The following is a 52187-nucleotide window of genomic DNA, read 5'->3' on the forward strand; positions in this document are numbered from 1 at the left end:
TAAAAGCTTTCGCTATACCAAATAGTTACACAAAGAGCCACGTTTTGATAAAAGTGTTGACATTTTGTTTTGTTTTGTTTTTATTTTAATTTTGAGAGAATTGTCTATCTTTTTTAGTTTTCTTATTGATAATGTGTTTTAAAAACAAGACTATGCATTTTGGACACATACAATGCGCACAAATTTTCATGAAATACTTTGCTGCGCGTTGAAGAAATGGGGATTGAATATATAACGCTTGTTGCAAAATTCGAGGCAGCAACTGTTTAACTTTTTTCTACTAGACAGACATATTTTCATTTATAGCCGCTTACAAAATTTGAACGCTCTCCGACGCTTTGTCGACATTAAAGCATGAGAGAGAGAGAGAGAGAGAGAGAGAGAGAGAGAGAGAGAGAGAGAGAGAGAGATATTCAGTCTTTACAACACAATATGCATTAAGACACACCAAAAGAGCCCGGCTTTCAGTACTTCAGTACTTTGATTTAAAAGTCTTTATCAATAATGATTTTGTGCATTTCCTTGCCCCCTTTATTTTTAAATCTTGATGTGCATTGTACAACACAATGACCAATTGCTGCATCGAGTGATTTCGATGGCTAGAAACAACAGTGAAACTCACAGAAAACGAATCAAAGTATCTAACGTTATATAGAATGCAGGTTCTATGTTTAAATTATATATGTACAGTAAAACACGGTTATAGCGAACACGCTTATAATGAATTGACGCTTACAGCGAAGGGAATTTCATTCCCCAAGTCTCTATTTCATGTTGTAAACTTGATGGATATAACGAATTACGCTTATAACGAAGTTAAATTGGCCGTCCCTGGGACTTCGTTATAAGCGTGTTTTACTGTACCTGCTATTTAATCTTTGTTCTTTTAAAAGAAAAAATTATTCAAGAGTCAAGATTGTGCTTTGAATTGATTTATTCATTATAAATTACAGTAAAAATAAAATCAATATCATGCAATTGCCACTATATCGTTGTCGAAATTTTAATCTCTTTTCCAGATCTACAAATAAACAGAGAGAGAGAGAGAGATTACAAGAATAATCAAAGACTTGATAACTTATTTTTCATTTCATAATACAGCAATATGAAATTCACATACAGTGAAGTTGCTAATTCCGGGTCACGTCAGACTGTTTCTTTGATATTTTACAAACTATTCTATTTAAAGTTTATACTATAAACGTATATATATAAAAAGTTCATTTTGTGAGTTATTAAGCATTTATTTTGTTTCAAAATAAATTCCCAGAAACAATATTTACAGAGGCATTCGAATCATTTTCTCCATTTTCGGGGTGTCAGTAATGTTGGGTAATCGTCTCAGAACACAATATTTTATTAATTTGCAGCTTTGAAAAAATAATTCCGATTAAAAAATATCTTTACAAATACTGATACTCAAGTAACAGGGGCCAATTTCTAAACGTAAATGACAGTCGTGATTCAGAATGAAATGATCGTCATTAAGTCATCATTGTGACAAAAAGAAAAATCAAAGGCCTGAAGGGCCACAATGGCGTCGAGTTAAAGTTAATTTGAAGAGTAAAAACCTAAATAATTTTTTAAACAAGTGAAAAGCTGTCAATGAGACAGCTAACTGGGTTTTCTTTTTATATGTGAACTGTATCCATAATCCATGTCAACCCATATCCAGTGAAATAAAGTACCTCATATGCAATATTTTGCTAAAAAAAGACTAAGTTCAAAAGCTGGTATTTTTTTCATAAATAATCAGAAATAAAAATCCTAAAAATATTCACACCTCTGATACATGTACAATTAATCTGCAAAAGAACAACTTTTTATCTATAAAACTGTAGGAATAGTTATCCGTACAATGAGGTAACCATATATGCAATATTTTGCTAAAAATTGACTTAACTTCAAAAGCTGGTATTTTTTTCATAAATTATCAGTAACCAAAATACAAGCAATTTTTTTCATAAATTATCAGTAACCAAACTCCTAGCAATAAGCACACCTCTGATATATGTATAACTGATCTGCAAAAGAAAAATTTCCTATCTTGAGAACTGTAGGAGGAGTTATCCGTACAATGAGGGTACCCTATATGCAATATTTTGCCAAAAATGACTAAGTTCAAAAGCTGGTATTTTTTTCATAAATTATCGAAAATCAAAATCCTAACAATATGCATACCTCTGATATATGTGTAATTGATCTGCAAAAGAACAACTTCCTGTTTTGAAAACTGTAGGAGGACTTATCCGTACAATGAGGGTACCCTATATGCAATATTTTGCCAAAAAATGACAAAGTTCAAAAGCTGGTATTTTTTTCATAAATTATCGAAAATCAAAATCCTAGCAATATGCATACCTCTGATATATGTATAACTGATCTGCAAAAGAACAACTTCCTATTTTGAAAACTGTAGGAGGACTTATCCGTACAATGAGGGTACCCTATATGCAATATTTTGCCAAAAAATGACCAAGTTCAAAAGCTGGTATTTTGTTTTCCATAAATTATCAAAAAAAATTTTTCTCAAAAAAAATAGAAAATGTTATTTATCACATAACTAATAAAATTACAATTCATTACAAATTTGCTCACCTAATTCTTAAAAAGTTTTGAATTTCAATTGAAAATTTAAGTTTATAGTAATATCTTAGGAGTTAAAATTTTTTTAGATTTTTTTTCTCTATTTATATGGAAATAAATATTTAAATTATTATTGTGTTTAATTCTATATATTGTATACTGCTGATAACCACTCTGTCTCTTATTATCAATTTCATCTAAAATTCACAAGGATCCAAATGACACGGGCCGAAAAGATCGGGGGTAGATAAAAGAAAGCACCCATTCACGTTGTTTACAAAGTGAAAGTAGTTCACTAGTTGGTTTATGTAGATGTACTTATCGCTCGATTAGGAAGTTTTGTTTCTACAAGATCAAACATTTGTGCATTGTCAATTTTCGATATGGATACAAAATCATCTATTTTGCAGGCTAGTACATTTCATAACCAAATTGAGTATGTAAGCCCAGCTATCGCATGTGTCTCGGTGCTAGTGTATTCATCCGCTGAAACCGAGACATATTGTTTTCAATAAAATGTGAACATTTTTAAAGACGGCAACCATTTCTAATCTGCAAACTTGTTTTGTTGACGTACAGTTCTGCTCGAAATTGAAGTATGTCATCTATTTTTCTTGAAACACATACGAAAACTTTGCACTCATTTGAGTTGTTTGGCTCCTAAAAATGTAACTTCCGGACGTACGATCCCTAGATGGCTTTCGAGCTTCGCTCGACGCCATAATAAACTCGAAGAAAACTAACAGACAAGATTAATACTAGAACTGTCCTAATGGGACTAATACCCCCGCTAGGCTAATTTCAAATGGGACAAATAATTGAATTGAATAATAATTAAGTTTGGAACACATACAAAAAAAAAATTCTAGAAATGTTAAAAAAAAAAAAATAGTTAACAAAGAAAAATTAAAATCAAAATTGTCAGAATTTCACTGTAAATACATATCTATAACAGTAATACATTTACAAATATTTCTTTGATGAGCTTGTTAAATTTAATAAACTCCCAAACATTACCATAATTACCATACTATGTAAAAATATGTAAAAAAGAAAATTTAATATTACAAACAATTTTAAAATTGCCAAAACACTACAATCATATCAGTAATTTTGAATTTCATTTAAATTAATGCCCAATAGGGTCACTTCATCAAATTACTTGACAAATAAATTTAAACAACCTCTAAAAATAGTTTAACTTCTTTATTAATAATTATATTATTTATTTCCTTATAATGATAGACCTTTTGGTTTACATGAAACAGTTTTAAAATAGCCCCAAAACCATCACCCATTTTACAGATTATCAATTTCCCCTAAACACATGCTCCATCTGAACCATGGCTCAGATAATGGCTCCCTTGGGACAAATGAATTCAGCCACACTTGTCTTTGATGTTCTCATTAGCTCCTAAGAATTTATCATTGACAAACAAAAACTTTGCATTGTCAGTTGATAAAATACTTATAAATAATAATTTTTTTTTATTAATTAAGACATAAAGACAAAAAACTCCATCTGGATGTATTTATATAAATATATTTTAGAGTGTTTTCTATTAATTAATTAATAAAATCTGTAAGGATTACCTCCCTTACTTTTCAACATTAGTGTACAGTATATAGAATAAGGAAAATGAAAACTGTCATAAAATCATTAAATCTTGTCTGATCTTAAAAAAAATTGCAGGTGCACATCTTCAGATGGTGTTCAACATGTGTACAAATTTTCAAACTGTTCCATGCAGTAATAAAAAATTCTATAGGGGGGACAAAGTTGCATCTACAGACAGACGGACAGACGGACAGGGTGAAACCAATATACCCCCCTAAACTTCGTTTGCGGGGGTATAAAAATGACACCTGAGCTGGATGTATCATTTTATTCAATTGAATATCTTTTTTCTCTCTTTCACGTTATCGTAAACCCGCAGAAAAATGTGTAGTGACCCGCATTTGGGTAAATTCCTTCAGATTGATAAATTGATTGGTGTAAATTCATTTGAGCAGTTATCATTCTAAATAATATCTGCAATATTTTACATCCATTTACGCCCTCCTACATCGTTTACATCAACCATGCTGCAGTGTAAATAATGAAAGAAGCATGTCAAAGATTTGTGAAAATCTCCATCTCGAATGCGCTTGATTTCTAATTTCGTTTCGGAGGGTCTGTACATGTTAATTTCGAATATCGATATGATCAAAGGCAGAAAGGTCTATAGTTCGTGATCAATGCATTTAATATTTTTTCTGCTTCAATTTAAACAAGGTCTAATGAAACACACACGAGTGACTCGGAATTGGAGACGACCCGGAATTGGCCCCTTCACTGCAATACATTCATAATGATATGAAGTAGTCTGAGGCTAAAGAGCTACATGGAGCATAAATTCTGCATTAAGAAGTATCTGTCCCATAACCAATTTGCGTTGTTTTTCAAGAGACCTAGGGGCCACATTGTTTACCTGAGCAACAATAGCTCAGAAAAGCTTTAGACCATTTTTATAGTATCAAATACAAAATATGTAGACAACTTAGTAGCGTTTATCTCATATATATGTGTATTGTATACTACCCATGTGATAAACCTTTGCTTTATCAACAGGCAATGCTTTATCATTTGATATACTTCTGTTCAGACCTTTTTTGATACAGCCCCTTGTTCAACAGTTTAGCGACCTAGTTTTTGAAGATTTTCCTGCGTAATGAATTTTGTCAAAGATTTAAACTTTAAAAATTGACACGTGTAGTGAATAAAACTGCAAATCATATTAGCTATCAAGGATCCTGATGACACGATAAAAACAGAACGTTTTGGTTGCATTTCTATAAAAAAGAACTGATCAAAGTAATGCCCCCCCCCCCCCAAACTTTTTTCACCATCAGTAAGCATCCTTTACGAAACATTTACAATCATTATAAGTAAACATGTTAGCATGCATTATTTGTAAAATATTTTTCACTTTGAATCATTAGCATTTATTTATAAAACATTAAATGCTCCTAATTTAAATTAATTCAAACTAATGAGTATACGCAACTTTGTGCATGTCAACAACTAGACTATTCAAGTCTGCAGTATTTCCATTTCAGTAATTAAGCTCTAGAAAAAAAATTTAGTGATAACAAATTATTTTAATGTCTATTTGAGCGAAACTTTTCATTAAAACAGCTATATATATATTTCTTCAATATGGCGTACTAAACTGTATAACGCAAGATCACAATAACCGCATAACACATTAAATCAGTGATTAGGCAAAAAATAAAAATCAATTCCTGTCATTCAAGGGGCTGTCTCAAAATCTTTTTAGTTCAAATCAAATCGTACAAGATAAAAAGAACATCAATTGTGCAATTTTATATTTGCTGTATCCAACTCCATGAAATGGTTATATTCCCTCAGCAATCCTTGCAAATATATACACCATTTCCACTTGTGAATATAGCAAATATAAAATCATACAATACAGATACCCTCTATGTGTCTTGTTTATATAGATTTTCAATTTTTCTCCACATTGAGCTCATTTTTAACTTATTGAGAATAAGATTTTTAAAAAGTTTTTATTTATTCCATTGTAAAATTTCCCCAGACCCCCATTGTGGCCCCACTTTACCTCCCCCCCCCCCCCCCCCCCCCCCCCCCCCCCCCCCCCCGGATCATGATGAAAAACAAACTTGAATCTACAATGCCTGAGGACGTTTCCACAAGTTGGAGATTTTTTATTAAATGGATTTTTAAAGAAGAAATTTAAGAAGATTTTTAAATAAGCTTTTCTATTTGACTTGACTAAAGACTTTATCACTCCTCTATGGAGTATAGGCCATTTACAATTCATTTCCACTTTCACTTCTCTATATATTTCTATGTAAAAATTTGACACCCATTGTGGCCCTTCCCTAACCTACCCATGGAGATGATGATTTGAACAAACTTGAATCTACACTACCTGAGGATGCTTCCAGCAAAGTTACAGCTATTCTGACCAAATGGTTTTTTGAGCATATTTATAAAGTTTTCGCTATACATTCCTATGCAAAATTTTGACACCCCTACCCCCACGTGACCCTACCCTACCCCTGGGAATGATGAAGGGGTATAATTAAATGCAAAGAAACACAATTCCACTTAATAGTTTACTACGTACTACTTTTTAAATTATTTTTTAATTATTGGTCTAGTCAACCACATGCTTCTTTGAGCAAAGCTCTGTTGCATATGTAGATAAAGCATTGTATTAAGGTTGAACAAGACTTTCATAACAACTCCGCAGAAAAACACAGCTTCTTTTTACTTTCAATAAATTAACTACATGACCGCCTTCCAAGGGTCTGTAATGAGACAAATACAATGATATATAAACTTACATATGTCAAATTAGCGAAAAATTTGCAGTTTGGAGATAAAAAATGAATATTTCAGTAAGTAACAACAAAAGCCAATGTGGGATTCGATCTCGGAATGTACAGATCACAAGCCCGACACTTTATCCCCTCGCTATTACCGTACATGTGGCCAATGATAAAATCCTTTTAATAAAACAAAACATCATTTCGATCAGAGGTCAGTCATTTTGTGATGATGTGTTTTTCCACCTTAATGAATATTATCATTTAACATTTTTAACCTTATTTCTTAGCATTGTGTTTGTCAACCTTATTGATATTTCCTTAATAGCTAGGTACTGTTATGAGTAGAGTTGCTTCAGTTCATGACAACAGAATATTATCAATCAAAAAGAATGAAATAAAACAATGAAAACATCACGACTTGAAGGAAACAAAATAATCTGTCTACCAAAGCAGAGCATGAAAAAAGGAATGTTTAAAAGAAACTACAAGCTTACCTGAAATTTGTTAGGACCCGAATAAAGTTTTTGTAGCAATGGTTTGATCAGCTGATAAAGACGTATTGTGTACTCCAATAGGATTACTAAAGATGAAATCCTAAAAAATCATAATAAACAGATAAATAATCAATAAATATGCATAAGATATTGGAAATATTGCAAATATCAATTACTGCAAAATAATGAAACATTCATAGAAGGTTTTGCCAATTTTTTTGACGATTGCCAATCCAGACAATTGCGAGAAGGCTGCCGAGCATTAGCTTGACACCTTAAAAAATGTTTCCCCTGGATGTCCTTATGTTTATACATGTAATCAAGTCCCTTTTCTAAAAGGATGATTTTATAGTTATAACACATGTTGTGCATTACAGTTCTAAAAAAAGATCCTACACAACTGTTAATACGTATATATATGATATAAACCTAAATCAAACTCTGAACCCCTTCTAAGGCCCAAGATTTGTCCATGGGCCAGATCGAGTTTAAAACAATTTTATAGAATCAGCAATTTGTCAAAATGCTTTCATATAAGTAACCCATATGTGATAACATTTCAGTTTTTGTCAATAATTACCGTAATCCGGTGAATATAATACGCAGTTGTGTACAATACGCACCCCCCATTTTTGGCCTGAAAATGGTGAAAAAAAGCTTGTTGGGATGTATAATACGCATCAAAAAAAACAAACGGTAATCCTGAGTATCAACAAAGCAGTTATATACTTTTTATGCACGCTCAACTTTATCGCGGGAATACGCTACCGGAAATAAGAAAAACACAATATTTTCTTAGATACGGATTTATTGTAACTAATACATCGCGGTAATATCTTTAATTTATAATCAATGTTTTAAATAGACCTAGTATTAAATATTCTACCGTAAATAAAATCAACTACTTATACAATTGCATGTTTAGTCATTACAATCCCTGACTGTGAAGTGAAAAACGGACGATGTACAGGTATGGAGATAACGGACCTAATTAAATTCTTAAATGACTCCAATCAAAGTGATCAATTAGAGGCCTGGAACATAATAAAATATATGCACAAATAGTTGTGTTGTGTATAGTACACATAGCCTAAGGGGGGTGTCTGAGATACCCAAGGTGTCAAGCGTTAGCGGTGGGGGAGCACTTGTAACTGTTTTAATGGCTTCAATTAACGGAATATGTTATAGAATCATTTATATTCATAATTATTTGCAATAAATTAATTAGCATTATATGAAAATGGTTAAAAATGAGCCAAATGATGTGTAAGCTGTTTTCAAAGATCGGTTACAAATAGCACGTGGCCATCCAAGTCCGCATTCTATTAATAACAGCTGTTATGGCGGCGTACACGGAGATAAAGAATAGGCAGTTCAAATTAATTTTTAAAGGCCATTTTGAAACAGTTTATTTATTAACAGACTTAAAGTATACATTTTCTTTAATTACATGCTATAACAATGATTTTCAAACGGTTAAATAATAATATATAATATGTAATAATGAAGGAATGTTACGATGTATAGAGGGGTATCGGTCCTGTCTGTGAACAGCATAGGTAATACGGCAGTATGATACCCCGTGCTTCACCTAGGAAAAAAATATGTCCAAATCCTATAGGGATGTATAATACGCACCCCTTTCTCACGGTAAAAAATGCTGGGAAAAAAGTGCGTATTATATTCACCGGATTACGGTAAATATTTCTTTTGAACAATTGGATCCCCAATGTGGGCCCACCCTACCTCTCAAGATTTTAACAAATTTTAATCTACACTATCTGAAGTTGCTTCCACTAAAGTTACAGCTTTTCGAAGCAAATGTTTTTTTAGAAGAAGATTTTTAAAAATGGGGATCATGATTTTGACACATTTGAATTTACCCTACCCGAGGATGCTTCTACACAAATTTCACCTTTCCTGGCAGATTGATTTTTGAGAAGAAGATTTTTCAAGATATACTCTATATATTCCTGTAAAAATTTGACTCCCTATTCAGGGATCAAATTAGTCTTTTGGACAAAGTCGCCAAATGGCAACCAACTTTAAATCTAACTTGCCATTTTTAAATTCAGATCGCTAGTAGTAATGTAGCATTAAGATATCTGCATATTTTCTCTCTGACATTAAATATACTGTAGAAAATAATAAAAGAAGTGTATTGTTGAAAAGTTTTTATTTATTGCACGTTTCACGTCTGGCCCCCCCCCCAAAAAAAATAATTTCCATCCATCCAGTCATATTTGTCAAAATGACACATCACACTCATTATTATAATTTTTCTGGCACTAGAAGTTTTCTTTTACATTGATTCTTGGGAGAAAAGTCTACTAGATCTCCAAAATTGTACATTGTTTTGAGTGGATACGTATTCGTACAAAATTATTTCACATTGGCGTAACAAAATAAGTTTACCTTTGTGTTAAGTAAAATTCTCACAAACATTACTAAACACATTTGTCTTGTGCAGTTTGGCATATAAAACTTCGACTGGATAAAGTCTCTTCTTTGTATATATTAATATAGGACCGAAACGTCATGTTGTTTAAATAGTCCGCCATTTTGTTTATATTATGAGAGATTTTTGAGCCCGGTGTAAAATTTCTGAAAACGAACTGGGCGGATCTTTTTGGTCGCTAAATGGCGACTGGCTTCAATTTAAGTCGCAAAACCTGAATTTAAGTCGCATATGCGACCTATTTAGTCGCAACTTCGAGCCCTGCCATTGTGGCCCCACCCTAATCTCTGGGTCACGTTTTTCACAACTTTGAATCTACACTAAGGCCAGCATTTTTTTATTTTTAGGTTTACAAACCCGCCGCTCGGTTTTCTGAGTTTTTAGAAAAAAAGTAAAATTACAAAAAAGATATTTTTTTTCTCCCCGACAGCAAATTTTTCCTAGTAGGAAAAGTGTATCGTCATTGTTATCACAGAGCCATAAAATCTGCTCTTTTTGTGTCATGATAGCCTAAAAATGTCTTGCGCATCTTTTTCTCGTGCTACATTCTTCAGAGAAACTTCTACAAACACTCTGCTGTAAGTTTCATACTTTGAAGTTTTACCGACAGTGTTGACCAGTGGCTAGACGAGATAGTCACACCTCACTGAACATGGCTTCGATAGTTACCTGTGCAGCTGTTTTCAAGTACATCACTGTAAAATGATTCCCTTTCTTTTTGTTTTGAATTGGCATATGTATTCATCGGCTTTTTTGAAAATTTATTTTACAGAGAGAGAGAGAGAGAGAGAGATGTATTAGAGATATTATAATTTTCTGCAGTAACTATTCTCATGAACACATTTTAAAGTGACCTGCCTAGTGAATTAAAAAAAAATCATATTATTGTTTGTGCATTTTCTGTTATTTTCAATTAAAATTTACCATTACATAATTAATCGCATAGTTGTACTTTGTACATGGAAATTCAACAGAATAAAATACATGCACACATATAGTTGCAGTGATTTTATAGAGTCTGTTCACATTCACAATGTTATGTTTGAGTTTTCTCACATATAAACACCCAAACCAATTTTGTAAATAAAATGTGAGAGATCAATGAAGTTGAATATTTTTTAACTGCAGAAAACATGAAAGTAATAAATATTTTGTGTATTAATAATTATACATTAGTATCATACAGGAGAAAACATTATTACTTTATGTACCGGTACATAAAATTTAGGTTTTTTAAAAAAAATGAAATGTTGACATATCCGACAATAGTCTGACTAGTAACTTTGAATCTTGGGCTAGTAACGTTGTGGCCAAATTTTGTAATTGCACACCCCTGACATTGCTATATGTACATGTAATATCAAAGCTGTATGTCCTATATTCTATTGTACTATTTCAGAGATATGTTACACAGATGACATACTTTTCACATGCTTCACTTGATGCAGTTACACACCACTATCATGAAGTTGTCATTCATTATATTAATATTAGAATAAAGATGATGTCATAAAAGTTTTTTTTTCTCCTACAGAACTTTACAATTTTGTGGTTCGTAAACCTAAAAGTAAAAAAAGAGATTTTTATTTTTATTTTTATTTCCTCCTCCTACGGAACTTTATCATTTTGTTGTTTGTAAACCTAAAAATAAAAAAATGCTGGCCTAACTGAGGATGCTTCCACACAAATTTCAGCTTTCCTGGCTGATTAGTTTCTGAGAAGGAGATTTTTAATGATTCATTCTATATATTCCTATGTAGAAATTCGACCCCTCCATTTTGGGCCCACCCTTTACTTCCGGGGATCATGATTTTTTTTGACAACTTTAAATCTACACTACCTGAGGATGCTTCCGCACAAGTTTCAGCTTTCCTGGCTGTTTAGTTCCTGAGAAGGAGATTTTTAAAGATTCACTCTATATGTTCCAAAGTAAAAACTTGACCCCCTCATTGTGGGGCCCACCCTTTACTTCCAGGGATCATGATTTTCACAACTTTGTATCTACACTACCTGAGGAAGCTTCCCACAAGTTTCAGCTTTCCTGGCTGATAAGTTTCTGAGGAGGAGATTTTTAAAGATTCACTCTATATGTTCCCAAGTAAAAATTTGACCCCTTCCCCCTATTGTGGGCTCACCCTAATTCCAAGGATCATGATTTTCACAACTTTGAATCTACACTACCTGAGGATGCTTGCAGACAAGTTTCAGCTTTCCTGGCCAAGTGGTTCTTGAGAAGAAGATTTTAAAAAATTTCTCAAAAAGTTTCAGCCTCTTGAAAAAGGGTATGGTCCTTAATTTTCACAACTTTGAATCCCCTTTGCATAAGAATGCTTTGTGTCAAGTTAAGTTGAAATTGGCCCAATAGTTCTTGAGATGTTGAAAATGTGAAAAGTTTACGGACAGACAGATGGACAGACAGACGGATGGACAGACGTCAGACGAAATGTAATCAGAAAAGCTCACTTGAGCTTTCAGCTCAAGTGAGCTAAAAATTGATGCAATATAACACGATTTTTAAAACCATGTCGCTAATATGGACCTGGTTGTAAACAAATGCATATAAAGTACAATTATCATATTATAGAAAGTAAACTGAAAATAAAATTTAATGAAGTAAAAAAAAAGGTCCACTACTCATACTGCTCAAACCTTTTCAATCACTGTACATTATGAGAACTAAAACCCAAGAGTTTACTGTGTATGACCTTAAATCAAAAAGTGGCACAGAAATCAATATGCTATTTGTAAAGACAGAAACCAATACAGGCCCTATTGGTCAATTCAATTGTAATTGACAATTGATCCTTTTCAACTGTTTTTACAAAATATAACAAGTGAAAAGCTGTCAGTGTGACAGCAAACTGGGTTTTCTTTTATTTGAACTGTATCCATAATCCATGTCAACCCTGAATTGATAAACACTACATACCATTTCCAGAGAAATGGAGTACCCATATGCAATATTTGCCAAAAATGATTAAGTTCAAAAGCTGGTATTTTTTTCATAAATTATCATAAATCAAAATCCTAGCAATATGCACACCTCTGATATATGTACAATTGATCTGCAAAAGTACAACTTCCTATCTTGAAAAGTGTACGAGCAGTTATCCGTACAATGAGGGTATTTTTTTGGTAGACCAATACTCATAGCAGCAATGTTTCTTGTTTAATATTGCATGTTTACAGATCTGACAAAAAACAACAACAAGGGAACAAGTTTCATCAGTTCATGCCCATCATGAATCATATTACCAACTATTCACATACCAGTTTTGGAATCAACATGCGCTGTACAGTAAAAATTAATAGAGGTTTATACAACTGACATTCAAAACTTAACAGGAGTCAGATATATTACCATTTTTGGCAGTCGAAGAAAATCATTTGAAATATCTTTTTTTGCATCAGGTGAGGAAAATGAAAAGCTAATATCCATGGAATTTTTTGGGTCATCATCTAGGTTTCCACCTTTCTCATCAAAAAGCCGAAACCTCATTCTTTCAATATTTTCAGATGGCAGAGTGAATTCTGTCCTCACATCAGATAATTCAACCTAAAATGAAAACTCAGGTCTTAAAAAATAAAATATAATACAGTTTTTTTTAAAATCAATTTTACTTGGTGTTAATAAAAACATACGTAATCAAAGATAAAGAGCTCAACGAGACCTCTATTAAGACCACCTTTATCACATAATATGAAATTATAGGTTAATGATACAATGTATTTATCTAAATATTGTATTGTGTTGTAAGACATAATAACCTATAATATCATAATACAATACTGTATCATATCATATATGTATTTCATATTGTATTGTATGATATATCATTTATCAGTACAAAACTATACAATACAATATCATTTCAAATGATACAATATAATATTGTCATATTGTACAGTATAGGCAATGCGGATCCCATATTTCCCGCACCACATCACAATATAAACACATTGAGGTAATCAGCTAAGTGAGACAGGTATACCGCGTTCCCATTAAGGGGGATTAAATGACAACAGTCATATTCCTAATAGAAACTAATGAAGAATGGAAAATAATTCTAAAACAAAAAATCCATTACACACAGTTGAAAGACTGTGATTTTCTAAAAGAATTTACGGGATTAATCTAAATATTTAATAGTCAATTATGTACATTTATTTGTAATCAACTCTATACTTTGAAATTACAAAACCCAAATATCATAAAATGTTTTTATTTATGCATTGTACCTATGTCGTTTTATAAAGTGTAGGCGGAAGTTCTCTGTTCATTCAGATAATTAAAATTTGACTAATATAAATATTAATATAATTTATAATTAGGCAAAACCTGAGAAGCCCAGGGCAACTGTTCTTGCCGTTGGACAACCCCCAGCTGTAAAACCTGCAGTGCCAGAGCCTGCTGATCCGCCAACGTGTCAGCCTGTTGAAGCCCCCCTCTGCACAAGATGATCCGCCATCCTGTCAACCACGAACGCCATCCACTTCCATTCAGGGAACCACTCCAGTGAGGTTCTATACCTACCACTACTCAGCTGCTGAGGACGGCGCCAGAAGTTCTGCAACTGGCTTTAATGAGGGAAATGGTGGAAATGCGTAAAGCCATCGACACTGCCAACCGCCACATTACATTGTATGAGGCCGCACAGAAGACTGCTTTTGAGTACAAATGTCTTAATCGACATCGCCAGGAACATCCGAAGCAAGAGCCAAGATCATATTGCTCCGTAAAGAATGTTTTTGCTGTGTATGTCTAACAAAATAAATAAATATAAATAACTAACACCAATTATAGCAAGAAGCAGTTAAATTCAGGTTTATTACATCATTCCTGTTTTCCACACCTTTTGTCCCAATGACCCAATTTTGTTTTCCAAACGCCTTTAATGATATGAGCATGACTATCGCATACTGACAAAACACGTTATGATTCAATGTGCTTTAAAGCAAGAAGAATCCCATATATGCATGATAGTTTTATCATTTGAAGGAAAAATTGATTTGTGTTTCCCTACACCTGTTCATTTTACCATCTACGACATACTGTAAATTCCTAATTAACTGCGAGGAATTATTATCCGCGTAAAATCGCAAGAAGCCCGTCTCACGAATTTTGAAACCTCGCTGTATCGCGGGAAGAATAAAAATACTGCGACGGTCGGGATCCGCATTGCCTGTACTGTTTAATAATATGATAATGTATCATGTACAATATCATATCATACAACATTTCATTTCATATGTGTGGTGTAGTCTTCTGAACAGTGTATCCATTTAATTTAGTGTTTGAGCTCTAAAAAATTATTTAGAGATATAAAATTATTTCAGTAAAACCTTACATTAATTATCTCTGTAATGATGTACTAAATTCTATTGCGCAAGGTCACAATAACTGCATAACACAAAGTTGCATCAATGAATAATCTTTGAAAACAAGAGATGTTTCCCTTGGAACCAACTGCGAAGAAAATGAACGGAAACTACATGTAATTGAAATTTTTCTAAGTCCAAGGCATATAACTCTGTCAAAAAATGCTTGAACGCACCTAAAATCAACTTGACCTAGATATTATGATAAAGCTGTAAACCGAAACTGCAAATAATTGGAATTTCTCTATGTCCAAAATCGAACTTGACCTAGATATTATTATGATAAACCTGTATACCAAATTTCAATTCAATATGTGTATCAAAAATTGCAAAATCATATCGTTTTATGTAATGTTTTACAATATCATATCATATGATGCAAATATGATATATCAATAATCACATCTATCAAGCAAGTTTGAGTGAGGACAAGGATTTCTAAGCATCCTTTGTGATGGAGATCAGTCTATGTATCTGAAGCTAGCCTAATGTTTCAAACACAATGTTACATTAACCACAAAAGTTGGTCAGGAGGTCTAAAGGTCAATGCCGACACCAAGGGGGATAGCGTAAGCTTCCCCTGGCTTTGTTTTGGTGAGCTAAAAATAAATATAAATGAAAAGAACACTGCGCTGAATATTATGAAATTTTGAAATTAAAAATTAAATCTGAATTCAATACTTACATGCATTGGTGTTGATATTTTTTGCAGTGTTTCCAGGATTCTTTTAGCAGAGGTTGTTGAGGAACGATTTCTTGCCTTTGCCTTAATCTTTTGCCGTACTACATAGGGTACACGGTTCTGTGCAAACAAATTGAGAATCAAGACAGAATAGTTTCCGCACATACATGTATAATACATGTAAAAATAAGGAGTCATTAAAAATAAATATCTTAAATTAGTATGTGTACTATTGGTCTTGCTTTTAAACTCTCTGAAACTGTATCACACATATATATGCATGGGCTGCTGCATTTAAAAGAGCTTACATTTTCTTTTGTTAAGAGATACAGAAAATGTTTAGGCCATTCCAAGTTTCTTCTATGTTTAGCGTCCCTGAACTTATTGGTTTTGAAGCACTATGTTCACAGTCAGACAATTTTCCGTGAACATTAGGCCATCGTGAATATTGAGCTGTGCATTCAACATCTCTGTGTAGGCCACCATTACAGATGCATGTGTGCTTGAGCGGGGCCTACGTTACCACTTGTTTATCGTAATCATAGTATATTCAAAATTCCTAAAAAATAGCACACATGAGTATTATGTTAATTTAATAGAATTATTATCATAATTAAACATATACATTGCTGAAATTTCAGTAGGTAGATAAATGACGTAAATGAAACAATAGACGTTACATTTCACCAAACCATGTCATTTTGCCCAGCAAACAAGCAGTACCGCAGTTACCGTGAAGGGGTTAATTACATTTGACACAAACATGTTTTATTATTGTCATAGCACTTAACGTAAATAAGGCTTTAATTTTACGTAATTCAAAAGAAAATAATGTAAATTACATGATGCAGGTTCATCACTCATCAGATTTTTTTAAAGTCAGGATTTACTTTTCTAGGATAAGAAATCGATTATCAGTGAAATTAAAAACACCATGAACGGTACTTACACATGAAAATTTGAAATTTTAGACAAGTGGAATTAAAGCATTTACAGTATTCAATTAACCGCTATCAGATTTAGAGGTACCTCCAAAGACCATGATTTGAACAAATATAATATTCTACACTATCTGAGGATGCTTCCAAAGAAGTTTCAGCTTTACTGGCTAAATGGTTTTTTAGAAGAAAGTTTTTGAAAAATATCAACAAATTTTAGAAAAGCTCACTTGAGCTTTCAGTTCAGGTAAGCTAAAGAATTGAAATCCTAAAAAATTGGCCCCAACAAATTCAGATGATTCAACAGAAGTACTCTATCAGGAAAACTATGCTGATCTTTTCTAAGATTTAATACATTTTTACTATATTGCCATATTGGCCCCACCTTAGAGCCTGAACCCCTGACCCAGGGGTCATGAATTTCACAATTTTAGTAGAGGGCCTCATGGACATTATAACCATGCATTTAGTTTTTAACAAATATATATGGGAGTAGAGAAGAAGATTTTTTAAGATTTAATTTATTTTAACTATATGGCCATATTGGCCCCACCCTATAGCCTGAACCCCTGACCCAGGGGTCATGAATTTCACAATTTTGGTAGAGGGCCTCATGGACATCATTACCAGGTATTTAGTTTTTTAACAAATATATATGGTAGTAGTAGAGAAGAAGATATAGTGTCTAAGATTTAATACATTTTCACTATATGGCCATATTGGTCCCACCCTAGAGCCTGATCAAGGGGGCATGAATTTCACAATTTTGGTAGAGAGCTTCATGGACATCATAACTATGCAACCAGCTTTTTCCTCACATTTCCTCACGTGGGAGTAGAGAAGAAGATTTTTGAAAATTTGGCTTTTTTTTCTGCATATTTGGCCCCACATGTGGTGCCCCAGGGTGGTAGAGCCATGAATTTCACAATTTAGATTCCTCTTACCATAGAGATGCCTCACACCAAAAATAGTAACAATCGGCCTTGTAGTTTTTTAGAAGAAGTTAAAAATGTAAAATTGTTAAAGCACGACACATGTCGCACGACGCACATCGCACAACGATGGACGTAAACGATTAGCAATAGGTCACCTGAGTTTACTCAGGTGACCTAAAAATGACATCATAAAGTTTACCTTTTCCTGCCATTTTCGCATAAAACAGCTTGTTTTGAAGCAGTTTTTCTTTAAGGAAATATTGAGCGACTGCTTGAACAAACAAAATATTTTCACCAAAAGATGTATCTCCCCAGTGCGTATAAGTGACAAAAAGTTTGTTCTTGTTCAAACAGTTGCTCTATATTTCCCATTTGAAAAAAAAATGAGAAAAATGTCAATTTTTCACTGTTTTTGATTGATTCATAAAAATAGTGTCACTTCTGACGTCATATACTGCCAGCGAGTGCATATAAATCACATAAATAGGTGAAAAACATATTTTATGTCAACTCTTTTATAAAATAACACAACAAAATAATGAATCACTTTAAAAATAGCGAATTATGGGGGCCAAATTTGACTAATATCATATACAAATCCTTCCTATCTTGAAAACTGGGGGAGGAGTAATCCATACAATAGGTGTACCATTTTGCCACCTGCAAACCCGCCCGCCATTTTCATCATTTCAATAACCAGATTTTTTCTTTAAGGAACCTCGTTAACAAAAAACACAAACTAAACAAACCAAATTTGGAGCAGAACTATTCAATTTTGATTTCTGAGACAAAGCTCCCCCGAATCTTGTTTTCCCACTGTAAAAAGGTGACAAGTGAGATCTTCCACAATTTGCACTCAATCTTCTCTGAAAGAAAAGGAAAGATAGCAAGTTATACATTTGTGTCTTATATTTTTTGTAAATTCATCTCAGTACCTCGAACCAAATGTTACAGGTTTATACAATGTAAGCTGCACTCCTCCACTATGTTCCAAGAGTAATATGTTCATTTAATGTGCAATGTCAATTTTTGTGTAAAGAATTTAGGCCAACAAAATTAATGTACCGTATTTTTCGGGGCATAGGCCGGTATTTTTTTCCTCCGATGAGCGAGCCCCGGCCTATCCCCAGGGATCGGCTATTCTTAGACTCAAAGTTAAAAAAATTTAACAGTAAAATATAAAATCCACTGTTTTTATCCGTTGTACTGTTGTAGCAATTTATTATGAGGGTTGTTTTTTTTTCACCCGTTTGAACTATTGTTCGATAGTTGTCCCGTTGATAATTTTTGTAATGACATCGTGAGTAATAAAATGTACAGTACTGTACAAGGTATTTCTTTACAATCCCAATCAAAAGAATTTTTTTCCCACGTTCATGTATGAACCCTGGAAACTATTATTGCGTAGTAAAAAAGAAAACGAAACCGAGTAGAATGTAATATGACGGAATTTTGGTGAATTCTTCATGTCTGCGTTCGTAGGAATCACTGGTCTTGGGTGAAGAATAAATCAAATGCTATGTGTTTTTACAATTAATTTTCTGTTGGATGAAATAACGGTATTCTGGTGTCGTGTGTATATACAAAGGTGTGAAACCCGTGACTAAAACACAGCCTGGGGGCACGTAGCCTAGTGAACACCGTTACACTTCATTGCATTAACTGTGTTTTTAACATTACAACTTCTCTGCATAACGACAAGTCACTATTTAATTAATTAATGGAAAGAACACAAATGTTTGGTATTTCGTTTTCTCATTCATAGCGATTACGGGGGATAACTCTATTTGAATATGAAACCACGTGTTGAGCTAATGGACGCCATACCCCGTATTTACAAGTAGCTTTCAAAGTATAACTTGATTAAATGAGATTTAGCAATAAGGTATTAATAAAATATAAAAGGTTTGGTAAAATATTATACTTAGTTCTACCAGACAGAACCACGGAGGTTGGTGTTGCAATTAAATTTACACTATGTAAAATTACAATACACAACGATACACCGACGAATACGGAAGAGACCAAACAGCCACAAAACACAGATTAATTTTTAAAAATTGCTTGAAATATATATGTTAAGCAAATTTAATAACTTTGATTACTCTTTTGACTTTCTACATCGATATTCTGAAAGTATATACTTAATACGGTGACTTTCTTAATCATCGGTCATACTTTCACTATAGTAATCATCGATTGAAAATCGGCTTATCCCCAAATTAGGCTAGTCTAAGGATTTTTCTTGAATTTTGTCTAAAAATTAGCAATTCGGCCTATGCCCCATATCGACATATGCCCCGAAAAATACGGTATTGGTTTTAATTAAGGCCAAACATTTCAAAATATAATGCAGGTATTTTATTTTCATAAAAAGATTTGCAAAGGAGAATAATTCAATATCCATATATCAATATCCATATTTTAACTTAAAATTGAATTATTCCCCTTTTCAATATTCTAATACAATTAATCAATGCTACATTTTTTTATTTTATTTTATCTCATATACTGCAATGCCTGAGAATCAAAACATAATTTATTTCATAAAACACCAAAGACAGCAGTTTAATGTTTAAATGATACATGTAATTTTTAATTCATTAAATTTAACAGAACAGGAGGCCCATAGGCCACATCGCTCACCTGAGCAACAATTGCCTTAATAGAATCAGCTTTATGGAATCAAACACAAAATATCTTAACAATGTAGTAGAATAGATTCTGTATATAAGTATTTTAAAAATTGTGACCAGATATTCTAAGGTAAAACATTAAGACCCTTTTGAAACAAGATGATTTAAGGTCAAGATCTAGTAAATGAAAGGTGCCTACAGGTTTATGAAATTTAAGATATAAATTCGTTCAATGATGCTTCATAACTATAACTTTGTTTGACAGGGTGTACCGGGGCTAAAAGTTTTGGGAAAAACAATGAAATATCATGTTTTAAACCGTCATTTTCAATGAAATATGAAGGAAATAAAGAACAAATTTCAGAGTTTTGTCCATTTTTGACTAATAAATTTATGTCTAGAATGCCTACAGTCTCCCCCAAAATGGAATTAAACAATCTCCTGACCTCATCTTCAAAATGAATATAGGTAACGGGATTATTTCATTTTAGTTTGTTTTTTTTTAGAATATAATATTATATGATAGTATTTTGTATCATTTAATACAAAAGTGTATCATATCATACAATACTTTATTATAAAAAAATAAATGTTATATCATTTAACAATATACACTTCTATCAAGCAAGTTTGAGAGGGATAGTTTTTTTTTAGCATCCTTGATAATGGAGATCAGGCTGTGCATCTCAAAATACCTCTGCAATTGATTTACATTATAGGTAAATCAAACATACAAGTTTGAAATAGTACTATTATCTATTAAAAATGTGACATGCTCCAAAAAAACTAAACCTCCTCGAACATTTGAAACCTATGGTTCTGATTCAGCATCCTTGTCTGTGGAGTGCATCAGATTAGACGCACCATCCATGCAAGTTTGGTGAAGTTAGGACCAGTAAAAAACTAAGATATACAGAACAGGCAAAATGGATCCCGTATTGGCCTGCGTTATCACTACAGTATTTTCATCATTCCCACAATACACCATCGCAGTTTTTGATTGTCGCATTGATAGTGACTGCGATGACATCACAACGGTGTGATTTACCATTAGTCCTGCTATTTGTTGTTGTTACTTACTTATACTGTACATTACAGACAATGAGGTCCCCTAAAACCACTTGAAATCTGCGACTTCAGATTTATTGATTATTTTTTACTTGTAAATGTGGAGCAATTTCATCTTCTCATTTTATAATGGCATTGCGCTGTAAACTGTAAATGTATACATATGTCAAAAAATGTGAAATGAACAGGTGTCAGGAATCAACATAACAAATATTGTTTTCCTTTGAATAATATTATTATCATACACAGGGCCTACATGAAGTTGTTGTTTATGCATTTTCATTTTGCATACAAGTAATATACCATACATTAAAGTTCATGAGAATTATTTAGAATTTTTTCCCGTTGAAAATTGACCCTCTAATTTGGCCCACCCTACCCTGTATATCATGATTTTGACAAGCTTGAATCTATACACTCAAGTTTCAGATTTTCTAGCCAATTGATTGGTTTTTGAGAAGACAATATTTAAAAGATACCAACAAATTTTCTACAATTCTCAATTCTCTCCACTCAAAGAAGGCGTTGCCCTTCATTTATAGAAACTTGAATCCCCTTCACCTAAGGCTGTTTTGTGCAAAGTTTGGTTAAAAATGTAAAATGTCTACAGACAGACAAATAAACAGATGGACAGACAGCAGAAATAATAACATTGTAGTTTTATCAATACCATGCAGATATACATTAATACTGTACAGGTACATAAATACCGCACAGATACATCAATACTGTACAGTTACAGTAATACTGTACAGGATACATCAATACTGTACAGATACAACTACACTGTACAGATACATCAATACTGTACAGAAACATCTACACTGTACAGATACATCTACACCGTACAGATACATCAATACTGTACAGATACATCAATACTGTACAGATACAACTACACTGTACAGATACCGTATTTCACGGAATTTAGGTCGATACGGTTTATTGGGCGAAGGAGGCCGTTTTTAGCCATAAAATAAAAAAAAGTATAAATAGGTCGACTTCGAAGAATTGGTCGAAAAATTACCGCTAGTTCTAATGAATAAATGGTTTAAACCAATAACGTTATCATATAGTAGCCTTTAATCTTATTTCACAGTTTTAAACAAAAGGGAAATAAAATGTATTTCTTGAAAACATCGTAAGAAAATGTCTGAAATTGCGTCAAAATTTTCAAACCAAATAATTCAGTACGGCCGGTTTTTTATTATTCCCTGCCATGTGTACAAACTGGTGTTAACCGGGGGATAGTTACCTAGCCTGGAGGCATGACTACGATAGCACATGCCACCCTGTGTCTCTATGTGACTTTTTACTGTGTATATACACACGAGTCAACCTCTGATCTTATTGAAGCCTGCAGGCATGAGTAGCACGTGCCGAGAGTTCAACTGTGTATAAATAAAGTCAGCGCTACCCAGACAGATTTCAGAGACACCTGGCTAAAATTTCATCGAAAGTTTTATGTTGAATATAAAGAAAAAGACTTGTTCATGTATTCTATTATGAAAACAAATTGTTTTTTTTTTTATTTCTACCCGACGATATTTCCCCCCGTAATTACCCTTTGTACGGTTCTCATTTTACTTTTACCGCGCGAAATCGATTTCATGTTTATCGTAAGCACACGATCAAAATGCATGACAGCATTTAATGATTCAGTCAGTGATCTAAGTAAGAAATGTAAGAAGAAATAAATCTATTTACATTTAATTTTGTTTAAATGATAAATTACTACAGTATATTGATTAAAATCCATACGATTTTTACACAGAAATTCAAGCAGTATTACAGTAAACACTCATGATTTTATTGGAGGGTTGCATAAATTTTTGCAAAATTCCAACCAAAAAAAAAAAACATAAATTGGGCGAAGCGATGAATAGGGCGAGGTCCACATGTCAGGGGAAAAAAGTATCGACCTAAATTCCGTGAAATACGGTACATCAATACTGTACAGAAACATCTACACTGTACAGATACATCTACATCGTACAGATACATCAATACTGTACAGATACATCAATACTGTACAGTTACATCAATACTGTACAGATACATCAATACTGTACAGATACATCTACACTGTACAGATACATCTACACCGTACAGATACATCTACACTGTACAGATACATCAATACTGTACAGATACAAATACACTGTACAGATACATCAATACTGTACAGAAACATCTACACTGTACAGATACATCAATACTGTACAGATACATCTACACTGTACAGATACATCAATACTGTACAGATACATCTACACTGTACAGATACATCAATACTGTACAGAAACATCTACACTGTACAGATACATCAATACTGTACAGACACATCAATACTGCAGATTTTATTACTGTACAGATACATTAATATCGCATTTTGCTAAAATCTCATTTGTATAAATTATTTACCTCATATGGCGAACTAAACATTGTTATATCGAATCCTGGATTGTTTGAAAATGGAACTTTCTTTATAACACTGCCTTTTTCGGAAGTATCTTGAGATTCTACAAGAGTAAAAGAACTACTATTAAATGTGTATCAATGTTTTAAAATTCAAAGAGCTTCTGAACAATAGTTACTTTTATTGAAATCAATTAAAAGATACTTCTTAGCAGTAAATAAACAATACTATAGCTTTACTTACGGTGGCTCTATACACCCACAGTTAATTCCAATTTTCAATAGAAGACCACAAAACATACACTTATCAAATATTAAAATGATGTTAGGGATACTGTAGGTATTTTTAAAGAATTTTTTAATGTTTTTTTGTAAAATATTTTTTTAAAAGATAGCTATTAACAAATTGAGAGAATGTTTTTTGTCATATGATGGATATTTCCTCCGGACAGATAAAAAAAATATAACACTTCTTAACATTCAAAAATGTTATTGTTGCAATCTTTTTTAGTATTTCCCCAAAACATAATTTTTCATATTTTCTTACTTTGTTGACAAATCATCTGAAAAAGTTGCTTGATGTTATAAGAAAATGTATTTTAATAAATGTGACCAAAAAAAATTGAATGAAAATAATTGCAAATAAACACAAAAAATATATCAAATTTTATCTGGTGTGAAAGTTCCTCAGGAAAGAGTAATCCTTCCTAAGTCCCAAGCCCAAACACCTTGGGTACTTTTCATTTCTGAGTTGAAGAAAATTTCCTAAATACCATGTTGGAATAATAAATACATAAATATTTCATTATAGGCCTATATAAGTGAATATATTCGCTTTAATGCAAAACTAAGTCAAATAAATAAAGGGGAAATTAACTAATAGGATTTATGTATCCCAACCTGAGAGAAATTCAAAGCCACCCTCCCATCCCCTTAAGGTGGTAAGGAACATCTGTCGATATTAATGTGGATTAAAGTATATTATAATTGAAATACTTTCACCGGTTTAGAATTTTCTTCCACAGTGTTCAACCAAAAAATATGTTTTACAAGTGAAAAGCTGTCAATGTGACAGCAAACCGGGTTTTCTTTTATGTAAACTGTATCCATAATCCATGTCAACCCTTATCCAGTGAAATGGAGTACCCTACATGTATATGCAACATTTTGCCAAAAAATGACTAAGTTCAAAAGCTGGTATTTTTTTCATAAATTATCGGAAATCAAAATCCTAGCAATTTGCACACCTCTGATATATGTACAATTGATCTGCAAAAGAACAACTTCCTATCTTGAGAACTGTAGGAGGAGTTATCCGTACAATATTTTGGCAAAAAATGACTGTTCAAAAGCTGATATTTTTTCGATAAATTATCGGAAATCAAAATCCTAGCAATATGCACACCTCTGATATATGTACAATTGATCTGCAAAAGAACAACTTCCTATCTTGAGAACTGTAGGAGGAGTTATCCGTACAATGAGGGTACCCTATATGCAACATTTGGCCAAAAAATGACTAAGTTCAAAAGCTGATATTTTTTCGATAAATTATCGGAAATCAAAATCCTAGCAATATGCACACCTCTGATATATGTACAATTGATCTGCAAAAGAACAACTTCCTATCTTGAGAACTGTAGGAGGAGTTATCCGTACAATGAGGGTTCCCTATATGCAATATTTTGGCAAAAAATGACTGTTCAAAAGCTGATATTTTTTCGATAAATTATCGGAAATCAAAATCCTAGCAATATGCACACCTCTGATATATGTACAATTGATCTGCAAAAGAACAACTTCCTATCTTGAAAACTGTAGGAGGAGTTATCCGTACAATATTTTGGCAAAAAATGACTGTTCAAAAGCTGATATTTTTTCGATAAATTATCGGAAATCAAAATCCTAGCAATATGCACACCTCTGATATATGTACAATTGATCTGCAAAAGAACAACTTCCTATCTTGAGAACTGTAGGAGGAGTTATCCGTACAATGAGGGTTCCCTATATGCAATATTTTGGCAAAAAATGACTGTTCAAAAGCTGATATTTTTTCGATAAATTATCGGAAATCAAAATCCTAGCAATATGCACACCTCTGATATATGTACAATTGATCTGCAAAAGAACAACTTCCTATCTTGAAAACTGTAGGAGGAGTTATCCGTACAATATTTTGGCAAAAAATGACTGTTCAAAAGCTGATATTTTTTCGATAAATTATCGGAAATCAAAATCCTAGCAATATGCACACCTCTGATATATGTACAATTGATCTGCAAAAGAACAACTTCCTATCTTGAGAACTGTAGGAGGAGTTATCCGTACAATGAGGGTACCCTATATGCAACATTTGGCCAAAAAATGACTAAGTTCAAAAGCTGATATTTTTTCGATAAATTATCGGAAATCAAAATCCTAGCAATATGCACACCTCTGATATATGTACAATTGATCTGCAAAAGAACAACTTCCTATCTTGAGAACTGTAGGAGGAGTTATCCGTACAATGAGGGTTCCCTATATGCAATATTTTGGCAAAAAATGACTGTTCAAAAGCTGATATTTTTTCGATAAATTATCGGAAATCAAAATCCTAGCAATATGCACACCTCTGATATATGTACAATTGATCTGCAAAAGAACAACTTCCTATCTTGAAAACTGTAGGAGGAGTTATCCGTACAATGAGGATACCCTTTTGGCAGCCGCCCAACCACCCGCCCGCCCGCCATTTTCACCATTTTAATAAGCGGATTTTTCCATTGGAAAACCTGGTTAATAAGATTTGGAAAATTAAAAATTTTATTGTCCTCAACGGGATTTGAACTCATGACCTCCAGATTTATAGTAAACCCACTACCCTGCTCCGCTACGCTGTAAGATGTCAGTGATGGGAGAGAAACTAGTACATGTATTTTAAAAACTATACTTGATTTTATTGTTTATTTCGATAAATAATACGACACCACGAGAAGGTGTCACATACCACATTACTTGTTAAGTAATGAATTTTCCAGTTAAAATAAATCTATTCATTTAACAAATTTTCAATGTTTAAAAGAGTGGTCCCCATATAATTCGCCTCAGTTTAAATCAGCCAGTACCGGAATTGCATTCTTCCAGATTTACTTTTTTGTGTACTGCTTCATCAAAAAGTGGTGTATAGAGCCATCTTAAGAAGGAATGCATTACTCATTTGATCAGAATTGCATGTAATAAGTATTAAGTTGTTTTGTTAGCATGATATTTGTTATATACCCAGTATATATTATTGTATTATTTTATGATGGAATAATACTTTTTTATCAAAATAATTGATGTGTTAAACTAGAGCAATGAAAAATTTTGGATTTTTTTTATTGGTATTTTACTTTATTATCTCATTTTATGAAAGTAGTATTTTTTGCATTAAATTTGGCACCGTCACATGGCATTCAGATTCTACAATGTTCTAAGTTAAAGATGCTGTTGAGTAGTTGTAGCGCTGTAGGAGACTCTACTGCATGAACCTTGGTGTTTTATATTATTTTAGGAAGCAGGATCATCTTGAGCCCTGGTGCGACAGGGGTTTTAGTTCAAGGGAGAATCTCCTACATAGTAGCTATGAAAAGCCTGCAAGCTGTTTGGAGTGAATTCTTCCAGTTAAACTGTTAAGCATTTTCTGCAAACTATTTAGCATTTCAGTCAAAGCTCAAATGAGATAAAATAAACAACAACTTACTATTGACATCTTGGATATAGTGTTTATTCTGATGATCTTCACCATTTCCTGTAACATCATGGTGATTTTCCAGGTTCTTAATTTTCACCATGTTTATCTTGCAACGCTCCAAGTCAAAAGGGTGAGAGTTTACGTCTTCCCTATTTTTATACTGTTTGTCTTAAAATGAAAATTAAAACATTAATTCACATCAGTTAAAGTATAAAAATGTAAAAATCAAATACAAAAGAACAAGGAGCAGAAAGCATACATTATTTGCCCAATATATTTTTTTTGATTTTCAAACAAGCGTTATCTTTAACATGATTCAATTTTTTGCCAATGGGATGTTTAATTTTCAATATATAGTCATAACATTGTCACCAATATTTTTAGCAGAGTTATCAATCTTTTGATTGTAATAAATTTCCGGATATCGAGTTTTTCGTATGAAATGATCACATTCCCAACAAGAATTAGATATGGCCGCATGCAAACAACACAGTAAAATTTTAACAGATTAATCAAAATAACGAAAGAATTCATTTCTCAAAAAATTGGCCAAGCAGTTCTAGATAAGAAGTTAAAAATGTAAAAAGTTTACAGACGGACGGACTGACAACGGACAGAATGTCATCAAAATAGCTCACTTGAACTTTCAGCTCAGGTGAGCTAAAAATCAGTATGAAATGTTTTCTATGCATTTGGCAGATTTTATGTCTTTTTGCCCCTTATTCTTTATCAATTATCAAATATAATTAATTCCTTGCATTCAGTTAGTAATCTGCGGTATAAACTTTAAACCATAACGGTCATACTGTAAATCTAATACAGTGGTTTCATCAATATTTGATGAATACCAATTCTTGTAGATTTCGTTGTTGAAAATGATCAATGATATTACATGTTCATTGAAATGCAATTTCTAAAAACAAATTGTATTGTTAGAATCATTGACCATCAAGTTAATCAAAGCTAACAAGCATCCTTGATTTTGTTTACAAGTCAGGTATCTTGTGCACTTAAGTTCAAAGATAAAAAAAAAATACATTCTGAACTATAAACCCAGTGTTGGCAGCAGTGATTTCATTGGCTTATTAAGAATGTATGTAGTTTTGACTCTTAATGTGATGTTGTTAGATCTTGTATTAATAGAATATCATAAAGGAGAAACTTTATGAGTCAAATTTTGAATTGATTGACTTAAAAGAAAATTTACGGATAGCCATTGAAATTTGTTTGCTTAAGTTATTACCACTGAAGAAATACCTTGAAAACTAGAGCCAAGATTTTTAGGCGAAGGACATTGTATAGTTGAATCCTGAAAAGTTTCTTGTCTATGCTGCAATGCATCACTTGTCAACAGCTTCATAGATTTAGAATTTGGCACTAAATCTGGAACTTCAGCTGCAGCAACAAACTTTTTTACTTCTTCCTACAAATAAACAAGAAATTTTAAAAACAGAAATATAAACCACAGGGAACGGTAGTCATCTATTGGCATAGAGCATAGAGCCGTGGGTTGCTCCCAGTGAAGTAGCTAGAACTAGAATGAAGTATAGGCACCAATTAAGGCAAGGGGTCTGGGGGCCGCTCAAGGCTCCCAGCGGGACCAGGACAATGCCCTGGTGGAGGGTTCAGGGGCTTAATCCCCCCAACGGAAAATGGATTTTGTGTTTTAGAGATCACCAAGGAACAAATTTTAGGCACTTTTTGTACATAAAGTTTTGGGGGTTTTTTACGAATTTTTTGTAGTAAAAAGGCAAAAACATTTTTAAATACAATCCAATTTGTTTTCACTAGCATTTTGAATTTTAAGTGTAAACAAAGTGAATGACGGAAAAATTATAAAGGTATTATTTGTCTCCATAGTTTAGTTTTCAATTAAATGGAAAACATTAGGACTTTGTAATTGAATGTCATACTGTGGCTTCATTAATATTCAAGGGTATCATTTTTTTTTTCAAAGTGAAAATCGCAGTTTCAAGGATACGTAAATTCATGGCCAATAACCCTATCAGTACAAAATGATAATAGAAATTGCACTTCAATGAACACTTAATTTCGTGGATCAACTTAATAACGAAATCCACGAAAATTGGTATTCATTGAATATTGATGAAACCATGCACAGTAGTTCAAAAACAGTTGCAATGGTTATTTTGACATAGAGAAAAGACAGATATTTACTGTGTGGTATTTCATTTTTTTTTATTAAAATAAAATGTGACATTTTAACATTTTTAATCTTTGGTCTTAGAATAATATGTAGGCACATGCTTTAAGTGTCTAATGGCAGCTACGCCACTGGCTCCTCACAGTGAGAGTGACCTTTTGGTTTTCAAATTAGGGAGAATTTTGGAAGAAAACCTTTTCAGGTCAAGCAGTTGCTTACTATAGTAAACAAAAACAGTACAATTGAAAGGGGCCACAAGTTTTCAGTTTAGCAGTGTTTTGTTTTTTCACCGATTGTTTACCTAGAATTAAAACAAAGGGACTTTAAATATCAAGTACTTTTTACATGCTAACTGATGTCAACAGTTCTTAAATAGGAACAAACTGACTGTAAGAGACGTTTCACAGTAATTCGACCTTCAGATAGAAATTTTTTCCCAACAAAATAAAGAATAGAGAGAATATGTTTATGTTGGCATCTTAAAATGAAAAGAAAAGATAAGATATGAAGAATCTTTCATCTTTTTCATTCTATGTAATGTGTTTAAATATATGATCAATGAGACGTTTTAAAATGAGGTTGCGATCAAATTTGTAAGCTTTAATACCAGAGTTGATCTAATGAAGCCATAGACTATTAAACTTTTACATTAATAAGAGGTATCTTGGTTTAATTTTTAATAAAATTTTAATGGTTTATCTTTTTTCCCAAGGAAGTAAGAGTAAATGTCACAATAATATCCAAACAGCCATCGTAGATAGTCATGCAGGGAAAAAGTAGTAAAAAACTAGATACGATCTGGTTACGAGTAACGAGTAGGTCTTCCATGCAATTTTTGCTTTATATGATATACCATGAATAATCGATACAATTTCAGAATTACCCCCCCCCCCCATATTCAGATAGTATAAAAATCCCTTATTACATAATAAATGGGTGTGGCAATGAGTTTTTCAAACACATATTGTTACAATCAAGAACTTTACTTCTATAATGCATAGTGCTGAAACGAATACCAAAAATCAGTATTCGAATATTTGTGAATGCTATTCGACTCATATTCGAATATTCATAGATGTCATAGACAAGGTATTAAGCATATTTGATAATTTGTATTACTAAGTGGGTGTATGTGTAGACTGCTTAAACACGTTAGTTCGAAGTTGACACTTAATGCATCCATTGAATTAGGTGCACATTTATTTTTTATGTAAATAATAATATATTTTATTTTTTTTTAAATTTCCATCAACTACAATCAAAAGATTTATTACTTCATTAATAATATACTGCAGTCCTGACTCCTGTATGAGACGATACGTAACTTCGTAAGTCATTCCAAATATTTTTGCCATGTTTGATATAGAATTAAAAAGAAAACCAATAACGCTCATAATTACGGCAATGTTCTGTTTATTAAAAAAAAAATTATATCGAGGTATCTTTTAAAAAAAACTTTCAATGTACCTTTCGATATAAAATCTCCGTAGCTCACACTCGTTCAAACATTTGAGCAAATTATTTCTTCATCATCTGATATAAATTCAAAAATCCACAATGTTTGTCTCCGTTCGATGTAAACCCTGCTTTCACTTTCAATGTAAACAAGCATGGTGGAAGAGTCTATTACTGGGTTAAGTAATAGACTCTTCCAAGCATGGCAGTCATGTCTTTGTCTTTACTTTCGTTCAGAGTAAAATGTTTCCAGCTTCTCTTTTCCATTGTTCGTAACGAACTAACACGATGCTGCATAGTTTACAGTGCTTAGTATGGGTGTTAAACATGTGATCGAATATTTGAATGCTAAATATACATTCGAATATTTGAAATTTACAATTCATTCGCGAATATTCAAACATTCATTTCAGCACTAATAATGCATTACAAAATCTTGATAGTTTTCAAGTTATTTGTTATAAAAATGAAAATTTACTTCTAAGACATAGAGACAGATAATATCAGCATATACTTCTCAGGTTATTCAATAACCCGATGAGCTAAAATATTTTGTCTCTACTCTAGATAACAGATTTCATTGATACTACCGTACATAGTGCTTTACCTTTTTGGTTACTTCCTCAGGCTTGGTTGATTCTTTCACAGTTCTGACAATTTCAGTCAACCACGATGGTGTTATAACAGACCTGACAGTCCTTGACAAAGATTCAAACAAAGTCTGAAAAAAAATATTATATCGGTATATATATAATTCCTATAAATTGCAACTTTTTAGCATGTAAGGAACTGTAGCTACCATGTCGTTCATCCAAATCTTTTTACACTGGGAGCTAAAGACCTGCAGCTAGATCCAAGAGGGTATTATAAATGAACACAAATTCTGATCATTGAAGAAAAACATACTCTCAACAGGAAAATTTGCATGAGATGCAATAACATTTAGGCCTAAGAAAAAAAAAGGTTTGTTTCCGCTTTCTCAACCGACCCTAACTTTTACAACCAACTCCAAACTTTTTTTAAAGGATTTTTGACAGGAAATCATTTGTTTCCGTCTTTATCTGATTCTGAAGAATTTTTATTCAACATTTTGGTAACAAAAACACTTGTAGCAGTTACTCTTTTCAAATCAGTGTAACTCAAATGTTTTGTTTCAAAATGGCTGTATGTTTTCATGTGTTGTAGATATTATTAATACTCTCATCACTGGCAGATGAAGAATCTGATATATAATATCGTTTTTTGTTTTCTTTAGGCCATCTCAATAGTCAGGAAAGATAAAAAGTATATCTCATGTTAAGGTCTTTCGATTGTCGCATGACGTCACTGTGAGCATTCTGGAATATTTTACCGTTATTGGTTATAATATTAGTGTTATGTGATGCATGGTTTTGCCAATATTTCTTGATTTAACTTGTGTTTAACACATTTTATGCTATGTTAAGTGAAATGCTACCAATGTTTCACAATTTATAGAGAGTAGTTTGAGTTGAAATCGCTGAATTCATTGAAAAACTGATAAGACTGTACATATATAGGAAAAGTTGACAAACTACAATTCATAATTTTTTACCTGGCAAGGTAAACATTTCTTTGCAGATTTCGTTAGGAGATATAATGATGAAGTTACAAATGTACTTATTTTCAGTGAGTTTGAACCATTATTTCAAAAGTTATAGACGTTTTATGTTGCTAAACTGTACTTATACATGGTAGAAGAATTGTTACAAAATGCACTCTAAATGTGAAAGCTTTTATACTGGCAAGTTTAAATGGCCTTTAAATGTTAAAATACATAAAATAAAGGATTGGGATTAATTTCATTAAAAAATTGCTTTATTATATAGAAATCAGTAAAAAAATTTGTGATGTTTGATTGGAGCAGTTGTCGCTATAATTATCCTGATAGTGTACCTGTGTTTGGGTTAGCTCCTACAGCATGAACAAAATATTTGCAACATACCAATATTTAAGTTCAATTTGAATGTTTACATATTAATCTTCAAATCTAAACAATAATTATACGGATTTAACCATAAAAACATCAAGAGTGAGGAAACCTTAAACCATTCGGCAGTGTCAGTATCTAACTGGTACGTATGAATACAGTACAGTCAATTAATACACACTGCAATAGAAAAAAAAATATTTGAAAAAATGAAAAAAAAATTCCAATCTACCAACATTACTTTTTTGAGCATGAAAGCAGAAACAAACCATTATTTTTTTTAGGCATTTCAAGTTTGATGAATTGAAAATCATCTCATTAAATTTTGGTTTGCAGTTATAGAGGACTAGAACACTGATATTTTCCTTTATAAGCAGATTTATTTAATCAATTGGGATTTTTTATTTATTTGAAATACATAAGAAAAACTACCATTTTACAGTCTGTTAAGAGGGATAATTCCCTTTGAGCGAGATAATCGCTCTTTAACCCATTACAATCAGCTGTTCAAGAACTGAAACATATGACGTCAGAGTACTACTGATCCTCTATCTCATTAGTGGAAAATTTTACTGTGAGAGCTCCAATTTACGATCATTTTAACACCTAAATATGGATGTTTTTTATGCTTATTTTGTGCCACTTCAATAATTAAATGCAATTAGAAGGCATTTCTGTATGCATGATTTTTATTTTTTTGGAAACGTAATAAAAGCACAGTCCCTTTAAGGGGATCTAGAGCATATTAAACACTGTATGTTTATGTTTCTAACAAATAGACTATGACAGTAAGTTTATATGTATTTATGACTGGCAAGTAATTCACACCTTGGAGTGATGTTATCTGTTTCTTACCAAATTTCATATCTTATCTGACCCTGACTTTGTTTTAAAATACATGTTCCATGTCCAACATATAATCTGCCATTTTTGTTTTATCAACTTAGGCACTCCTTCAACATCTCTTTTCTACAAATGTTAATTACATGACTTCTTTACATCGATATGTCAGAAGAATAAAATATCTTTATGCAGGGTGCGACAAAAATTAACAACAGAAACAGAAGTCCCTCAGAGTGATATCAGACACCAGCCAAGCTCCAGACAAGGGTCTTAGCCCATTTCCAGCTATGAACAGTATATCCATCAATCCACGTGGTGTCCACAAATTACTAAGTAATCTACAATTACACAAGGCTACCGGACCAGACGCTGTATCAGCACGCTTACTGAAGGAACTGGCAACAGAACTTACAACAGCTTTGACTTTTTTTCTTCCAAACATCACTTAACAGTGGTTGTGTGCCAGAGGACAGGAAAATGGCCCATGTTGTCCCCATCTTTAAGAAAGAAGACAAGAGTACAGCAGCCAACTATTGACCAGTATCCCTTACGGCGATTTGCTCCAAGATCCTGGAACACATCCTCCATTCTTACATCATGGACCAATTTGAAAGAAACTCCATCCTTACACCAGCACAGCATGGATTCCATAGTAAACGCTCATGTGAGACTCCACTCAATTCCACAGTACAAGACCTGGCAAGTAGCCTATTGAACGGCAACCAGATCGAATTTATCTTATTGCATTTTGCCACAGCATTCGATAAGGTACCACACCAATGTCTCCTCCACAAACTGAATTACTATGGAATTCGGGGCTGCACCCTACACTGGATTGGTAGTTTCTTATCAGATAGAAAACAGAGAGTATTGGTAAAAGGGATGTCCTCTAACATTGCTGATGTGAACTCCGGTGTACCCCAAGGCACAGTAATGGGTACCCTATTATTCCTTGACTACATCAATGACCTCCCGGATGTGGTAACATCCAATGTTAAGCTATTTGCAGATGACTGTCTCATTTACAGGACAATCCAATCAACCAACGACACAGTCCAACTCCAGCAGGATCTAAGTGCTCTTGAGAAGTGGGAAAATGACTTGGAGATGGCATTTCACCCTCAGAAGTGTACCACCATCCACATTTCTAAGAAATGCCATCCGATCATAGCATCTTACCAACTGCACAGTCATACCCTAGAAGATGTCTCAAGTGGTAAATAATTGGAATCACAATCAGCAGTGACCTGTCATGGCGCGAGCACATCAACTCAACTTCTGCCAAGGCGACAAGAACAATTGGATTCTTGAGAAGGAACCTACGAAGTTGCCCACAGGACATCAGGAGCCAGGCAAACACGACCCTAGTACGCCCAGTACTGGACTACGGGTCAGTAGTCTGGGATCCATACCAACAACACCTCATCAAACGCCTAGAAGACGCTCAGCGCAAAGCAGCAAGGTTTGCCACTGGTGACTATTCCTCTAGGGAACCAGGTAGCGTGCATGTCTACCATGCTACACCAACTGGGCTGGGAACCACTGGAACACTGAAGGGCCAGGAACCGAGTCATCATGTTCTACAAAATTTACCAGGCCAAACAAAAAAATATGTTTGTTTACTGTTACATGCTGAAAAAAAATAGGGTCGGTAGGTAGGATTTTTTTTTTATTTTATTTATTTATTTTTTTTTTTACACAACTTCAGAAATGTCACATACATGAAATTATTGAGACAACTCGAATATATCACTTTCTAAGTGACAAATTTTTACGAAAATTGGCATAAACATTGAGGAATCCCAAACAAATAATTAAACAAAGTAATATTGAAAGTTAATTAAATATTTTGTTTATGACGGTAGAAAAACGGGGTACCTGGCGCAGGCATAATCTCGGAGACTAAAAAACTAAAAAAATTTCAAAGTGTCAGTAGAATTACAGTTATTGTTAAAAGAAATCAAATTAAATATGTTCATGTTAAATATGTTTTGCTATATTTTGCGACTAACTTTTGATTACGTTTCACTAATTTTCGAGGTGAAATACGGATATGGTACAAACATATTTACCAAGCAATAGAAAATATGACGACATTACATTGAATTATGACCTCAAGACGGCACAGCGAATATACATCAAACTTGTGGAAATCTCAGAAGAAGACCTTTAAGGCCACACAATTCCTTAAACCAAAATTATACGATAACCAGGGATACAGAGCTTCAGTTTATCATATTTTTTCACTGATTGTTTAACTAGAATTAAGACAAATAGACTAAATATCCAGTACTGTTTACACACTAACTGTTGTTAACAGTTCTAAAATAAAAACAAGCAGGAGACATTCACAGTAATTTGATTTTAGGGTAAACAGAACTCAAAATAAAAATCAAGAATGAGAGAAAATGTAAATGATGACATCTTGAAATCAAAACAAAATATGAGAAATAAAAAATAATTCTTATTTCCGGTCATTTGTAAGGTGTTTAAACACAGGAGCAATGAGAAGCGTTAAAATTACGTTGCGAAAAGTTTGCGGTTGCGCTGGGTCACTGGACGCAGGCACGTTGATCCACTTACCAAAAATGATCTATTCATGCCATGGAAAAGAAAAGTTTTACATTGATAAACTCTATTATGATTTTAATTACATTTTGGTGAAATTTCAAAGGTTTATTTCTTTTCCTAAAAGAATAAGAGAAAATGTCTCAATAATTTCCGAACAACCCTCGTAAACTGATAATACTAAACTGTTTTGCCATTGTGTCATGCTTACTTTTGTTTGCCACATGCACCCCTGTGAATGTTATTGTCATTTAAATTTTAGACCACGTGGTTTTATTTGACCCTTTCAGTTTCGTAGTAAAAATCGTGCCTCGTATTTATAGTCTATTTTATAGAATCTAGGTACTTGTTATCAAATATAAAATCTAGAGGTTTATTGATCTTAAACTTTATCTTCATTAATTGGTGGATAAAATGTGTTCTAGAAATAAATAAGACAATACAAAAAAAATAGTTTATGTCTGCTGTTGCAACAATTAACATGCTAAGTAGAGAACTCCCCTGGGGATTAATTTTCGATTTGCGCCTGACCTAGTAATAGTATCAGTAGAGCAACAGACTATATATTTTTATGCAGAATGTTCCTTGAAAATGGCTCGATATGCTAAGTTTTTATACAAAACAGACACCCATTATTTTTTTTAAAAAAAACATGATATTGCACATCACAAGCATCAAACATGGCCATGATAGAGATGTGCAAAAATGGATTTAAAATGATTTTTGAGGATAATTTTAGGGAAATAAATTCAAGAAATTGAAAGATAACACCACGGATGTCTGGTGTTTAATATCGGTTGGTTAGCGAAATAAAGAAAATCTAGAAAACTCGTTGCCATCCTGTCGCTTCGCTCGCTACGCTCACTGGTAGGATTTTGCCAGTTTCTCATTTATTTTCAAGAAATTGATAAAATCGCCGACTCCTTTTCATTTCCCCCATGTTATAGATCGAACACCTGGGTAAATGTCATGTTATTTGGCAATGCCGTTATTAACTGCATTTGCTTTATGTGTGCGCATTCTTCAAACTGCAGAGAACATGTGGACGTAGATATAATCACCTTGTTTTTTTTTTCACTTTCGATTTCGATTTCAAACGCTTGACCGATTAAGATGAATATAAAAGTTAAACGTACCCACGTGTGACTTCCGGATTTCTAACGATGGATAAAAACAATTAGGGTCGGCGATTAAATATAGGGTCGGTCGGGAAACCGTAAACAAACATATTTTTTTGTTAGGCCCCATCACATTCCGGTCCATCACTTGCTAAACACCACCAATAGCAGAACCCGTGGCTCCATGGCAAACAAAATCCACCAAATCAGCACCAGCGTGGAAGCCTACAAATACTCATTCATTTCTTCAACAATTATCGCATGGAACAACATACCGGCAACAATTAGGAACTCAACATCTGTGGACAACTTCTGACACGCTATACATACCATCAGCGTGTCTGAGATCCTCCACCACTAAACTGGCCACTTTTATCCTTTTTACCAATTTTAGATGTACATAGATTTTTAGCCGTTTACCAGGGAATCACTGGAGTATTAACACTCTATCTAAGTCCACTCCAAAAAGGGAAGAAGAAGAAGAAGGAGAAAAATCATCAATAAAGATATGCCAGAACCTCACGAATGGGGTAAATGATAATCAGTCATCATGAAAGGTGATAAATACTCTAATTGGTTATCAAAAAAATCCAATGTTTTTTTCAGTTTGGGATGCCATTATTTATAATTTGATGTAATTTGCTTAAAACAGTCTACAAAACATTTTTGGAATAAACAATTAAAGTATCTTGTCTCGTAAGACAGAAGGTCACTTAATGCAGTCTGCTTAAATGAAGAATAATGTTCGGCAGGTCTAAATATGGTTGCATGAGACAGCGAGTCGCTTTATACTGAGGGTTGCTATGGCAGTCTAGACTGTATAATAGGTGCGTAACTGGGTGGGAGACTGGGAGTAATAATGACAGACCTGATGGGGATTCAAAATTAGGGATGGGACGATCCACCGATGCACCGGTGCATCGCGGTATTTATTTTGACGATATTTGGATCGATACATTTACCATTAATACAACGATACCTTACCAAACATTTTTTATTTTTCAAAAATATCCGAGCTTCATATATCGGCTATTTTTAGTCCGCGCACCTAATATGAAAGTTCAAAGATGGCGGAAAACCTCGTAAAGTTGTCAAAACTGTTAGGAAGCTAAATATGGAGTGTGGAAAACTTTTGGAGTACTTGTTTATGAAAAACTAGTGTACACGAGACTAAAGTAATTTGTAAATTGTGCAACGCTCATTATGAATATAACAAAATAACTTTGGACATGCGGTAATACATCGGCAGGTTGAATAAATTTTAAACTTTTATTCATGTTTTCATTTAATTGCAATGTATCGTGATATGTATCGTATCGCATCTCATGTATCGTGATATGTACCGAATCGGCTCAGTACAGTATCGTCCCAGCCCTATTCAAAATCATGCCCCCCGAATCTCTAGCCAGAATTTGGTCAGACCTGACCATTTCAGGTGTATATAAGGCTCAGTATAGCCTTATTTGCACTAACTAGCAGGTTAACCCTTTGGATAAGTTTGAATGGTTTTTTACCCTTTAAATAAGTTGGAAGAGTGTTGGTTTTTAAACTTAAGGGTAGTGGGTTTGAGCCTACTTGTGGTTTTTCCTCATTTACAGTTTAGTGTTGATGAGTTATTTACTCTTTATGATAAAATTCTATAAAAAATATACAGAAAAGGTTAAATATTTTTAATGAGAGATTTTAATTTGATGTACCAGCAACTGTCGTAGTGTTTACTGATACAGCAAACATCTATAGACACCGATCATATGTTTGGGGGAGGGGGGATTTCACCACCAAGATTTCTTGATTTGTAAGAATAACCCAACTTACCTTATCACGTTCATGAGAATTCTGCAAGACATTTATTTTTCTCGCTTCGTCTGCCATTACTGATGTTGTGTATTCACTTTTTGCATAAAAGTTCAAGCAGCATGAGAAATGTGATGGCGGCAAATAAAATTAAATAACTTGTACATAAATTGGGTTAGACATCAAAATCTGGGGATTTTTGGAAAATTACACAGTATAATGTATATTTGTATTCTTGTTATAGATGACAAGCATTATTACATAGAAATTGGGTTTTTTTAAACCACGAAAACGGATTTTATCAAAGTAAAGCAGCAGTATCATTGGAATCCGGGATAGTTCGCACATAGTCTGTTTCGCCCCGAGATGTTTCGCACCTCGATGTTTCGCACCTGCCTCGGAGCGAAACATCTCACTGTATTTAGATATTATTCCTCTGAAATTAATTATTACACATACAATTGAAATATGTTTTAAAAAAACAATTGAAAGAGTGCTTGCTTTTATGCATGAAGACTGGATCTACTTTAACATGCAACTTCTTTATGTCGACATGCAACTTATTTATGTCGAGATGCAACTTAGTTATGTTAACATGCAAGATAAATATGTTGACAAACTTGACATGCAACATATTCATGTCAACATGCGACTTAATTATGCTGATTATGTTGACATCCACCTTAATACATGTAAGTTGCATTTCAACATATTTACCTCGCATGTTAAATTTGCATGTTGACATTATCAAGTTGCTTGTCGACATAAATAAGAAGCCTGTTTGCATAAATTAGTTGCATGTCAGCATATTTATCTTGCATGTTAACATAAATAAGTTACATGTCGACATAAAAAGGTAACATCTAGCACCTTGGATGTCACAGGTAGGCGATATTTGAGATTTTTTAAGATTTTGTATAATTCTTATCTGATTGCAATTTTCTTGCATGTCTACATAATAGAAAAATACCTTGCACACAAGGGGCAGAGATGTGCCACCATAGATAACAATTATAGACTGTCATTCACTTGAGAGTTACCTTTATTTTTAATATAAAAATGTTAATGTAAAAAACTTATATATAGTTGGCATAGATCTATATGGTGGGGATAATTTAATTACATAAATTATCTGCTCGAACTTTAAATTACCCCCCTGCATCCACCATTTAACTACGATTTTTACCAGTCTTATTCAGACTGGATGGCAGTAAATACAAAATTTACAAAGATGTCAAGTCATAAAGTTTGCATTTACTTCCACCAGAATTATTATGTCTCTGCTTCCACCCAGTAAAATTAAAAGTGATACGAAATGCGCCAAATAACTGACCGTGAGTGTATAGAAGCGTGAAAATTTGGTTTGCCATATCTAGGTGTATGGAACGCCAAATTAACATATATTCAAATATTTGTACCTATCTTCAAATAATTGTACTTATCTTCAATTCAATTGTACCTATCTTCAATTCAATTGTACCTATCTTCAATTCAATTGTACCTATCTTCAAATTGAATTAGAGATAGGTACAATTCAATTATGCCTATCTTTAATTCATTTGAAGATAGGTACAATTGATTTGAAGATAGGTACAAATTCAATGAATTGAAGATAGGTACAATTGAATTAAAGATAGGTACAATTGAATTGAACCTATCTTCAATTACTAAAATATTGGCAATAATGAATACTCCCTGTATAGTACGTCATTTTCGTTACGTCACAATAAAATCGGGATCGGGATAATAAAATAGACAATATGATTTTATCAACTTTTCGAAAGATTGAGCCTTAAAACAAACAAAAACTCATAATAATTGTTACTGCGATAATAAATAGAGTGATTATCAACTGAATTATACATTCTTTGATAAAATTATGGAAAAAAATAAAGCCAGTTTTTTTATTTAGGTATATAACGTTAGTGACCCTAACTACGTCACTACCTTAACTCCGTCACTTTTATACATGTTTTTGGCTTACTTATTGATATACATGTATATTTTAATAAGTAAATGATGCCTTTTGCAAATATATTGCACAAACACTCGTTTCCCTCCACGTTGAAATGTCTTCAAGGGAGCGTTCATTATTTTCAACAATACACAAAACGAATTGAACCTAGGTATAATTGAATTGTACCTATCTTCAAATCCTTTGCAGATATGTCTGAATTGAACCTATCTTCAAATCATTTGTACCTATCTTTAAATGAATTTTACCTATCTTCAAATGAATTAGAGATAGGTATAATTCAATTGAACCTATCTTTAATTGAATTGAAGATAGGTATAATTCATTTGTACCTAGGTATAATTCATTTGTACCTAGGTATAATTCATTTGTACCTAGGTATAATTATTTAGAGATAGGTATAATTATTTACACCTATCTTCAATTCAATTGTACCTATCTTTAATTCAATTGTACCTATCTTCAAATGATTTGAAGATAGCTACAATTAATTGAAGATAGGTACAATTATTTGAAGATAGGTACAAATATTTGAATATATGTTAATTTGGCGTTCCATATAGGTGTGCCTTAGTCTGACAGAAACGAAAAGTCACAAAGTAAATATAGTGAACAAATTGTTATCATCAAAATATGCATTAATTAATATATATACAGTTTTTTTATATAACGAACATTTCAGAAAAAAGTGTAAAGTTCGCCCAAATTACAATATACGGACCATACTTATATCTATTTATAATAGCTATTACTGTGCAGCTCACAACCGACCGGAGCTAAACGCCTTAAGTCTTTTTCTGTGTATTCCACACCATAGATCTGATGTTCTTTGTAATGTCCGACCATATTTATACATTTTTATTGAGAAGTCAGAAGTGGCGTTTTATTGCAGGTAAAATAATCAACATTTGAAGCTTATTACAAGCAAAAGGCCTATTTTAAAATCATAATAAGACGCAAATGGATTTTGGATTATTTACTTCACATATACATTGTTTCAAACGCATGTAATCGATGCGAACCATCTCAGGGCGAAACATGTATAGGTGCGAAACCCGTTGCTACGTGCTACGAGGTATAGACCAAAAGATTTCTATGCCCCTGCTACTACTCCTTAAATTTATCGACTACTTTATTTCAGCGTTTTTCGATTCCGATGTGAAAATTAACAAAATGAGTGGGTACAAACACAAAAAAATCATTGTAAATTTGTACTTACACCCACCCAGTGTTACAATGAACAGTACCAAAGTTCAATTTACTTGGCGAGTGTAAATTCAAAATTAAACAGTATGACATATTGTTATTTTTTAAAATCATTTATATTTTTACACATGTCCAGCAAATTTTAAATCAAAGTATACTGAAGTACTGAAAGCCGGGCTCTTTTGGTGTGTCTTTATGCATATGGTGTATACTGTATAGTAAAGACTGAAAATATCTCTCTCTCTCTCTCTCTCTCTCTCTCTCTCTCTCTCTCTCTCTCTGTCGGCAAGTCGTCAGAGAGCTACCAAATTTTGTAAGCGGCTATAAACAAAAATATGTCTGTCTTGTAGAAAAAAATTCAACAGTTGCTGCCTTGAATTTTGCAACAAGCGTTGTATATTCAATCCCCATTTCTTCAACGCGCAGCAAAGTAGTTCATGGAAATTCATGCGCATTGTATGTGTCCCAAATGCATATTCTTGTCTTTAAAACACGTTATTAATAAGAAAATTAAAAAAGATAGACCATTCTCTCGAAATAAACAAAATGCCAACACTTTTGACAAAATGTGGCTCTTTGTGTAACTATTTGGTACCGGTGTTGTATAGCAGTTTTTCCCCCATAGTAGCTTTTCCCCCCGGAAAACCTACTATATAGTAGCCTTTCCCCCCGGGGGGAAAAGCTACTATATAGTAGCTTTCCCCCATAGTAGGGTTTCTCCCTCACGTTTTTGGTTCAGATTTTATAAAAAATATTTATGGAAATCCAGTAAGGATTAAAATCAATGTCTCTACACTCCCAGGTTGCATACATGTATATCTGCATTCATCTGTACATGTTAAGTTTCGTTTTGATGATTTATTATTTTTAAAGACAATGCTGAAAGTTGAACATGTGTGTAATGGAATTACACATAGAACTTAATTTAGGTAATTTATTGAAAAAAAGTTTTACAAGTTATTCACTTATATGCATAATTCTGTGTTCTGAAATTGTATTAAGCGAGAATGTTTTAGGAATTTTTTGATAAATCTATCAGACTGTTTGTTTGTTTGTGAAAATTTCATCCAGGCTAAACCTCTGTTTTAGAGAAATTTGTTTCCAATGTTTCAGAGCCCGATTTTTAAAATCCTATTATAATAATTATAGTGCATATTCTTTAGGGTCCAATGTCTCATAAACTAGAGATGACCGTATCACCATATTTTTATAGTGACAGTGGTTTACTACTTGAAGATGATGTTTCAGGGCCCGATGTTTAAAACCTATTATAATGATTGAATTGTGTTCTTTAAGTGGGGACCCGAATCTCAAATTCTAGAGATGACCAATTAACCATATTTTCACAGTGATAGTGGTATACCACTAGTAGATGACACCGAAAAATTTAAGCCCCCATGCAGGGTAGGAGCCTTTGTTATTTTCGAGCCCGATGTTTAATATCCAATTATAAAGAATATGTATTTTTAGGGCCTTATATCTCAAAAACTATAGATGGCCACATGAACATATTTTTACGGTCATTTAAAAGTAAAAACATCATTTAAAAATACACAATCACTCATATACATCTTTATCAAAATGATTGAAAATTATGTTTAATTCTGCTACTTCTTTTTTTTTAATTTACGAACAAAAATCTTTAAAAGGTACGCGGGTAAAATTCCTTTTCCTTCAAAACATTAAGTCAATTCATAAGATGACTAATGATATAATAAATAATTAGATAAATAAATCAATTAACTTTTATTCATAAAAGGAGAAACCGAAAATCAAAAATAAATAACCAACCTAAGCGCATATACGACTTTTTTACTTGTTAGATGATTAGAAAAACAAGCTTATATTTTTAAAAAGTCAGCTCATCACAATAAATGTGTTGTTTGTTTATTGGGTTGTTTTGTTTTTTTTTTTTGTTTTTTTTTAATTACCCTTGTTTAATTGTTCGAAGAAATAATATGGTACACAAGTAAATCTTTATTGCAAAAATATGAAACAAATAATATAAAATATTTAGGTAATTGAATCGTATATCTTGATTTATATGGCATCGTTTTCAAAATTGTATATTTATAAATCATGTTGCAAGCTTAAAAGTGGAAAAATTAGCAAATAGTGATTGACAATATAAACATAAAGTTAGTTCAGGCTCCATTTCACAATTTCCAAAGTAACCAGCAAAGATACCGACATTGTTCTGGTTGTGAAGACATTTCATTGTTTTTTAAAATGTTTACATCATAATATCTTGCGTTTCGTAGAAATGTGCTTAAAAATATAAACATGGTTAACTTGAAAACGAAATGGTAAACACTAACTTTACACATGCTTTTAATACATAATTAAAACACCCCTTACCCATGATTTAGAACCCCATCAATCAAAGTAATACTAAAACATTTCAGTTACTCATCATATCATTGCATCCTGTCTCGCGTTTGATATTTAGAAGAAGAAATATATAATTGTTTTTAAGATCGTCAATTCTAACGGTATTCGTTTAAAATTGATAGCCTTTTGGACTAAGGGAGTAATACATTTCCACTTTTTATTTCCTTCCTCTACAAAATTAAGTCAAGATTGGTCAGTTAGTTCCCTGGGAGAAGCTTATACATTGATGGTAATACATTGGGAAATTAAAGTTCCAAACCGGCGTATTTTCACTCAAATGTGTTCTCGCGTGTTCATAACGTCGAAGTCAAAACTGTAGATAAGCATCGATTAGAAGAAAAAGATTCGAGGTATTCCGAAATCCGTGTAAAAGGCGTTCCATAAAGGTGTGAGAACAGGTGAAATAAACGATGATGACACATGAATGTTATGAAGGCGCATGCCTTAGTTCATATTTGGGGTTGAAAAACCATGTATTTTATTCTATGTATTAATAAATGCCATAATTATCCTTTTTTGTGAGAAATTAATATCATATCAATTATTGCAAATTGTTGTCACGAATGGTCCGCAATAAACATGGCCGGAAAGTAAAAATGGGGGAAAATCCACTATATAGTAGGTTTTCCGTGGGGGTAATCTGGCTATAAAAATGGGGAAAGCCCACTATATAGTCAGCTTTCCGTGGGGGAAAAACTGCTATATAGCCATTTTTCCGGGGGGAAGAACTGCTATATAGCCATTTTTCCGGGGGGAAAGATGGCTAGGGGGAAAAGGCACTATATAACACCGGTATAACGGAAGCTTTTACTTTCCTTAGTGGGTGTCCATAAATATTTGTTTATAAAATTTGAACTAAACGCGAGGGAGAAACCCTACCATGGGGGAAAAGCTACTATATAGTAACTTTTCCCACAGGGGGAAAGGCTACTATATAGAAGGTTTTCCGGGGGGGGGGGGCTATTTTGGGGGAAAACTGCTATACAACACCGGTTCAAAATTGAACAGCAAAGAAGCACACAAAAAAACCCGAATTAAATCAATGTTTTTAACCTTCAGTTGGCATATGTATACCTGCATTTATTTATACAGGTTAAGTTTCGTTTTGCCGCTTTATTATTTTTTATTGACAATGCTGAAAATTGAACATATGTATCATGGCATACATAGAACTTTTTAAGGTAATTATCTGATAAATTACATGATTTGACAAGATATACACTCGTATGCTTCCCAGCGACGGTCCCGACGACAAGATTATTTGTCTCTCATTAGGTGACCCGGGTTCATTCGTTGCAATTTTTTACGTTTTATTTTGTTGAAAAAAAAAAATAAGTAAACAAATATAATGCCTACGTTCAAAATTTTTCGGGGATGGTTCAATAGAATTTAAGAAACTTTATATTCTATTTAAAACATTATTTAAACTTTATATCTAAAGGAAAGAATTGATTTTACCCACTGTTGGACATTCTGTACGTGTTTTCAACGAGTAACGTACAAAGGCCATTTTGCAGTAGATGTTTCTTAGGGAATTTTCTTGTATGTAATCTTGTCTTTATATACAATATAATACGTGTACATGAAGTTTCAAGTAATGGTATATATCTGAGAATTTTATTTGTCGAAAAAAATTAGAAACAAAATACCTTTCTCAGTATATGAAATGTAATGAGTTGTCTAGTTTGAAATACATTTTACAATCTGAAATTTCATTTGATTTAGAACCCCATCAAGCAAAGTAAAAACAATTAAGTTTCTCGTCAAATCATTGCACACAGTCTCCCGTTAGATAATTACTGTATTTAGAAGTAAAGATACTAGTATATGATTACATTTAAGATCACCAATTTTAAAGGTATTTACTTAAAATCAATAGCCTTTGGGGACAAAGGGGATAACAAATTTCCTCTCCTTAATCCCTCTGCAAAATTTAGCCAAGATTTATCAGGTTTTTTTCTTTGAAAGGAGCTTATTACATAGAAAATTATACATGACAAAATCTGTATCACAATCTTTATCAACCCGAGACTCCAATATCAGCCGGAGGAACGAAGGCCATGAGGCTGATATTGGTTGAGAGTTGATTGGAGTGTGATCCAGATTTTGCAAAGTATTGTTTTTGTTTTTTTGTTTTTTTTGGGGGGGGGGGGGGGTGACAGGCGCATTTTTGACGCTCAAACGTATTGTGGCGTCCTCTAAATATGTCCATGTTATAACGTCATAGTCCACACCGTAAATATGCATCGATTAAAACAATAATATCCGCGGTGTTTTGAAATCTAAATAAAAGGAGCAAAAGTGTTAAAAAAAAAGTATGTATTAATAAATGCATTTATTACGCCGACAAGCTCATTATTCTTGGTGACTTTAATGCGAGAGTTGGATGAGACACCCCCACCTGGGAAGGCGTGATTGGGAAGCACGAGTGGGCAAGTGCAACAGTAATGGCCTGCTGCTTCTCCAGACCTGTGCTGAACATGGCCTCATCACAAACACCGTTTTCTGCCTTCCCACCCGTAACAAGACATCATGGATGCATCCTCGCTCAAAGCACTGGCATCTTATCGACAACGTCATCGTCAGGAAGAGGGACAGACAGGACGTTCGTGTCACCAAGGCTATTTGATGCGCGGAGTGCAGGACTGATCACAATCTCATCGTTTCAAAACTCAACTTCCGGATCAAACCCAAGACACGCCCTCAGGGGACCATGGCTTCAAAACGTCTCAACGTTGGCAAGCTCAGGCTGCCTTCCATCTCTCAGTACTTTGCTGACACCTTGGAAGAACGCCTGAACTCCATCGTGCTGGATGACCACGACGTGGAAGCAGCATGGAGCACACTTCGTAATACAGTGTACAATACAGCCTTCGAGTGTCTGGGGCCCTCCACCAGAAAACACAAAGGCTGGTTGACGAGAACTGCGCCGAGATCACGCAGCTTCTAGAGGACAAGCATCGCGCTTACAAGGCTCATATAGATGATCCCACCTCCACAGCCAAGAAAGACACACTCATCACAGAGAAGGAAAAGATACTCGTCAGGTGGGCGCAACATTTCAATGGAGTTCTGAACCGCCCATATACCATCAACAACGAAGCCATCAACCGACTTCCCCAGGTTCCCATCAGCCATGCAGTCACTGGACGCCGTTCCCACTTTGGAAGAGATCCAGAAAGCAATTAGTCTGCTGTCAACTGGAAAAGCACCTGGTGGAGACTCCATCCCAGCTGAGATTAACAAAGAAGGGGACATGGCTCTAGTCGGAAAACTCCGCCATCTGTTTAAGCTCATTTGGAACCAAGGGAAGGTGCCTCAAGACCTCAAGGATACTAGTACCTCAATCATCCACCTGTACAAGCGAAAGGGAAATAGACAGGCCTGCGACAACCACCGTTTCCTCTACTGAGGAAAAATACCTAACCTAGCCTGCTACTAACTGGGACAGGGATGCCTGATCTAGCCTTGCTCCCGAGGCCTTCCGAATGTGCAAACTCATCGGAAGGTTTCAGGAACCAGGGTGCGCTTGACCAATAAACACCACTCACTGGGCTGGGTACACCCATATCGGTGAACACTAGTTACTGGGCAAGGGACCCCGATCTAGCTTAGTTACTGAGGCCTTCCGAATGAGCAAGCTCATCCATCGGTATTTAAGGCCTCGAAAACCAAAGTACGCTTGATAGGTGAACACTACTCACTGAGTTACAGACACCCCTTCAGTGATCACTAATCAAGCATTTGGCCATACTCAATTGATCGGTGATACACTACTTATTAATTGAACACATCACAAGACAAATTAACTCGAGCTGATGTACCGGTATATTATTCACCTTAGTGATATTCTAAGTGAACAATACTCACGTGATCTCATGTGCACCTGTACTTCTGATATAAAAAAAACACCCCACAAATCAATGCAATATATTGTACCTTCATCACCTGTGTACTCATTTCTAAGAGTTTGGCCCTCTCTAGTACATGTTATAAGTACATGATGATCGGAACTGGGACAAAACTAATAGTTCCTGCATAGCAAAAACTGGTCAGAATGCAATTGCATTTAGTTTGACCAGAACAATATCTTTATTTTACTGCCAAGCTTGGATTTTGCTACATAGTTGAATTAGTTGCAACTACTCATATTAAAGCTATGGACTTGTCAGAAAAGGTGTCTAAATAAAAAGCTTTTGGAACACCTTAAGGCAAAATAATTTCTTTGTTTCAGATTCAGATTCAGTTATTTCAATCTCAAAACCACTTTACAATGGTATAAAGAGACTATAAAATACATAAACATTAAGATTTTCTTATTAGATAATAACGGCATACGTGAAAATACAAGTATAAAGAAAGGTAACCTCATGTTTTAATAAATGTGAAGTATAGAAACTACTGGGGGAGCATATTTTGTTTATTTCCTAATAAATGAACACAATTCTTAAAAAACAGTGTTTACTGTTAGACATATGTTTAAATAGTATTTTTTGATTTGGTATAACTTGATGGAGAGAGATATTCTGTCCTTTTTACATTGATATTATAGTATCGATAACTCTGTTTGTGTACAAAATCGTATACATTATTGGTAGAGAATACTAAAAGGAGAAAAAAAAACCAAAAGAAAGAAGCAAGCTCCATAGATCCACGTAACAATCTATTAAGTAGGTGCTTGCACGACATAGAACCTCTTGTTGATCAACGTTTTCATTAACGCATATAAAGAAAAAAAATATTTTGATTTTTTTCTTGAATTTCTTTTGATTTAAAAAAATTACATGTAGATGTTCTCAGTCTCTCTTTATGCTTGTCTGTAAGCAGTTAATCTAAGTTCATTGTGCATTTCTTTTTGTAATTTAAAAAATGCGATGTAAATCTGTTTCCATGCATCTTGAAACTTCATAAAACAATTTATTAGACCCTTAAATTGTAAAATGCTTACACTGAAAATTGTGCACGATTTCTTGCTCTTTTATTTTTAAGGGAAAACATCATTGATGTAGAAAAAAAATGACTCTTTGAGACAACATACACTGACATAATAAATAGAAGTTTGACAATCTCTAGTTGCAGGTCTGTAGCTCTTAGTCTGAAAAAAAAACATCGGGTGTACGACCTAGGACCCAGATCGTCAATCCGAATTTCTTGAATATTTCCATTTCTTTCGTACGCGTACGCAGGTTGGCCGAATGCTCACCGAGACAAAATGGTTCGTATTTTAAGTCTTAACTGCGTTGAAAGGTAATATTGGCATTCCGATATTTTTGAAAGTGATTAATTGATATGTTTACACATTCAATACGAGAACACGATGAATTACAGTTCTGAGCATGCATCATTAAAGAGTTTACAATAGTGTCATGCGAAAAAAAACAATCGATACCAATTTTTGATATTATATCCAAACTAACCCCGAACAATTGATAAAAAATGACTACTTAGGCCCTATTGACCAAGAGCCGCGACAAAGATATTTTCATCGAATCTAAGACTAAAAATACTTGTATTAGCATAATAAGGCCTTATGCATTATAAGGACTATAATAACACAATATATCGATAGTATATCAATAAAGTTGCATGTATATGGCTCAAGGGCAATTGTATTTCACTATGAAATCATCATGAAACGAACTCTTATGTATATCGAAAGCATATGCATTTGTCTCTTTTACTCGGTGTTTATACATCTAATATGTACCATGGTCAGGTATCAATTTTGTATTACGTCAGAAGTACGATGCAGCTACGACGGAAGACTAATCGTTGCTTGCCACGAGCTCGTCTCTAGTTTAACTTACTTTCTATAATCAATTTGTTAATTCGTTAAAATAAAAATGTTTATATACACAAACAAAAATGCAAAATCGGGCTGAAATCTAAACGATCCAGTTCTTACTAGCTTATCGATGTGAAACTTTCAGCAACAAAAGAAAAATCACAAACTGTAAGAAATAATCATAATGAAATCAGACTTAAATTTCCCATATATAAGATGAAATGCCTATTTCTATCTAACGTACTGGGTGTACATAAGCATCACTGGTTATTTTAAAGGGGCATGGTCACGATTTTGGTCAAAAATTATTTTTCAGATCTTATTGTTTACAATGCTTCAGTAAGGCATTTTTAATATGCAACAAAAATTTGAGTGTCATTCGTTAAGTTATAAGCAAGTTAAAGGGCTTGCAATTCTTTGCTATGTAAACAAAGCTATTGTTTACATTTTGAATGCTGCAGTGAACATTCCATTTTAGACTTAAAGTGAATGCGTTAAACGTTAGGAACTGTTTATTCCTGTTTAAAATGAATAAGAAGATAGACAAATCAGCTTTAAAAAGATTTTTTACTGGTATTTTGAACCAATGAAAACAAAAAACAGCCTTGTTTGCATAACAAAGAATTGTCAGCCCTGTTTCTTGCTCATAATTTTACGACTGACTCTCAAATTTTATTTGATCATTAGAAATGCTTTCCTAAGGCACTGCAAATAATGAAAACAGAAAAATAGAGTTTGGCCAAAATCATGACCATGCCCCTTTAAATTACTTTTTATGATCAATTAATAAATAATTTGTTAAAATAAACAATAAAATGCCTTCTTGATAATTCATGCGGGCTAAGAAGGTAGCGGTAACGCGGGGTATGTACATATATTTTATCGGCAATGATATGTACATGTTTATCTTATTTATAAAGAACTATGAACTATGGGAAACTTGACCAGGGGTTTCACCCTCCCCTTTTATACTCAAAGGGGTCTAAATATTGTATACTAGTGAGTTACAGTCATTATCATCGTTTAATACTAACGAGCTGTACTTTCTGAATTAAGCACCAATTGTCAATTCTGTGTGGCTAAACACTACCACAAGGCTATGATTAACAAACTTCAATCAAACCTACTTGAGGATGCTCCAAGTTTCAAAATTTTTATGTGTTTTAAAGATTTCTAAAGATTTTTTTCTATGTATTCCTATGTAAAAAATTTCATCTCATATTGTGTTCCCATTCTTCCTCTGGGTTGCCATGACTTGAAGAAATT

General features: G+C 33.4%; 1 protein-coding gene across 1 annotated transcript; it reads right to left on the reverse strand.

The window, feature by feature from the left end:
• Window positions 1–916: 916 nt before the first annotated feature.
• LOC128165839 (nuclear pore complex protein Nup153-like) lies at window positions 917–39858 on the reverse strand. The gene is made up of 10 exons (XM_052830690.1): window positions 39586–39858; window positions 31901–32014; window positions 28932–29097; window positions 27684–27842; window positions 23963–24060; window positions 18584–18700; window positions 15965–16081; window positions 13262–13456; window positions 7443–7542; window positions 917–1021 (listed from the first exon to the last, which is right to left on the reverse strand). Exons 1-9 carry the CDS (start codon window positions 39640–39642, stop codon window positions 7453–7455), a joined length of 1113 nt encoding a protein of 370 aa, XP_052686650.1. The 5' UTR covers window positions 39643–39858; the 3' UTR covers window positions 917–1021; window positions 7443–7452.
• Window positions 39859–52187: the final 12329 nt, after the last annotated feature.

This window comes from Crassostrea angulata, chromosome 10, assembly GCF_025612915.1.
Source record: "Crassostrea angulata isolate pt1a10 chromosome 10, ASM2561291v2, whole genome shotgun sequence".
In the NCBI taxonomy this organism is placed as follows: Eukaryota; Metazoa; Mollusca; class Bivalvia; order Ostreida; family Ostreidae; genus Magallana; species Magallana angulata.

Coding starts and splice junctions, on each gene's coding strand:
- LOC128165839 (XM_052830690.1), bottom strand. CDS start 39,642: ATGGCAGACGAAGCGAGAAAAATAAATGTCTTGCAGAATTCTCATGAA. Junction 16,082..18,583: donor ATAGTTCTGCTCCAAATTTG/GTTTGTTTAGTT, acceptor TTGTTTGCACAG/AACCGTGTACCCTATGTAGT. Junction 13,457..15,964: donor AAATATCAACACCAATGCAT/GTAAGTATTGAA, acceptor TTTTCATTTTAG/GTTGAATTATCTGATGTGAG.